This window comes from Euphorbia lathyris, chromosome 6 (genome assembly GCF_963576675.1).
Source record: "Euphorbia lathyris chromosome 6, ddEupLath1.1, whole genome shotgun sequence".
Taxonomy (NCBI): domain Eukaryota; kingdom Viridiplantae; phylum Streptophyta; class Magnoliopsida; order Malpighiales; family Euphorbiaceae; genus Euphorbia; species Euphorbia lathyris.
In genome coordinates this window covers 51,447,516-51,519,604 of record NC_088915.1, presented here as the reverse complement: position 1 = coordinate 51,519,604, position 72,089 = coordinate 51,447,516, and the positions used below count along the sequence as shown (strand labels likewise).

Below are 72,089 nucleotides of genomic sequence, written 5' to 3'. Positions count from 1 at the left end.
GATGTTGCAGAATACAATAAGATTTCAGGTTGCGAGTCAGCACAGGAGATTTGGAAGAAGCTTGAAGTAACCTATGAAGGCACAAGCAAAGTTAAGGAGTCTAAAGTCAATCAACATATGAGACTCTACGAGCTGTTTGAGATGAATGAGAATGAAGACATCTCAGAAATGAACGCAAGGTTCACAAATATTATAAACGAGCTAAAAAGACTTGGAAAGAACTTCACTGAAGAGGAACAGGTGAAGAAAATTCTGAGAAGTCTGCCTAAGAGTTGGCAAGCAAAGAAAACAGCCGTAGAAGAAGCTCAAGACTTGACTACCTATAAATATGATGAGCTGATCGGATCCTTGCTGACCCATGAAATCTCTATGAAAAACTTTGAAGCTAAAGAGAAAGAAAAATCAGAAGATAAGAAACAAAAGTCACTTGTTATGAAAGCTGACTCGACTGAAGCTGAGTCAACTGATGACGAGGAAATAGCCATGTTCACCAGAAAGATGAAAAAGTTGTTCAGAAGGAATGATAGAAACGGCAAAAGGTCATTTAGAAGAAATGACAAGTATAAAGCCGAGTCAAGTGACAAGTATAAGAAGGACAGCTCGAAGTCTGTCACATGCTTTTAGTGTCATCAAACTGGGCACATCAAGTCAAGCTGTCCCAACCTCAAAAAGGAGAAGAAGGGAAGCTAAAAGGCTATGGTAGCCACATGGAGTGACAGTGATGTGTCAACATCATCCGAAGCTGAGCAAAATGAAATAGCCAACATATGTTTCATGGCAGATGATGGAGCTGACCAATCCCAATCTGAGCAAGCTGACCTCTCTGAAGATTCCGAGCAGGAGGAAAACAACAATGAGGTAACATCCTTACTTTTGCTTAGAAATGAAATGGTAAATGCCCTGAGTGACTTATATACACTAACTAAGAAGTGTAACAAAAAGATTAAGGCACTCAGCAGGCGCTGTGATGAGATTGAAGAGGTCAAACTGAGTGACCTCCGATATCTTCTCCAAGACAACTCTGACTTGCATACCAACATGCAAATCTTACATAAGTTTGTCACGGAGGTTCAATCTGAGTCAAGGAAACTTAGAAAGGACATCACAATGTTACAGAGTCAAGGGAAGGGCTCAAATAGAAATAAACCCCATGCTGAGTACGCAATTACTGGTCAGCGTAAGCAATTCACTCAATGTGAGTGTTGTGGAAAAAGGGGGCACACAAAGGATGTGTGTTGGCACAACAAGCGGTTTGTCCAATGTGACTTCTGCGGAAGAAAAGGCCATACCATAAAAGTATGTTGGCATACCCAACACAATAATGCTGACCATACTCAGTTCAACCCACAAAGGGTACCTTTTTGTGATTTCTGTGGTAAGCCAGGCCACACCATAAAAGTATGCCGTCACAAGTTAAAATATGATTTTGCACCTGTTTATACTAACAAGAAAGGACCCAAAAGGAATTGGGTACCTAAAAATGAATAGTTTAAATTGCAGGTCAGCTTGACATGCGTGGAGAAGTCAAAACTATGGTATATAGACAGCGCATGCTCAAGGCATATGACAGGTGATGAAACTCAGTTCATCACACTAGAGCTTAAACGAGGTAGAAGTGTAAGCTTTGGAGACAACAAGAAGGGTAAGATAGTCGGCTCAGGTACTACCGGATGTAACCCAACCATTGAGTCTGTCTCCTTAGTTAAAGGTCTCAAATACAATCTGCTGAGTGTAGCTCAGCTTTGCAAGAGCGGCAGAAAGGTTGTATTTGATGATACTAAGTGTCAAATACTCGAGGGAAATACAAATGAATTGATTTTAACTGCCCCTCGTGTAGAAAATGTATACATGTTAAACCTAGAAAAACAGTTTTCTAAAAACATATGCTTGGTGTCTAAAGAGGACAACTCCTGGTTATGGCATAGAAGACTTGGGCATGTCAGCATGGACCTTCTTGCCAAATTAGCTAGAAAGCAATTAGTTGAGGGATTACCCAAGTTAAAATTTGAAAAAGATCAACTGTGTAAAGCTTGTCAGCAAGGCAAACAAACTAAAAAGTCATTTCATAGCAAAAATATTGTCTCAACCAAAAGACCATTGGAATTACTACACTTGGATCTTTTCGGACCTATCCAGCCACTCAGCTTGGGTGGTAAGAAATTTTCCTTGGTTATTGTAGATGATTTCTCTCGGTACACTTGGATCATCTTGCTGAGCAGCAAGGATGAAACTTTTGAGATGTTTACCACACTGATTAAAAAGCTTGAAAATGACAAAGACCTAAGAGTAGCTCACATTAGAAGCGACAATTGTGGAGAATTCAAAAACCAACAGTTTGATGAATTCTGTGAAACCAGTGGTATTGACCACAACTTCTCTGCTCCTAAAACACCTCAACAAAATGGGGTTGTTGAAAGGAAAAATAGAACCATTGTCGAAATAGCTAGGACAATGCTGAGTGAAAATAGGCTTCCAAAGTACTTCTGGGGTGAAGCTGTTCACACGGCATGTTACATACTGAATAGGGCTCTAGTTAGACCTATACTTAAGAAAACCCCATATGAGCTTTGGAAAGGACGAAAGCCCAACATTGGATACTTTCGTGCCTTTGGGTGTAAATGCTTTATACTCAATACAAAAGACAACCTTGCTAAATTTGATGCTAAAGCTGACGAGGCGATCTTTTTAGGGTACTCAACAAACAGTAAAGCATATAGAGTATTTAACAAAAGAACTCAGGATGTAGAAGAGTCTGTACATGTTGAGTTCGATGAAACTGGCCCTACAGGTAAGTCAGCTTAGCCTGAAGAAGATGAACCAAGCTCAGCTTCCGCTGATCAACCAGAAGCCTCTGTGTCATCTATACAGGAGCTGACCAATCTATTCCTGTAGAGATTGTAGAAACACCTCTTCCAAACGATTCAACATTGCCCAAGGAAATAAAGATCCCAAGAGGTCATACAGAACAAGCCATTCTTGATGCTGCCAACAACAAGTTGATGACCAGAGATCAGCTTAGAAAATACCTTAGCAATGTTGCCTTCGTCTCAATGCTTGAGCCAAAGAATTTTGCTGATGCTGAGCAAGATGAATATTGGATAAATGCCATGCAAGAAGAACTTGACCAATTCACCAGAAATGAGGTATGGGATCTAGTACCTAGACCTAGGAATCAAAAGCCCATAGGAACCAAGTGGGTCTTTAGAAATAAACTACATGAGCATGGAAATGTGATTAGAAACAAAGCTCGACTTGTAGCCCAAGGCTACAGTCAGCAAGAAGGTATAGACTATGGAGAAACATTTGCACCTGTTGCTAGACTAGAAGCTTACGTATATTGTGTGCCTATGCTAGCTTCATGAATTTTAAACTATACCAAATGGATGTGAAAAGTGCATTTCTTAATGGCTTTATAAACGAAGAGGTATATGTTAATCAACCTCCTGGGTTTGAAGATTCAAAATTTCCAAACCACGTTTATAAACTCAAAAAGGCCTTGTATGGGCTGAAACAAGCTCCAAGAGCTTGGTATGAGAGGTTGACCAATTTCATGCTGACCAGGAACTATGTCAGAGGAAAAGCTGACACAACCTTGTTTATTAAGAAAAAGGGTAAACATACTCTACTTGCACAAATATACGTAGATGATATAATATTTGGTGCCACTGACGAGTCTTTGTGCAAAGAATTTAGTCAACAGATGCAAACTGAGTTTGAAATGTCAATGATGGGTGAACTCAACTTCTTCCTTGGACTTCAAATCAAGCAAGGTAAGAATGGCATTTTTATAAGTCAGTCTAAGTACACCAAGGAAATGTTGAAGAAATTCAGCATGGTAGATTGCAAACCAATATCAACCCCCATGGGAACTGATACTGTCCTATGCAAGGATGAGAAGAGTAAGTCAGTTGATAGTAAACTCTATCGAGGTATGATAGGATCCTTACTCTATCTCACTGCTAGTCGACCTGATATTCAGTACTCAGTATGCTATTGTGCTAGATATCAAGCTGACCCTAGGGAATCTCATCTAACTGCTGTAAAAAGAATTTTTCGATACTTGCAAAGCTCAGTTGATGCAGGTCTATGGTATCCAACTTCAAATGACTTCACACTCATTGGATATACTGATGCTGACTATGGACGAGATAAGCTAGAACGGAAGAGTACTTCGGGAGGATGTCATTTCCTTAGAAGCTGTCTAGTATCTTGGTTCAGCAAGAAGCAATCATCCGTAGCCCTGTCTACAACCGAAGCTGAGTACGTGGCTGCTGGAAGCTGTGTTGCACAAGTCCTATGGATAAAGCAACAGCTTGAGGATTATGGAGTCAAAACAAAGACAATAGAGATCAAGTGTGATAACAAAAGTGCCATTGATCTATCTAAGAATCCAGTCCAACACAGTAGGATGAAGCATGTTAGCATAAGGCATCACTTCATCAGAGACCATGTACTAAAAGATGAGATCAAGCTGACCTATGTGCCAACAAATGATCAGCTTGCGGATATCTTCACTAAGCCCTTAGCACGAGAACAATTCAATATACTGAGGGAAGCCATTGGTATGTCAAATCCACTCTAAATAATTCTGTATGATTGAATGTTTGCTCTACTGAGTGGAAATTTGAATGAATGTGTAAATGCCATGCTATGTAAATTAACAATAAATATCTACTCTCTATTTAAGTTTAAAAATAGAAAAATAGCCTCATGCTAAATAGACATAAACATTGAGTGGTTATACTGAGTAGATACAAATGTTGAGTAAATATCCTATGCTGAGTAGATAGACATATTCATCTTATGCTGAGTAGAAGCACATACTGAGTGCTCAAACGTATGCTGAGTTATTTCGAGATAGACAAAACATGGGCACTCAACATCACAAATGCTTCGAATTCTAGAAAAATCAAAAAGAAACCCACTTGCGTAAAATGAACCTACACGTGTAACCTCTGGCACCTTGGAAAGACGCACATTAATGGCAAATCCCATGTGCCGAAGATGTCATAAATGACAGAAACTTTGTCGGTTGAACGTCCCTAGGTAAAACGGCTAGTTAATGAATAGGGGTCGCCGTAAATCTATATAAAAAGTGGAAGAATCCCCACTCTTCACTCTTTATGCTTGTAATCTCCTGCAATCGAACTTCTCTCTCTCCTTAAAACCTCAAAACCTTCAACAATGGCTTCCGGCAAAGACAAAACCCCTAAAACTCAAACCTCAAACAAACCCACTCAGGCTGACCTCGTCGGTTCCTCACAACCAGTGAAAAGAACCATGATTAAGGTTCACAAAAAGATTGCCAATCTGGAGGTTCTAAAATGCCGATGGTTTTCTCCAAGCTTTGTCTCGTCTGAGAAACCATTCTGTGAATGGATCGAGAAGAACAAGTGGAAAGGTCTCTTCTCTCTTTCAGGAACAACCTATCCCAGGTTAGTACGGGAATTCTACTCGAATCTACATGTTGATGCAGATGACTCTGACTATTTGGAGACCACAGTTAAAGGTCAGAAAATCATCGTAACCCCTGCCTATCTAGCCACCTTACTAGATTTACCAGACGAAGGAATTCAGTTTAGAATGACGAAGGAGAAAGTGCCAAAAGACACGGCTGAGAAGCTCAAGGGGTTCTGTAAACCCAAAGATCATAAGGGTGAAATACCCAGCACCTGCATGGGTAAAGAACAAAAGATGGTCCACCACATGCTGACCAACTTTATCTTCCCCAAACTCAGCTCAGCTTCATCCGCCTCCAACTTCGAGCAGTGCTTCATCTGGCACATGCTAACCTACACTCCAATCAACCTTCCCGTCTTCCTAGTTGGAGCTCTTCAACGAGGTGGTAAGAAACTCCGCTTAGGATCTCTAATCACAAAAATTCTCGAAGACAAGCAGATCGAGACAAAAAAATGAAACAAGTAGCTTGGGGAGTGAAATCACTGCAGTTCTACTGGATGGACTGTTGTACAATCAACCCTTGAAGGGATATGAAGGAGCTGGAGATGCTGAGGAAGATGAAGAAGCTGAGCAACCAGAAATTGAGCTTGAAACTGAGCCTGCAAAAGATGTTGAGGCTCATGCTGAGACAGCTCAGCCTGAGAGGAAGAAGAAGAGGAAGGCTATAGAAACCTGCTCAAAAGACATTCATGTTGTCCCAAAGAAAGTAAGGCTATTATCAAAAGAAAAAGCTAAAGCTGACAAAGCTAAAAAGCAAGCTGAGTTAACAGAGAAAAGAAAAAGGCAAGAAGAGCCTGAGGATGAAGAGGAAACCCCTGAATCCCCTCTGATGAAAAGAAAGAAGGTTAACACCTTACAACTAGTTGAAACTGCACCACTGGATGAGGCTATCTCTACAGGTCATGGAACTGACCTAGACGAAGCAGCTGAGAAAGGAACTGAGCAACAAGCTGCAGATGAAACTCATGCTGAGGAAGAAGTTCATACTGAGCAGGAAAAACATGCCAATGTTGAGAAATCTCAGGATGATGCTGAGCAGGGAGAAAAAGAAAGTGATGCTTTTGTGGGTCAGGTTGAGCAACTTGTAGAAGAAGAGACAGTTACTACTGAGTCCAGCGAAGAAATTCAAACTGACCCTTCATCACCAAAAGCTACGACACGACGAAGACTTAAGAAGAAGGCGCAAAAGCAAATTGATCTTATGGATGCTTTTCCTGCAGAAGAAATTGAGGATGACCTCTCCAACATCCAGTTCAAATATTTCTCGAATGAGACTGAGTCACCACCAGAAAATCCTGTAGAAAAACAAGCCTCTGTTACTCAGAATGAGGAACAAGCCAAAAACCCTACAGATCCAATCCAAGCTGCTCAAAGTGACACACTTCCTGTTTCCACTTCACCTCTTCAAGCTGAGCAGATTAACTTATCTAATCAAACTCCACCTCCAACACAACATGTTGATGACTCAGCTCATCCAATCAATCAAAGTCCAGGTACCAATCAAGGTACTCAATCTGGCAGAGAACCAACTCCTCCACCACCATCACACTCAATACCAGCCTCTGAGCCCAATGCTGATCAATTCGCATACTTGAATGCTACTGAGTCCGGACGCCGTGTCATTGCTTCTGCTCAGTCCTTGCTTCAAGATTTCAATACTACTCAAGCTGATGGTCACCAATCTACTCAAGCTGAGTCCTCCCACCTGTCAGGTATTACTCAGCTTCTGAATGAACTTCGAGGACTAAAAGTTCTGGTTAGCATTATCACTACGGTTCAAACTCAGCAACCGAATCAAGGGCAAATAGCAAAACTGACCGAACTGATGCTTACAACGGCAACCCATATGAATTCACTTGAAGGGCAAGTTCAAAAATTGTCGGTGGTCAATCCAGGGTATGCAACTTCAACTGAACTGCAAGAATATTTTGTTAAGTTAACTGCAGAACTGACCAAATCTAGTGCCACTACCCGTACTGAGTATGCTACCTCTGCTGAGTTGCATGATTGCTTTATCAAGCTGAATGCTGAGCTGACCAAATCAAGTCCACCCGGTAATGCTGAGTTTGTCACCTCTGCCGAACTCCAACAATGCTTCACCAAGCTTAATGATGAGCTGACCAGTACACGTGACTTAGTATCCTCCTCCTCTCAATGTACTATTGACCAACTAAGTGAAGCAGTCAGACTTCTCAACATAGACAGAGCACAGATGGATGTTGATCCAGTCTCCAACAGTGAACTCATGAGCTTTTCACAAGCTATCATGAAGGCAATGCGCATCAACAATGCTCAGCGTATGTTCTATGATTCTGCCCTACTAAAGCTGTACCATCAATCTTTTGGTCAGATCACAAGCTCGCTCACCTAGCTGAGCAAATCCCATGAATGCCTCCTTAGCATGATCAGCAGCTCCCTTCGGGTTCCTAGGCATGTCCAGGATGATAGTGTACCAGTCATTGATGGCTTGGGTGAAAGCACTAAGAAGCTTCAGCGCTACTCCCGCTATCTCTCATCTGCGGCTAGAAATGAAACCTTCCTCTACAAACCCGATGATGGCAAAATGGGGGAGACAAGTCAAAAAGGAACTCAGCCTACAGGTACAAGTCAAGGAGTAACTCAGCCTGCAGGTAATGCTTTAGGGAATAAAGAGAAAGGCAAAGGAATTGCTCAAGCTGATCACTCGGCTCAGAAAAAGTAGAAGTAGAACTAGATATAGTCTAGTAGATGTTGTTTGTTTAGAACTTGCATAGAAACATTTATATGTTCTGCTTAGCTTTATTGTTTAGCTTTATATTTTTGCTTAAATCTATGGCAAGTACAATTTCCTCAAACTGGTCGATAAAATTAAACAAACAAATTAAGAAGTAAAGAATACTCAGTTACAATAACACCCAAGTAATAAACTGAGTAACAACATACCTGAAAGCTGACTTAAAATTAAAAGAAAAATATTTAACTAAGTCAGCATACATAAATGTCTTAAAACTAATTAAACATTGGAAGGTTTAGAATTAAGTTAAGACAATATGTGCAACCCTTACGGGGGAGTCATTTCAAAAATCAATCATGGGGCAACTTATAACTGAGTTCCGTAATTATGTATTTTGCCAACATTAAAATGGGGGAGTTTGTTGAAACACATTTCCACAAGATTTTGATTTGACAAAATCATCCATGATTAAGAGGCAATTAAATTTAAATGCTTTGATTTAATTGTACTAATGTGTTTGTTCAATATTGAGTGCAAAAATATATATAAAGTAAAGACAGGACAAAAGTCAGCACAAGTAAAGTTGAGTAGAACGGAACTCAGCATGACAGAATGTAAGCGGAGTGGAGTAGAACTTAGAAGCAAAACAAAGCTGACTAAAGTTAAAGATTTCTTCAGAAGCGGTTAAACAGAACGGAGCTAACTAAGAAGCAACTCAGCTCAGAAGATTGAACATCCGAAGATAACAAATAGAACTGAGTAAACAGTTAGGACAGCATGAAGGATCCGTTCACTAAACGACAAAGCCTGCCAATCTTCTGCACCAATAATTGGAACCTCGAAGATACACAAAAGACCAATTCCAAGAGACATGGGTCATTGGATTATTGGTAAAAGACAACTGGCACAAAAAGACAAGCCAGACGCAAGAAGACAAACCTGACGCCTGAAGAAAACAGAGAAAGGGAATGGCGGAGCAGTCTGAAGCTGACCAGAAATTGTTCCCCAAAAGAGCCGTTTTGGTGTTAACGGTAACAAAAATTCAAGATCCAAATCTGCAATTTCCTTCTATAAAAGGACAATGAAGAACCTTGGTTTATCACAGAAGTATCAAGAGAAAAATACAAAGAGAGAAAATCTTGAAAGCACTCAAATACAAAAAGATCTTACACCAATTTTTCTATTCTCTGTGTAAATGCTAGATTGATTGTTGTGTAATCATCTAAAGTGTTCTTTAGCATAAAAAGAACAAGTCTGTGATCAATAGGAATATTGAGAGTGTTAAGCTGAGTGCTTGGTTGTAAGCATTCAGTGGTAGAGAAATCTAGGTGCTGGGTTGTAGCACTTAGTAGGAGTTGAGTAGACGAATAGAGGAAGGTACTCTTGCATATTCAACTGCCTTGTAATTGGTTTATGCTCTACCGTTAAAGAGCTCAATATTGGATTCAAAAAGCCCGGAGGACTCTAGGGACTGGACGTAGGCAGAGAGGCCGAACCAGGATAAATGATACTGAGTAATCTCTGAACTCTCTCTTATATTGTATGTGTTGTTTGCTATATTTACTCAGCATATAAATTGTCTAAGCTGACCTTGAGTAAATAAGTGGTGCTGAGTTAGAAGCTGACCTCCAAGAGTGTCAATTCTTAACTCACAAGAAAATAACTTTAGTCAACATCTGACTAAAGCTGTCTTGAAACATATCTCACAAAGCTGACCAAAAGCTGAGTTAATAAACTCTCAAAATAACTTCCAGTCAGCTTAATTAAAATGTGAAAAACTTATATTAGTTCCTAAACCCCCCCCCCCTTGGAACTAATTATCAGGGACCAACATTAACAAGAAAAGTGGTTAGTAGGCTCAAGGGGTTTCCTAGAGGTTGATGAAAACGAGAAAAATAAATTAAGAAAAGAATTAAACTAAGTGGGTTCGCTTTATCATCTATTGCCATTTTAACCAAAATAGGTGTACTTAACCCGGTATTAGGTGCAAACTCTATGAGTCGAGTGAAGTCAAAGCTCTCGAAAAATTGTGAAAGAAATAGAGTTCTCGTACGAACTCTTTTAGGCTCAAAATTTACCTCACAAAAATTCGGGTTAATTGTGTACGTTCAAGTTCTCGTCAAATTTTCAACTATCCCGTTTTTATTGCCTTTTTGAATTTCATTATGGAGATGACCTGTGGGTTAGGACTCAATGCTTTTCGTTTAGTACGAACCTAGGCTTTGTATAAATCCTAGAGCTTCGGAATTAAGACTAAAATGTCTTACTAAAACCGATCCTTTGTATTAATGACTTTACATCTAAGGACAAATAACGGAACTTTAATTAATTTCCGAGGGGGGTAGTGTGTCGAAAAAAATTAAAGAATCAATAAATTAGTTTAACTATTTTATTGTTTATTTAATTTTTATTTTTGTTTTTGTTAGTGCAAAACAAACGTTAAGTGCGGGGTTGCACGGCCCTCCGCGTTATTAAAATGACGCCTATTCCAAGGGCGTCGCAAAAGAAAACAAAAAAAAAACAAAAACAAAAATAAAGATGGAAAAATAGACCCTTGAAGGTCAGGTCCTACGCGAGGCGTGCCCAGGGGGCGCCCCGCGTAGGAGGTGCATTTTAAGCCATTTTCGGCCAGAGAGTCAAATACGCGGGGCGCAGTAAGAGGGACGCCCCGCGTGTTTGAGTTTCTGGGCAAATTATACACGAAAAACGGTGATCACGCGGGGCGTAAAAGGGAGTACGCCCTGCGTGAAGGTTATTAATGACGAAAAACAAACAAAACATAAACTTAAATCATAAATATATTAAAATAGAAAAGAAATTACAATAAAAACATAAAAAGATAGCAAAAATAACAACGACGCTCCTAAAACGAAACGAAAAAAGAAAATACAAAACAAAGGAAAACATAAAGGAATGGAAACTATAGTTGAGGCGGAGGAGGATTTCCGTGGATGTTGAAGTGGGTGTAGAAGGCGTTAGTGAAGGCGTCGAAGCTGGCCCTATCCGTTTGCCTTTGGGCCTCGGAGGCTTCGAGGCGAGCGTCGAGGGAATCGAAGCGGGAGTCGAAGTGGGCCCGATCACGACGTTGGTTGCCCTCCAAAATATCCAACCGTGCATAAAGAGAGTTGAAGTCGTGGAGGGGTGGAGGACTGAAATTGAGGCCCATGCTCGAGTCTGAGTCTCCTTCCTCATTGGAGTGGGCCGCCCCTAAAGTTTCACCCGGGCCGGAGGTTGAACGCTTGAGAGACTTATAGGCGTTATTTTCCACGGGCCGAGGCAAAAGGCTCGGGAGACGATCAAGGGCGGCTTCGCCGAGAGTGGTGAGGGTAAAGATGGTGATGATGTGGCCAAACCCGAGCTTGGCCCGCATCCGGATGGGCGTGGAGTGGAGGTGGACGGCCACATGGAAGGAGAGGTCATAAGTGAGCCCGTTGGCACAACAGTAGAGGGCCAACAGTTCATGCTTGTTGGCCTTGGTGGACTCGGACTTCCCCGAGAAGTAGAATGAGATGAAGCGGTGGAGAAGTTAGAGGATAGGGTCGCGGATGCAAGCCGGACGGAGGTTGGAGATGTCATAATCTTCGGACCCGATGATGGAGGTCCAAAAGTCTCGGGCGGAGACACCATCGGGCCAATGGGCGATGCCCGCCTCCGCTTGGTGAGTGAAATGGCTGCGGAGCCATTGAGTGTCAATGGAGAAGGGGCGGTTGTGAAGGCGGAAGTTGAAGAGGGCGGCTCTGGGGACCCCATTGGAGGTGAGGGTGGTGAAGAACTCCACCACTAGTGACGGGTACACCCATCGGTGCGTAGAATAGAGATCGTACCAACCGAGGGCACGAAGGCGAGCTTCGAAGGGATCGCTGAGATCATAATGATCAAGCACGCTATCCGAGATGTACGGGAGCTCCTTGATCGTGGCCGCGTAAAGATTTTCGTAATTTTGGGCCTCCTCCTCGGTTAGGAGATGAAAAGGAGCCCGGTATTGGCGGGTGAGTGGTGGAGTTCCCTCCCGTTCGGGTGATTGTGGTTGTTCATTTTGGGTGGAGCGGGAGGAGCGAGCACGAGTGGCCCGTGGGGGACGCTCATTAGCGCTTCGTTTGCGTGCCATGGTGGTAGTGGATAGTGGGTGATTTAGAAAGAGTAGAAGAAGAGTTGGGGAAGTAGGAGTAATTTGTGGCGGAGAGAAAGAAAGAAAAGGGGGAGTATTTATAGGAGAGGGATGGGAATCCAAGTAAAACTCGGATTCCCAGGGGGTACGCGAGGCGTGAAGGGGCTACGCCATGCGTATCCCACCTCATGCCCAGTAATTGACACGCAAATGGCGCAGTACGCGGGGCGTTCGGGAGAACACGCCTCGCATATTACACCTCCTGACCCGATTTTGGTGGGAGAAGAATGAGGACGTGGGGCGTACATAGGGGTACGCCCCGCGTAAATGACAGAAGTCGAAACAATTTTTCGTTTTTTTTTTTATTATTTTTAAGTTAGTGGTTTATTGTTTATTAATGAGTATTTAATGATTTTATGATTTTTAAGTTTAATTAAGAAGGTGGTTTAAATAGAATTAATATGCAGGGAAGATGAAAGGATTTGAATTTGAAAGGGGGTGATGTGATTGGAGGTGAGAGGAGGTGGAGTGTGGAAGTGGGAAAGATATATAGGGAAGTGGAAAGAGTGATGGGAAGAGTGGAGAAGGAAAAAGCTGCCATGGGGAGTTGTAATTCACAACTCCCCGAGGATACGCGAGGCGTGCCCTAGGGCACGTCCCGCGTGTCCGATACGTGGCATTTATTTAGGAGGGGACTGGCTGCCAAAGGTTACACGGGGCGTGGTAGGAGAGGCGCCCCGCGTAACGTGTCTTTTATTGTGAGAAATGGATCAGACACGAAAATGCGCGGGGCGTACTGGGTTGTATGTCCTGCGTGCTTAAGAGTTTTTTAGATTATCAATGGGATTTGTTTTTCTTTTGATTTATGAAAAATAAAAGGTAAAGTTAAAAATAAAAATAAAAATAAAAAATAAAAAATAAAAATAACTAAACGGAGAAAACTAACAATAACATAAAAGAGAGAAACGAAAAAATAAATAAAAGTAAAAATAAATTGAAAAACGGTTATAGTACATATAAACAAGTGGTTCGAGAAATTCAAACTGATGCTACGTTTAAAGTCGAAGTAGCTCGCCTTTCTCATGCGGCGGCTCAATGCAAGTTGTCCGAGTTGGAACTTTACGGGTCCGAACTTCTATTATTTAGGAGCGTTATCGCCTGTCCGGACTCCCTATTCTTGCCCCGCGGGTTCTGCTCGGTGTTCGCCGGGAGGGTTCCTAGTGGCCTTTCTTGTTGTTGACGATTCAGGTGGGCTACTTGGCGGCTAAGATCCCTACAAAACACCTCACTTGGATTGCCTCCTATATAACTTACATCCTCGATGTCGCCGGCGAAAGGGCTACCGGCTTGGCAATTGAGTCCGTCATGGTCTCCACCACAGTGATTGCACATCAGGACCTGTGCAACCTTGTTGAGGCTCAGCTGGGCTATCAAAGCGTCAAGTTTTTTGTTCATCTCCACAATGGAACTTTTCGGAGCCTCTTTCTCCACGGCGAAGGTTTGATGTCGTGAAGGTCCGGCAAGCCGATCCTCTTGCCATTGCACGCTTTTCCTTGCGAGCTCATGGATGAGCTCGTATGCTTCACTAGCCGACTTCCTAAACAGGTCCCCACCTGCTGCGGAATCCACGGTGGCACTATTAGTAGGTGTCAATCCATGATAGAAGGTGCTTACCAAATCGTGCTTGGGGATATCGTGGTGCGGGCAGCTTCGAAGCAACTTCCGGAATCTTGCCCAAGCCACGTGAAGGGCTTCGTGTTCGAGCTGCCGGAAGGTAGTGATGTCATTCCTCAACTTGACTGTTTTGGAGGGCGGGAAGTAGTAAAAAAGGAACTACTTCTCAAGTTCCACCCATGACGTAATCGAACCCGCCTCCAACGAGTGCAACCACTCCAACTCTTGCCCTGTCAAGGAAAAAAGAAACAATTTCAGTCGGACGGCCTCAACCGGTACACCGTTTTGCCGAGAAGTTTCGGCACACATAAGAAATTTGTCTAAATGTTCGTTAGGGTTCTCATGCGGTTCTCCTCCGAACTGGCCAAGTTGTTGGATGAGTTGGATCATGCTAGTCTTGATTTCACATGTGTTGGTCGGGATGGTGGGGGCAACGATTCCGTTGCGGTTTTGAGGTCGGTGCGGAGCAAGGATCTCCATCATCGAGCGCATGTCTCCACCATTGCAGTTGTTGTTCACGGGTTGCACCGATGGTCTTTGGTTGCCCTCGGGCTGGTTAGCTTCATTGTTGAGGTTTGCCATTTTCTCTCTCCGAATCCTACAAAGATTACGTTCAATTTCAAGATTAATAGGAACGAGAAAGAATGTTGTCAGTAAAAGGTATATATAACAAGTATATATAAAAAATTTATACAGAAATAATGCATAGACTAACAATAAAACGTTTTTATCTAATATTGCAAGAAATTATAAATCCCCGGTAACGGCGCCAAAAACTTGGTGGGTGACGGGTAGGTTGAGATTTTCTACGACGAAATGTATATTACGATAAGTGCGTTACGCCTATGGATGTGATCTTTCTAAATGCTCTAACTCTACTAGACGCCACTACTTAGGGGCAAGTGTACCCCGTCGTATCAAGTAATAATCCGGTTAAGACCGGGTATCAAATCCACGGGATTTATAACTACAAGTATTAGACGACTCGGTTTTATACGTTATGTAAGCGGTGAATACTTTGAGTTGATTCGGGGAACAACTACAAACTACTCCTAACTACGGGTGAGACAAGTTTATATAACAAAACTCTACGAAAGGATGTGGATGGCGATAAGTTATAAATATGACAAATAATGACTCTCAATATATAAACGGTTAAGGTTTTACTCTTGCAATGACGACTATGTGTAGTGTGACCGATCCGTGAAGTACTTAGACTACGTGGTTCCTAGTCAAGGCGTGTCTAATGCTTGGGACCAGAAATTAAGGCCCGTAAGTTCCGTGGTTTGTCAATCCCTACGGTTTTCGGAGCGTCACTTCCGGCAAGGCAACACCTATATGAATCCCTAAAGATAGCCCGAATGGCATCGGAAATCGCGTTCTCCTACACAATAATCAATTACGAGTATCAAAACAAGTAGCAAACATCAACACAAATATAGATAAAGAGATTATGAATCATAAATTATAAATATGGAGAACGTAAATGTGAATTACAACCAAGCCTAGTACATAGGAAGAGTGCAAGCTAGTTAGCAAGTAAAAAGGGAAGAATCCACCCTCGGAACTAGCTAACCAGACTCAAGGCCGTCTCTTAGGACTTGGAGGTGGAGCTTTTGAGCTTGGTGAACGGAGATGGAACGGAACTTTGATGGAATGCCGGGATCAATGAACAAGCTCTCAAGGTGGAAGAGGATTGCTATGTAAACTACAATCTCACACCAAAAATAACAAGAGTTTAAACTATACTAACAATGATATAACAAAGGTGTGTCTAAGGTGTGTAAAAGTATATCCCAAAACTTAAGGTTCAGCCCCTATTTATACACATCAAGCTAGGGCAAAGTTGTAATTTCATAAGATACAAGCATGGAGGAACATGATTTTGTGCAGATTTCCCATGATACGCCTCGCGTATGGTGGAGTACGCCCCGCGTAATTGCCCATTCCGTCAGAAATCTCCTGCATGTGGACCAAATCTAGATCTTGTTGTCTCAATCACGCCTCGCGTGGACTGGGATGCGCCTCGCGTGTTTGAGTTTCTGAGATTTTATTGCTTGATTTGGCCCTTTTACGCCGTGCGTATTCGAAACACGCCCCGCGTAAATGAGTCTCTGAGCTTTTTGCATTGAAGAACTTCCTTACACGCCTCGCGTGTAAGGTGGTACGTCCGCGTAGGGTAGTTAACTCAGGGAGACCGTGCAGTCTGACTTTCAGGATTAGGCTTATCATTTCTGACACATGTTTCCACGCCTCGCGTGGTGGTTGATACGCCTCGCGTATTGGTGACTAGATCCCACGTGGTACCTGTGGATAGGGTAATTATTTCTGACTGAATGTTTCACGCCCCGCGTGAGGAGTGATACGCCCCGCGTATGTTGGTAGATTTTCACTTCTTGCTCGTACCTAAAATACAATTCTTGAGAGCCGAGTTAGCTTGACGTTTTTATTTCTAATTAAATCAAAAATAGGGAAAATTAACCGTAAGTACGGAATTTATTTTTATTTCGTTATTTTATTTAAAATACTCTATTTTTGTAATTAAACTTATTTATTTCATCTAAAACTAAACCGTAAATCACGCTAAAAAATAGGTACGAAACGCCCCTATCAGGCCTTCCCACCTTCGGCCCATTTTACGCTTCCATTCATCTGTTTGGGATGCTTTGATGCTGCGCATGACCAGCTTACCTACTAGGAATTATTTGGGTCTTACTTTTTTTTATCATAGGCGATTTTCATTCATTGACAATATGCCTCCATTTTGATGGTTGCTAATGTTGAAACACCTTCCCACGTGATTTTGATTTGATAAAATTATTTAAGTTAATCCTATGATTAAGACAATTAAATTTAAGTGCATTGATTTAATTGTACTAATATGTTTGTTCAATGTTGAGTATAATTATAAATGAGAACAGAAATAAAAAGTAAGACAGAATGAAGTCAGCATGAGCCACAGAAGCTGAATAGAACACAACTCAGCATAATAGAAGAAAAGTCTTCTTCAGAACAAAAGCTTGAAGATGAAGCTGGCCGAAGGAGCTGAGTAGAACGTAACTCAGCCTCGTCAAAGACAAAGATCGAAGGCAACCTTTGTTAAAGTTAAGCTGAGTGTTCGTCAGGACAACGTCAATGATCCGTTAACTAAAAGACAAAAACCGACAAGGATCTGTGCCAATTCAGAAGCTTTGGAATCATGCAAAGAGACGGTTTCGAGATGTATGGGTCAACTGGCATTTGGCTAAAAGACGAAACTGGCGCTAGAAGACGAACCTGGTGGAAGAAGACAAGCCTGACGCCTGCTAATTTCAGACGACATGATTGGCCTGCAAATTTGTATGCTGGCCAGTGAATGACGCAAGAAGACCGTTTGAATTCAACGGATACATCCGAATTCAAATGATTGAAGCATCAGATTTCACTATAAAAGGACAAGTTCATCACTTGGATCCTTTGCCGAAGTACAAAAAGAAAAGCATATATACAAGCACATACAAACAAGAAAAGTAAATACTTACTCCCAAATCCTATCTCTGTGTAAAAGTCTAGATCGAATTTGTATTCATCTAAAGTGTTCTTCATCCAGTAAGAACAAATTTGTATCAATTGTAAAGATTGAGAGAGTGGTGCTGAGTACTCGGTTTTGGTACTCAGTGGTAGAGAAAATCTGAGTGTCCGGTTATAGCGCTAAGTAGGGTTGAGTAGACGAATAGAGGACGGTACTCTTGCATACTCAATTGCTTTGTAAACGGTTTATGCTATACCTTTAAAGAGCTCAGTAGTGGATTGAAAAAGCCCGGAAGGATTCTGGGGACTGGACGTAGGCGGTGAGGCCGAACCAGGATAAGACTGCTGAGTAATTTCTATCCCTTCTCTTGATATATATATGTATGTGTTGCTTGTTTAAATTACTCAGTATATAATCTGTATAAGCCGATGCTAAGTAATCAGAGTGCCGAGTTGGAAGCTGACCTTAAGTGTTAATTCTCAACTCACAAGTAAAATAGTTCTAGTCAGCCTCTGACTAAAGCTATCTTGCATCGCGCTCAGCCTTGCTGACCTAAACTGAGTGAAGTTGTTTAAAGAATTAAATTAAGTCAGCAATTAAGCGAAAAAGTTAGATTAGTTCCTAACCCCCCCCCCCCCTTGGAACTAATCCTACTACATTACACGGGACCAACAAGTGGTATCAGAGCTCAGTAGCTCACTACTCAAAGATAAAACTATCTTGAGCCGATCCCTATAAATGGCTGAGAACAGCGCTCGTTTCCTTCCTGGAAATCAAACAACACAGATACTCCTTGAGGGATTATCTATTAGTCGGCCTCCCTTGTTCTTCGGATCAAATTATACATTTTGAAAAAATAGGATGAAAAACTTTATTCAGGCTACATACATGAGTGCATGGCTTGCAATAGTCCAAGGCCCGTTTGTGCCTTACAAAATGGTAAACAACGAGAAAGTTGTTAAGAGTGAAACTGAGTGGTCAGAAGATGACCTTAGAAAATTACAAAATAATGCTTCAGCTATCAATATGCTTCACTGTGCGTTAGATGCTGCAGAGTACAACAAAATTTCAGGTTATGAGTCAGCACAGGAAATATGGAAGAAGCCGGAAGTGACCTATGAAGGTACCAGCAAGGTCAAGGAATCAAAGGTGAATCAACACATGAGACTATATGAGCTGTTCGAGATGAATGACAATGAAGACATCTCTGAAATGAACGCAAGATTCACCAACATTATAAATGAGCTGAAAAGACTCGGCAAGAACTTCATAGAAGAAGAGCAGGTGAAGAAAACCTTGAGAAGTCTACCCAAGAGCTGGCAAGCTAAGAAGACAGCTGTGGAAGAGGCTCAGGACTTGAACACATACAAATATGATGAGCTGATCGGATCTCTACTGACCCACGAGATCTCAATGAAGAACTTTGAAGCTAAGGAAAAGTCAGAGGACAAGAAGCAAAAATCTCTTGTCATAAAAGCTGACTCAACAGAAGCTGACTCATCAGATGATGAGGAGATGGCCATGTTCACAAGAAAGATGAAGAAGTTGTTCAGAAAGAATGACAAGAACAACAAAAGGACATTCAGAAGAAGCGATAAATACAAAGCTGAGCCCAGCGACAGCAGATACAAAAAGGATAGCTCGAAGCCTGTCACATGCTTTGAATGCCATCAAACTGGGCACATTAAATCAAGTTGTCCCACTCTAAAGAAAGAAAAGAAAGGCAGCAGAAAAGCAATGGTGGCAACATGGAGTGACGGTGATGAGTCAACCTCATCAGAAGCTAATGCCACGGAGTTAGCAAACATATGTTTTATGGCTGATGAATCTGCTGACCAATTCGAATCTGAGCAAGCTGACCTCTCAGATGAATCTGACCAAGAGGAACACTCCAATGAGGTAACATCTCTTCTCTTGCTTAGAAATGAGATGGTTAACGCCCTGCGTGATCTATATATATAGGGGTGAGATCCAGTGTGACAAGGGGTTAGGGTGTGACAATGAGCTTATTGTGTGACATAACAAAACTACGTAGTGTTGATGATAATTGAAAAGGGCAAGGTGACAAATTTGTAAATAAAAGGAAAGAGAGGATAGAGAAAATTGTTTTATTTCTTTTCTTTAAAATACATTTTTCCGACATTTCTAACCTCGTTTTTCGAAAATTTTTATACTATTAGACTCGTCTAAATTAGACGGTCATTTTAAGATCCCTGACGCTCAAGTAAAAAAATTCTAGTGGACGGAATTCGGGTGGGCATTTTCTGGTGAAAACAAAAAGTACCCAGAAAATTCTCAAAACATTCCAGAAAATATAAAACATTATTCTGAGAAACTTTAATTCTTGGGATTAAGCGAGATTTCTTACGGTTTAGTCCCAATAAAACTTGTTCCTTAATTTTATCCATTTTACATGCTTCAACAATTTGTTGGGTCAAAACCGTAAGGAATCTCGTTTTGAGCCAAAAATTAAAGTTTCTTAAAATGATGTTTTACATGTTTTGGAATTTTTTGATAATTTTCTGGGCACGTTTTTTGTCCTACTTACATTGTTCCGACAGTGTACGAAATTGTTTCAAATTAGTGTACCATTTGTTCCAACATAATACTTATATTGTTCCAACAGAATAAATCAACGTACCAATTTTTCCAACAAAATAGTTCTATTATTCCAGCATAATACTTATATTATTCCAATATAATAAATCAGTTTACCAATTATTCCAAATCAATTTTATTATCTATGTCTTTAATTTCATTTTTGTTTCTTAGTATTTAATATAGTATCTTCAAATTTATATTAGTTATATTATTTAGAAAATAATTCTAATTCTTATATTCTTCTAACAGAATAATTATATTATTCCAACAGAATAGTTATATTGTTCCAACAGAATTGTTATATTGTTCCAACAAAATATTGCAACACATGGTGTTGAAAGGTAAGACCAAAAAGTACCCAAAAAATTATCAAAAAATTCTAAAATATGTAAAACATCATTTTAAGAAACTTTAATTCTTGGCTCAAAATTAGATTTCTTACGGTTTTGACCCAATAAATTGTTGAAGCATGTAAAAGGGATAAGAAATCCTACTTTGACCCAAGAATTAAAGTTTCTCGAAATAATGTTTTACATTTTCTGAAATTTTTTGAGAATTTTCTGGGTACTTTCTGTTTTCTCGCCGGAAAACGCCTACCTAATCGCCGGATTCCGTTAATTTGGGACTAAACCGTAAGAAATCTCACTTTGAGTCAAGAATTAAAGTTTCTCAGAATGGTGTTTTACATTTTCTGGAATTTTTTGAAAATTTTCTGGGCATTTTTTTCTCACAGAAAAACAAATCATCGGATTCTATTCACCGAATTTTTTTTACCTGAGCTTATGAGATCTTAAAATGACCATCTAATTAAGACGAGTCCAACGGTATAATTTTTTTTTTGAAAAACGAGATTGGAAAAGTCGGGAAAATGCATTTTAAAGAAAAAAAATAAAACAATTTTCTCTTTCCTTTTATTTACAAATTTGCACTTTCCTCTGGTTAATTACAAAATTGGTTTTTATCACACAATATGGCTTGTGAAACCATAAGAAATATGTCACTGATCTCTCCTCTATATATATATATATATATATTCGCCATTGGATGATAGAGTATAAAATTAATCCAATGGTGAAAACACACAAAGTAAGACTTACTTTGTAAAAAACAAAGTAAGCATAGCCTCTACCATATATATATATATATATATATATATATATATATATATATATATTATTTATATTTAATAAAAATATTGAATTATTATGATATTATATTTTACATATATCATTTTCAATTAGTATTTAAAATAAAATAAACTAAAATTCTTGGTGAGATCTCATCCCTGCAATGTTGGGAAGGAGTTTAATATTTTTTATTCAGAAACGGCCGGTCCCGTTTAGAAACGTTATATCTATCTATCAAAACATGAAAAATTTGGGAAGGCATTATGATTTTCTCAACTAATGGTATTATTGACAATTATCAGAACAAACATAGAAAAAAAAAAGAATAAATTACAAAATCGAATTAATTCATGGAAAAACACACAATATTGCATACACTAAGCTGCATCCTGACATGAAGAATGCAAACTCAACTAACCACTTTAAAATGTTAAATCTCTCTTTCTCTCAACACCAACTATTTCAGAAGCATCTCCATTCTCCATTTGCTCCCATTTCCTGCAACCAGTTTTCATATGTTTGGCATTAGAAACAATATTTACTGATGCATTCATATCTTCATACAAAATCAAACTCACCTTATTTTAGCTTATCAAACTTGTTCATATGCACATCAAAGTTTCAGATAAAAACAAAATTAAATAATATCATAGGATATACCAAAAAGCTACAACCCTAGGTTTCTATTTCCCTCTACTTTAACCTGATTTCATCCTCATCTTCAGCTAATAATAGTAGAAAATGGCACACCATTTGTCAAACAACTGCTAAGTTAACAGTTTTTGTTAAATTTAACAGTTCTGTGCAAAATTTATGGATCGGATTTCTGTTCCCAATGGGTTGAGATTTCCAAGGGACAAATGTTGCCAAATAAAAAGACTAAGACTTTGGATAGATCAGGGAGGAAATGTAATAGTGCTTTAAGACTAATAGAAAATGAGTCACTATTTGAAAAAACAAGTCCATAATTGCTTTTCCCAGGTTAGAAATTTTCCATTGAATATTGGAAGCCTTAACCTGAGAGTTACCATGTCCCAAATCTTAGGCAACTGCTTAGTTTTTGGTTGCTCGGAGTAAGATGAATTTATCCACAAGAGCAAAAGGCAAATATAATAAAATCACATCACGTCACCAGTTATAAGCAAACTTCTTGCTTGCTTGCAATATAAACATGCATATAATCCAGCTGAATCCACAAGACGCTATTCTTAATCTATGGATGAACTCATATCAGTTTCATAATTCATCTTCAGAAACTTTATTTGTAGGGACTACAAACCTCAGATCATGTTTCAGCTTGGCACAACAATATATATGTTAACGGAGAATTTTTTAATACTTCTGATTAATACATTCAACTAATTAAATTAAAAAAGGATGCATACCATAAAAAAAAAAAAAAGGCGGCCCGGTCGCATTACGCGTCCCCGCTGAGCGAGGGTCCGGGGAGGGGTCCCACCACAAGGGTGTATTGGGGGCAAGCCTTTAAATTGGCAAGAGGCCGCTCCTAAGACTCGAACCCGTGACCTCAGGTCACACGGCAACAACGTTTTACCGTTGCGCCAAGGCTCGCCCTCTAAAAAAGGATGCATACCATCTCATTAAAAAATAATTTGATGTTAAAAATAAAAATATACAAATCACACCAATTAATTAGTAAAGTGTATTGCTCCAGGTTTATAATCGAATTTCTCTATTAAACATGCATTTGACATAACCAACAAATTCCTATATTTTAGTGAAAAATTCTACTATATTCCCAATACACTGTTTAGTTTAATTTCTGAATTGTCATCTGATGGCCAATTCAAAATTTAAAAGAATGCTAGAAATTCTAGAATACACTGGCTACACCTTAAAAATGTCAAGGTCGAAAAGGTTTCCTTTGGAGGTTTTGGGTATCACTAAAAAATAATATTAGTCTTTTATACTAAGGGATTTTTAGGTATAATGAAAAAGTGTTATGTCTTATACTAAAGAGTATATGCTTTAGGAATATCACAGAACTAAGGGTGGTTGTTTACTCTATTTCTACCTCTTCTGCTTGTCTTTTCGTATTGAAAAGTAGAGTTTTAGATGTTTGTTTAGAAGTTGTTGTTTGTCTTTTCATATCGGAAAAATAACTTTTTACAAAAGCTTTGCTTTTCCAACAGCAACAGCAAACAGTTACAGGACTACATGTATATGTTTTTTTTTAACATCAATCAACGTCGAGAGTGTAATAAAATTTCTCCAACTCTAAGAATATCCTCTCAAAAATCTAAATGTCTCCTCTATGAATGCCCTCTCAAAAATCTCAATTGATTAATCCAGATAGTTGGGTAAATTGATTAATCCTTACTTTCTTGATTTCCCTTTAATTTCAAATCCATATATAAAACTTCACCAACTTTTCACTTTATTAACATAAAAATCTTCTATAAAGTATATAATATCGAAAGATGACCTTAAAATTGAAAACTTCAAAAGTTAAAGTTATTTAAAACTATATTTTCCATGTCTCACGTCTTCCATTCTCCAAATCACAATTTTAAAGTCATCTCTCTAAACAGTTACTTTCTCTCCCTTAACTAGACAACAACTAAATAGCCTCAAAATAAAAAATCAATAATCAGAATTGTTTAGAATAACATTTCTGCTCTATAATAGAAGATTACCAAATATTAGGGTGAACAAAAGCTAAACGACTTATAAAGTTTACAAAATTTCTATCTAATTTTAAAGTTCATGTACACTAAAAATAGTAAGACCAAAGCTGATGTCAAAGATGTAATTTATCACAGATAGCCTCCAGACAACCATTTTTAGTTTAACGACTAGAAGAAAGAAAATGAGGCAGAAGAATGTCCCATCAAATGAAAAGGTGAGATTGTTTGCACTCAAAAGTTTCCTACATCATCTTTTATACAACAGAAAGACTAGATTTTCTATCATGTCTTCCACGTTACCATGTAGTCAGTTCCCCTTTTCATGTCTTCTAAAGTTTTATCTTTTCCATCTTCCACCCATGACAATATCTTACTTACATTTCTCTCATGCTTCCCAAGCTATATAGTACCAAGAGATCATTAACACTTAAAGTGAGATATCCCACAAGGATAAAAATAAGGAATATAGAAAGGAATTGCGTTTTGTGAGACTATATATTCGTGGAAGTGTTGAAATTGAGAGTGAGAGCTACAAAATAATCCTAATAATTTTATTGAGAGCTACAAACTAGTAGAATTTTTATATCTTTAATATCGTAGGACATGATGTAGCAGTTCATTCATTGTTCAAAGTGGGAGTTACTGTAGCAATTACGGCAAGATTTTAGGTAAAATTCAATGAGAACAATTTCTCCTCTAGAAGTAGAAGTTAAAGTCCTGGCGGATCCTGAAATTTTAAAGCTCTATAGAAACGAAGTAGTAAATAAAAACCCTAATAAATAAATATAAGTAAAAATTAGTTAAAAATGATATTTTTTTGTTATACTTAACAATGAATCTAATTAAAGCATCTAACTTCATATAAAAAAATTATTTAAGTACCCAATTGCTCATATAAAATATTATTTACTAGCATTTCTATATGCAGAATCACTATTAATAGATCTATGTCAATATACTAACATTTTTCTCTCAATACATAAATTGCTAATCCATTCAATGTTTCTTGTAACATTGATCATCTCAAATAGTTTTTCAATAATTTCAACTTTGAAAAAAATATTTCATCAGATACAACGGTCACAAACATAATTACGAGAATTCGAAAAGCAATTGAAATATTTGGATAACAACCCGTCGCTTTGATAAACTAAAGAATTTCAAACGAGGACATCAACACATTTGGCAAAGTAATTTGCAACACTTTTATTTCTAAAAATCATCATCTGAATCATGTAAAAAATTATTATAAGAAAATGTAATTATAAAATTGTGTTGTGAATGTTTAGGTCTAGGGATTATAATTATTATTGTTGCATCTTTTAAAATTTCAATTTTTGTGATTTTTTTATAAAAAAAAGTTATTTTTGGTCCTTCCCTCCATTATGCCCTGGATATGTGTCACGATTTGTTTAGGTCTAAGATTATTTATGTAACCATTGCATCTTTGATATTTAATTTCTATATTGTTTTTAGGAAAAATGACCTTTTTGGGTCTTTTCCTCACTTGGATCCTGGGCATACCCCTCCTACCCATGTTCACGGGACAGCGCTGGTTAAGGTTATCTTAAGAAAATATAATTGTCTGGCTGTAGTCACTAAAGACTTGAGGAGTTCATACATGGAATGATACGGACAAGAATGCTACAGCAACTCTTCATCGCACTAGGAGATAAAATATTTTAAGCATGGAGGAAAAGAAACAGAAAAAGAGATTTGAGACTATCTCAAAACACTGTATAAAGGTCACTCCACAGCAAAAAAATTCTAATGAAAAAGTTGTAAGTGTATGACTTAATCTAGTTCAAGAGAGCGTGGTAAGATACTACTTCAAAATCTACCAAATTCTACGATCCAGTTGTTAATTCTAAAGAAAATTGGGGCAAAAGCATAGAAGACAAACAAAAGAATTTCTCAAAAAGGGGGAAGTTATAGCAATGACAAGAGAAAGTTTAATGGACTATGATGCAAGTAGGAGCCACGATCATAATAGGAGTAAGGGTACATTCTATGCTTACTTTGTTTTTGACAAAAGTAAGCTAGGGTTAAGAGAGAAGTTCTATGGTGGACCGGGTGCAATGGATCCTACCAATGAAAAAAGAGAATCATGCTACCTCATTGGGAGATGATTGGTGTAAGGAAAGAAAGTACATAATTATCACGTTTCTATTGGTAAGGTCCAATGGACCGGGACCATAATAGAATTTCTCGGGTTAAGATGTTTTAAATGTCACTATTGTGACAAGAAATGTCACTTGAAAAAGGATTGTTGAAATTTAAGGAATTCTAATAGTCAAGAAAATATAATAAATATTTTTACGAAGATAATGGAGGAGTATAAATGTTTCTTTTACAGTAAGAAAGGAAGAAAGCATTAAATTTTTAAGTTGGAATTGTTGATGAAAAAGTATACATTAAGAAGTTAAATTTATGTGCCACCCTTTAACTGTTTTGTTGACAAATTGAAAAGGGGCACCGCACATCAAATTAATGAACTGGTGTTTCTCTAAAAAAGTGGACTGGTTTCTTCACATTAAGGTTGTGAAAGTTTGTCCACTGGAATTGTTTGCATGATAAAAAGAAAAAAAAAAACACAATCTTAACAAAGAGAGATTCAAAGATATCTCACAAGAATAAAAAGCAAGGCCGGTAAAAAGATACTGGAAATTGAGAGGGTATGTGTTTGTAAAAATGTTAAAAAATTTGGAAGTATAAGCTAGAAAAAAAATAGAGTTTAATATTTTTAGTTTACTTTTAAGAAAATATTTATAGTAGAGAGTTTTTAAGGTAGTATTTTTAGTTTAATTTTAAGAAAATATTTATATCAGCAGTTATAAATATCATTATAGGTTTTTTTGATTGATATTTGATATTACTGACTTATAATTTAACCAAAATTAGGAACTTTATAATATATTAGAAAGAGGGTAGAGGAAACAGTGGTTATAACTCTTTATTGAATAGAAAAAAATTAAATAACATATAATATATTATTAAAATATGATAATTAAATAATATGTTGAGTAAAAATTTGGACTAATAAATTAAGAATAATGTATTACGTGCTCCTTAAATTTAGAATTATATGGTAACAAAACTTATATATGTACACCCCAGCTCACTTTGAGTTTTGTTCTCATGAATAACATAATCATAAAGTATATATTTGAGGGGTAAATTACATCTATAGCCATTTAACTTTGTTTTTAACATGCTAATTTAAAAGAAAACTACTTCAAAATCAGGCATAAAAATCACTTTGTCACTTACTAATATAAACAATTCTTATAAAAGAAACTACTTCAAAATCAAGCATAAAAATCACTTTGTCACTTACTAATATAAACAATTCTTATAAAAGAAAACTACTTGAAAAATACAAGAATTAAAGTTGTTCAAAAACACATTTCACCACATTTTCTATTTTCTAATCACCATTTTCAAAATTATCTCTCTATACAGTTACTTTCTCTTTTCTAATCAAACAACATCTAAATGACTTCAAAACTAAATTTTTTTGAAGAATTAGACTATGTTTGGCAAATAGAATTTGAAGTTTAGCAGTTAGCTTATTACTTTAGTAGTTAAATAATTACCTTTTTTACTAGCTAATTTGACTATTTGATTTGGTCAGCTGTTTGTGTAAACATATTTGGTAAAACTTAGTTGATTGTTAATAGTTGGCAACTACAGTAACTAATAATGACATTATTGTTTATGAGTATTATTTTTTTCTCTAATAATTCATATTTAAATGATGAATTGTTAAATGACAAATATAACATTGTGCAATAAAATTTATGTTTATTAATAGCATTACAAACAATTTCCTTGCTATAAATAAGTGTTACTATGTTATATTCTTAATCACCTCAAAGAAAAAGAAAAATGTTATGTACCCATTCTAGCTCGGGTCTTTATTCATACAAAAATATATATTAAAAGATAAAAATAATATTCTTAAACCTTTTTTAAGCATAAGAATTGAAGAAAAAATAGAAAACATAGTCTTGTGTGGCAAAGAGAGATTTGAGGTAGGTTTATTCCATTTTTAAAGTTTTTTACTAATCAAACTTCTAATAGTAGTGTTTGGTGGAAAGATATTTGAAAGAGCTTATTAAGTTCAAATTTTTAATTTTGAAAAAATTAGTTTTATGAGATTTTTCAATTAGCTTATTGCAATATCTATTTTAATGGATCTTTTTTTATCCTTAATTAATTACTATACTTTACTTAAATAAATGTTATTTTATTCCTTTACTAAAAGTAAACTAATAGCATAATAAACAAGTTGAATTAGCTGGATTTTAATGGTAAAAATTAATTAATAAATCTAAATTTACTATCATGTTTTCTAAAATCATATTTTTATTTAAAATTATATAGATTAAAATTAACAATTAGACTATGAATATTATTGAAAACTTTGAGAAAAATAAAAAAAGTATTAGATTTTTATTTTAGTAAAATGTTAAATTATAAATTAATATATATTACAAAATAGATTATACAATATTCAAGATACTATTAACAATCCAAGCCTAAATTTTCCAAAATCTCCTCCTGATAATTAGTCTTGTTCATTAAACTTATTCTTTTTACTTTAACAATTATAAGATATTAGTAATGTGGGTTCAACATATGAGTACTAATAAAATGACAAAAGTCTATAATTACATTACTACTACTAGTTTGATGAGTAAACACACTAACATGTAGTTTAAAACATTTATTTTACTTGTATGAATAGTCACATGTTACTATTTTTTTTTAATTTTTTTTTATGCAGGCCTAATACATTCCCACCCGTACAAGCTGTCCAAAAACTGCAACCGACCCATGAACTTCAAAACGTTACAATTAACTCCGTCAAGTTGCTTATTTGGAACAAATAACTCATCAAATTGCTTATTTGAAACAAATAACGCCTAAACCCTCAAAAAAAACATTCAATATAATATTACATCAGAAATAAAAGATTTCTAAAATATTGATTGCTACATCTAACAAATCTACTGATACATTAACAAAAGGGCAAAAAAAAAAAACTCTCAAAATCACGAATAACATATTTGATGGGTTATTTTTTCCAAATAAGCAAATTAAGGAGGTTAGTTGTATTACTTTGAAGTTCAAGGATAAGTTGCAGTTTTTTGACAACTTGAGGGGCTGGGGATATATTAGGCATTTATATATTAGTAAAAATCTAAAAATAATTTCATTGTTTAAATATATTTTTATGTATTAATAAAGACCTAAGTTAGCATGTGTATCTGACGTTTTTTTAGAAGATGATTAAGAACATGAATAATTAAAAATAGAAAATAATTGTCATAAAATACTAATGTCTATTTTATTCAAACAGCGATTAGCAATCGACTAAGTTTTACCAAACAAATTTATACAAACAACTCGTCAAATTAGTTAAACAAAAAGGTAATCAGCTACGGCTAAACTTTATTTGGTAAACAGGATCAATGTCTTTTAATATAAATGTTTATTTCTTTGACAGATAATGAAGTAATTAGGGATAGAATAATCTTTTAATATAAATGTTTCAATACTCTATTTGAAAAAGCTCATTTGATCAACTTTTTTCCAAATTAATAGTTGAGCCAAATTCGCTTTTTCACACCGTTTTTCATCAGATACCACTAGTCGAATTTTGACTAATTTAACCTTTAAAAGTGGCTTAAGCCTCTAATTTTATACTAATAAAAAGGAATTGACTCATCCGTTATACAATAGAGGATTACTTATTATTGTTATTGAAGTGGTTAGATTACCATTATTTTTATGGTTCTGATATACGTAGCCCTATATAAGCATTTAATGCAAGAATCATATTCTTTTATATTTTCAATATCTATATTCAATATGCATTAACTTTTAAATACAACAAAACCTATCAATATCAATATATTAAATATTTAATATCCTTACAACTCATTTTACACTTACCAAAAAAGTTTGGATTCAGACCTAAAACTACACTTAGATATTATATACTTGTGTAAAGATAATTTATATATATATATATATATATATAAATTCATATAACTTGAATTGTCATAATAATTTATATAACTTGATAGTATAATAATAGCTATAGTTATCTATATATCAATTCAATTAATATAAAAAACACCAAAAAGTAATATGTATATTCTGATTGATTTTAGAATAAAAAAAATTAACTCCTTTAATTGTCATTGCAACTATATATAATATATACATTTAATTGTAGTTTTAGGTTAGAATCCAAACTTTTTTGCAAGTGTAAAATAAGCTGTAAGAATATTAAATACTTAATACATTAATATTAATAAATTTTGTTGTATTCAAGAGTTCAAATGGATATTAAATATAAATATTAGAAATATAAAAGAATATACTTTTAACACAAAGCTTATATACAGTCCTAATATCAAAACCTTTATTTAAGAATAAAATTGACTGAGTTTTATATATGTGGCTGAAATTCCATGGCTAAGGACAAAATTGAGTGCTATGATTTCTGTTGTTATTACAGTCCACAGGGTTATCTCTTCTCTTTGATTAGAACTAGCTCCATTCCCAAGGATTGTGTAATTATTAAGGCTAAGGTAGAGGCATTTGTCTCTTTCTTCGAGAGTCAATCCGGTTTCCATGCATAAAGTGTTGGGAGATTGAACTTGAAAGACATATTTCTTCCAGATATCACCCATGTTTCTCTATTAATATCTTTTTAGAAAGATTTCAATATGAATTGAGATCATGTATATATTTGAACTTATTATAAAATTATAACACTATTTTATATATATATAATATATATATATATAACAATATTTTAAAGTTTTCATATTTTCTATAGTTAATCAACAAGTAAGAAAAGATATAGTTAATTTGGTTTTCTTTTTACTACTGAGAATAACTACTAAAAAACATGACCAAATCCTTCTCATTAGGCTACTTAAGCTAGCCTAGTAGTAGTCTAGCTGTAACCAAAACCAACTGTATAAATAGCTCAATTTCAAATAGTACTAATAAATTGCAAAATAAGTCATTGTTAACACATCTAAAAGCTTCATTAGTTTCAAGAATAAATTATCAGCAATGACATTCATTTTCCTTTCCACTATTTGTGCATATAAACCGTTGGAAGTTAGGAAGCACGTGCACGGAAAGACTTCTCAGGACTCAACAATTTGAAGCATTTTTAGTTTGTTCTTTCTCATAATCTCAAATTAACAAATTCAATCTTAAAAAAGCTTTTCCAGAACCGACATAGCGCCGATGTATTGTCATGTGGCCCGGTTCTACAGGCAAAAAGAATTGGGATTCTAAAGCTATTAAGGTTGCAAGTTATAAAGGTTTCATCTTTATCAATACATGGTTGGATGAGTCACATACTAACACCTGTCTACAATTACAAATGTTAGGGAGAAGGGAACCAATAAGAAAGCAAACAAACAAACAAGAAGACAACTTGCCGATTCCTATTCACTGCAATCCATGCAAGAATCATATAAAACGCAAATATAATACATAACACCCAATGACTATCATAGTTTATGATTACCAAGAAATAGTTTTGTTTTCTTTTCCTTAAAAACTTCACAAAGACCCATAAAGCTCAAGAGAGGGAAAGCAAAAAAATCCATCAGAAAGAACGAAAGGAAAACAAATAAACAATCATAAGAATGGAGGACTTAAATGGTAGGAACAAAATAGCAGAGGTTGAGTAGTTTAGTCTTACCAGGAAGAAGATGGTCAAAGAAGAATGAGCAGTCCCAGGCAGTGATCAGTTTTTCCCTTTGCCTTTATGGTCGGACTGCCTGCTTCCATCGCCGTAGAGATGCAACCCAGGTGGGAATTGATGGTGGTGGTGATGATTCTCCATGGGAGGTGGCTGTGGTGCAGCAGTAGCACCAATAAAGAAAGGTACATTTGATGAGCCGTCAATGGGAGAAGAGGAAAACCTCTGTAGATGAGGCATAAAAGACGGTGATGATGAATTGGACTGAAGGGTCCCCCTATTGAAACCAGCAAGGCCTGAAGAAATGGTGAAGTTTAAATTATAGTCCCCACCGTGTCCCTGTTGTGTTGTGGTGGCCACTGGGATCAAATGATCGGAAAGGAAAGGAAAATGCTGCAATTGCTCCTGGTGATTCTCCCCGGAGAAACTGAATGGCGGGATTGACATTGTCATTGCCTGCGGGATGGAATTCCCCAACTGGATTTGACCTGGAAATCCCGACGAATGATGGGTTGCTCTCGACGAGGATGGTCCTAAAAGTCCTGTGCTGAAGTAATCCATTGGGATCAAAGGCCACTGCCTCGCCGAGGCTGCCTTGTTGTTAAACAAATTGGCTTCAGAACCAGGACTTGTAGCAGCAGCAGCAGCAGCACTGTTGTTGTTGTTGTTGTTGTTGTTACTTACACTACTAATCCCAGCGGTCAAAAGCTCAGTAAAGGTGGAATTTTGAGAAATGGGGTTCACATTCTGGTGATGCACAATGTGGGATTCAATCTCTTTTTCCTTCTCTTTAGCTGTCCTCTCCCTTGCTCTTTCACGAGCCTTAACACGGTTAACACGAACATCAGACCTTGAGAGAGATAATCCAGAGCCTTTACTTGTGTCTGAAGTGCTACTGCAAGCAGATTTAGACAGTGAAAAATGCTGAGTTTGGTTGAAGTTGGGATCTTCAAGCTCAACATCAGCTGAATCAAACCCTTGCTCAGTACCATCAGTTATTCTTTTCTCGTCGCTTAATTGTTTAGGAGTATCAGGGAAAGAACCATTGAGCGAAGGGAGCTCATTTATTGCATCTGCAGCTGCTTTAATTAACCATTCTACTGCTTTACTAGGCTGATCATACCCCAATCGATCTTGAAGATCGTAGAATTGTATGGCAGTTGTTACAGATAACCTCACCCTCCTGTCTCTTAGCCCTTTCGAGGTCCATACTTTGCTATGACGATCTTTCCCACCGGAAGCTCTTGAAACCCTAATTATACGAGACGAGTGGTGCCACCCGCGGAGGCGATTGGCACTGCCGGAATCGCCTCCTCCCACAACAATAGCACCAAGATTAGGCCTTTTCAGCTCGCCATCTTCTTCATCATCTTGGTATTGGTTTTCAAAGCCTCCTTTTTGACCTATCTTGCTTGTGTCATTTCTGCCATTACCAACTCTAGAGAACTTACAAGGTTGTGTCTGAATCTCCTCCTCCTCCATACCACTTTCATTCCTTTGTCCAAACAAGAAGTCAAACTTTTCAATCAGTCTTTTCTTAATCTTTTGTCCTTGATGTAAGGGAGATTCCGAAGAAGAAGAAGAAGAAGATATGAAACTGGTTTTGGGATTCTAGGTAGCTAGAGAGAGAAACGAAGAGGATAGAACAAGTGCAGCAGGTGGGGTTGCTGTGTCCTATGCATTGATGACGATAACACAGAGAGAGTACTTTGGCTGTGAAGTGATAAAGTGCCCTTTTTTTCCGATTCGAAATATCGCGGTCCAAGTCAGGATAGAGAGAGAAAAAAGAGAGAGAAAATTAGAACCCTTCTTACTTCTGAGCGCCTCTCTCGTTAAGCTTTTTGCAGTTTGCAGACATGGCTTTGAAAAGCAAAGCCTGCAATGGCAGCCTCAGCCCTGCAACACAAAAACCCCATTAAAGCCATAAAAATCGAAAAAGAAAAATCATTTACTTTAAATAAAGAGAGGAAAACAAAACCAAAATGGCTTAAATAGCCACACACATACACATATACATAGAGTTTCTCCTTTCACAGCCTGAGATCTGACTTAAAACGTACAATATCTTTTTATCCATCCATTAACAGCTTAAACCTAACCTAAAAGATGATTAGCTTTAACAAAAGAGTAACTTCATTTACATTTAAACATTTACACACAAAACATTTAAACACAAAATATCCACAGATTTAGGACAAAAACAAAAATAAACCATCTCAGATTAAGCTTTTTCTGCTTCAAATTTAAGCTCAAGAAGAAACAGTAATTGCCTACGGTTCGGTGATCTGATTCTGAGCTAAACCCTTTTCACCTCTTTATCTGGCATTTTATTGTATATTTTGTTTTTAAGCTTCTCTAACTATAAAAATGGCAAACACCACATCCGCCTCCATTACCACTACCTCCACCAATGAACAATAACAATAAATGACAAAAAAAATCCATTAATTAAAAACAGTGTTTCAATTTACCCAACAAGGATGAGGAATATAAGTAGAAAAGAAGGGAAAATAAAATAATAATAATAAATAATCAAATTTAGCTTACACTGAAACAATGTTGGGTACAGTTTACAGGTGTCAAACACTTGTAAGATTTTATTTTTTCCTCCCTTTTTTCCCTGCTTCTTTCCTTCTCTTACTTCTTTTTTTTTTTGGTTGTTTACCGTCTACAGATCTTTGCTTACAAACATCCACAAGTGACAGATCTGTGAACCTTTGTTGAAGAAGATAATTAATAAATTACCTTCTCGGATCAGTACTTGAACTGCAAAATCACAAATCAAATGGTAAAATAATTAAATTTAGAAACATATATAGCTAAAATTGTACCATAGAAAACACTAGTAGCTATCATCATTCTTGTTATTCTCATCTCTTTTTAGAATTTAGTTATAAGAAAACAGTTAATGTATGCTTTGTTTGCCCAGTTTATAGACAAAAAGAAGATAAGGAAGAAGAAAAACTTCCCAGATCAGCTACTGTAAAAGGAAATCAATGAACAAGATAGAGATGCATTAAATTGAAAGAAAAAAAAATTGCAAACAAATTACGCTCCAAAATTTTCATTGTAAATTTAGTTTAGTTTGCTCAGGAAGCAGTAGAAGAAGAAAAAAATCTTCATAGAAGGCAAAACTTTTATGTATTGTTGTTTGTTGAATTTAACTAACACTCACCGTTAAACATCCGCCACCATTAAAAGAGGTGGAAGAAATTTGTGAGTTAAAATTGATGCAAAACAAAAAGAACAAATTAGGGTTAAAAATGAAGAAGAAAATAGCAGACATATATGTATGAAATAAATGATGAAGAAGAAGAAGCGAGAAAAGAGTATAGGGGTTGAAGCTAAGCAAGTTCCTACCCGTTGGAGCATACCACTGGGCTTATCGGGAATGGACAGGAGGACAACAGTGCCGTTCCCCACCCTTTAATATATCTTTCTTTTTTATTCCCGTTTTACCCCTTTCTTTTCCACTTATTCGCTATTATTGCCATTCTATTTTCACTATGTAATTGTATTATACAATATCCAGCTGCTATTACTTTCTCGTACAATAATTCTATTTCCTTTGTTTTTATTCAATTGAATTTCTTTTCTTTCATTTATATCCTTTGATGGTTCATAATTTATATTTATCTACTTCTCTATGTACAAATTTATGTTTATAGTAATTAATTAATTATTGTAATTAGTAACCAACTTGGTTTTCTCTATTATCACCAACTTTATTCAATCCTCACTACCACTTGCATTCATATAATTAATACAATAAATTTATGTATAAAATATAAATCTTCTCATTTTACTCTAAGTTTAATACACCAGCTCTCTAAACTTGTCCATAAAAATAAATTGGTTCTCTGAATTTTATTAATGGATCAAAATCATTATCTATTAGGGTAATACGACGGGTATGAGAATACCCCTAGGGTACCCGGTATCCGTTACCCGCCATAACTCTTTTATATATTAAAAAATATAATTGTTTTTTATATATAAAATATGAGATTTGAACTCCATCCGTTTGTTCTTCAACCATTGAGTAGTACCACTAAACCACTTCATTCGTATTGATTAAGCTTCAATTTTTTCAATTTTTAGATGGATGATTTATTAAATTTATACTTTATTATATTTGTAATAATTTTTGTTTTATTTATTGATTTTTAACGGGTAAGGGTATATGCAGGTATATGTGAATTAAATGGAACGAGTATGACATGCAAACAGAGGATAGTGAGACGGGTATGTGTAATTAAAAAATAAACGGATAAGGGGGATTGTGATTGACACTACCTGTGGGTACCCTACCCGTTGCCATCCCTACCAGCTCCCAAAATTTGTTTATTTCTTATCACTAACTCCCCAAACTTGTCCATAAAAGTAGATTAGCTCTCTGAATTTTGCAAATGTCTCACCAACTCCCTAAACTTGCTCCAGCGTTTTAGAGGCCCTAGGCGGCTTTTATATTCTCTTTTTTCATATGTAAATTTATTATTATTTTCCAAGCAATAATTTCTAAATAGTTGAACAATTATATTATTAACAATAATTAATTATCATATATTAGTTTTGATGCAACAAACAAAATCAAATAATAATAAACTAAAGTTAAGAAGTTATTATTCTTCTCGCTTTTTTATGTGCAAAATCTCTAATTAAATCACTATAATCTAATTCAGCTAAAATTTTCTTCTCAATAGACAACATGGCCAAACCATTCAATCTCTCCTGTGACATAGTTGATCGAAGATAATTCTTTATTAACTTCAGCTTGGAGAAACTTCTTTCGGCAGTGGCTACTGTAACTGGTATAGTCAATATAATCATGTAAGCAACCCAAGTATTAGGAAAAGCAATATGCAAATTCTTGATGTACCCCAACACTTCAATTGGTTTGGTTAAGCTATCTGGTAATGATTTTCTCAACAATTGCAATTCTGAAAATAATTCAAGTCCATCAATATCTGAATCATCTCCATCTTTCAAAAAAATCTCAAGTGTAGAACAAGCATGCTTCATTCTCTCATCCTCCATAGCTTTCAACTTGCTCAAGTTAAATAAGAACCCAAAAACATCTTCGTATTTTTTGAATTGCTCAAATCTTGTATTTAGCAAAGAAAGAGCATTATCAATTATATTTAAAAAGTAATTGACTTGAAAAGATTCTTCAGCCACTTGGATTGGTTCGTCCCTAGTATTCTCATCAAAAAACTTTTTTTTAAGACGAACACAAGTTTCATGAAAAGTGGGTTCAACTCCCATTTCTAAAGCAATATTTTTAGCTTCACTTTTTGCAAGTTCAAATCCATTATTTCTGTACTCTTCAAAAAAAAGAATGAGACCTTGCAAGAGATTAATACATGCCTCAATATTCATATCCTTACTTTGGAGAATCTTGCTAACTTTATTCACTTTCTGTAGAATTTCGAACCAAATAACTATGCCAACAAGAAAATCAAAATTTTGAAGTTCATAATTTGCTAAAGAACTTGCATCACTTGTTGTAGTTGCATCAGCACCATGTTCTACTAAATGAAGTAACTCATCTCTTATATGAGGAGCTTGAAATCTTATTGCCTTTACACTAGCAACACGACTTTCCCAACGTGTATCCGATAATGACTTTAATGGAAGCCCTTTGCCATTCTGATCTTTCACGTAAGATTTAAGGACCTCCCATCGCTTTGTTGAACCAGAGAACAATTTATAAATCCTTTGTACCACTCCAAAAAATGATTTAGCTTGAACAGAACTCATGGCCATATCACAAAGTGCAAGATTAAGAGAATGACAACCACATGGAGAGTAAGATGCTCTAGGGTACTCTTTTAGAACCCTACTACTTACACCTTTGTATTGTCCCTTCATATTAGAACCATTGTCATAGCCTTGTCCTCGCATATCACTTAAATCAAGTTTCAGATTTCCAATAGCATCTTTAAGTTCAAGAAAAAGTGCATCCCCTGTTGTTTCAATAACTTTCAAAAATCCAATAAAAAACTCTTCTATTGTTATTGGAGTCGTGGAAACATTAACACATCTCAATATAACACTCATTTGTTCTTCGTGACCAATATCAGGAGTATAATCAAGAATAACAGAAAAGTACTTTCCCTCTTTAACAACAGAAAGAATTTTGCTCTTAACCTCACTCGCTAACAAAAGTATTAGCTCGTTTTGAATATTATGACTAAGATAATGGACACGACGAATCTCTTTTTTTCGAATACGCCTAAGGTGCTCTTCCATTATCGGATCAAAATCAGCAATCATTCGAATTATACTCAAGAAATTTCCACTATTATCATCATCAAGTTTCTCATTACTCCCACGAAATGCCAAATTACTACTAGAAAGAGTTTTTACAACACATATAATTCTTTTCAAAACTTCTCCCCAAAACTTTTTCTCTTTCTCGATGGCGTTTTGATTAGAAGAATCAATTGTCAATTTTTTCCTTAACCTGGTTTCTGCCTCCATCCAGTCTGTTATACTATTAAGATGATCAATGCTCTTTTCATGCTCATTAAGCCTAGAATGAATATTTTTCCAGTCACTATATCCAATGGTTCCTGTTGTTAAAGGACTTGACATTACTCTTTCTTTTTTGAACAACACACAACAAAAGCAAAACACCTTATCTTTCTTTTGGGAGTATACTAGCCATGATCTATCAAGTTTTTCTCCATTCCGCAGAGATTGAGTGTAGTGTTTATTACTAAAACTTCTATTTTGTTCATTTGTAGGATACACTTCATCTATAACTCTTATCGGCCCCTTGTCTACTAAAAAATCAATTTTTTTTGAGGCATATTAATCTCCCAATTTCCGGGATCAATTAAATCGTTTAAATTTTCTCCATTCACATCCATATTTTCATCCAAAGGTTCATCTGTAACTACATTCTTAAGATTATCAATTAAATCTTCATCGGTAATATTCACAGAATTCAAATTCTCATCATTAGCAACTATATTCTCAGGCAAAATTTCATCAACATGCGAAGGGTTTAAATTTTCGTCATCAATAGATATGTTATCGACCAAACTTTCATCAATTGTGGCATTCTCTACTAAATTTGGCAATATATTAATAGGTTTCACATACCTATTCATGGATCCCATTAGAGATTGAGTGAGTTTATCTTGTCTTTCTTTTTTCTTTCTCTTCGAACTTTCAGAATCAAATTTTCTTTTACCCGTCATTATATTAACAACACCTACAAAATAATGATAATTATGATAATCAAAACATGAAGTATCAATAGTAATTAGAAATTAAAGAATTAACAAAAAGGTTATCAAAGGAGAAACTAAATAATAAAAAAAAAATTACAGTAGTCATAATTTATTAATTTTATACCAAATCAAAACTAATAAAAAAGGCTTTACATATGACATGGTGTAAATAACAAAATTAAAGATTGTACATAATACATAATAAAGTTTAAGGTTGTTTTAAGTTTTTTTAAGTTTTATTAATGGAATAAAGTTTTGTTCTGGAAAAAAATTAATGGAATAAAGTTAAAATTTGGATACTTCTTTTCTCAATTTATTAAAGATTATTTTTACACCATTACACTAACCTATCAATATCAAATATCAAATCAAATGTAAGAAAGGAGTAGTTGATTTAGAGATAAAAATTAAAATCAATATAACCTTTTAAATATTTGGCACATTAAAGATTCATCATGTTTTTTTTGAACAAAGATTCATCATGTTAATACATTTAATTGAAGTTTTTTTAAATGCAATTTACAATTTAATAATTACTAATTTTTACATAGAAAAAGACAAAATAAAACTCTCACAACAAAGAAGCAGTACTTTGGAAAAAGTTGGATAGTGGCGTGTGGATTGATTGAGACTGACCTTAAGGGTTGGTTTTGAGTGAGGCTACGCCGCCGAAGAGAGAAAACTGTAATTTTCAATAACTATTGACAGAGCTGCAGAGAAAAAATAATAGCTTTTGGCAAAGGATTGATTGAGACTGAGTAGAGAGAGAAGAGAAATTTATTTTGAACCAATCACTTTACTCTGCTCCTATTAAATAGCAATTCTAAAGTAGTGGTTTTGTGATTGAATATAAATTGTTGTACTTGTATACGTAGGATATGATTTTATTTTTTATTAATATATAATATACAGGTAAAACTGATTAGTAATTTGGAGGCCCCACAAATTATGAGGCTCTAGGCACAGGCCTAGGTAGACTCCCCCAAAAACCGGCTCTGTGTGCATAACAGAGTTCTTTCCAACTTAATTGTCACATTAATATTTTAGTGATTTTTCTGCTTCAATCGGTTGAAATAACTTTATTGAAATAAAATTATGTCAATGTACCTTTTTGAATCCGACCTCGAACTTTGGGATGACCTTTAGTGCAATTTACCCCATTTTCTTCGTATATTTTATGGCTAACCTAAAATTTTCTATTAACTTATTTTTTTTTAAGCAAACGAAAAACCAAAAAAAAAAAGTTATCATAAACATACCAAATATTAATTGACCAATTTTTATATCTCATAACTTAATAATAAGTTTAGGGTTATACTTTAATTATGTACTGCAAGATAGTTTAATATACTCGTCTTCTATTAATAGTATCATTAGTTAGTTAGTAACTTTAATTTGAAAAAAAAAAAGTGATGGAAAGAGACAAGGAAGGTTGAGGCTTAGTAAAATAGCTAATTATAAATTATTCAAATTTACCTACTACCTAGAAAATATTCAAACACAAAAATTCAGTGATATTTCTATCACATTGTATTTTTTTTTTTGAATGGAAATATCATTAATCAAAGAATCAACGCATCATTACAAAGTAAAGGCCAAATGCAAGATGGGCTATCCCCGTGCAAGACAATAGGATCCTGAAACTCTCTAGCCCACCTAGCTAACTGGTGTGCCACTTGGTTCCCGTCCCTTCCCACATATTTGATCGCACAGCTCTGGAATACCTGTATTAGTTGTAGCACATCCAGGTACATAAAATGGAGGGAGGATTCAGGGATAGGGCCGCGATTGAGTGTTTCCACCACAAGCTTTGCATCAGACTCGATCCATATATCTTGTTCATTGTTGCGACGGGCTAACATAAGAGCTTCGTGGACAACATGTGCTTGGTGGTCTCGGGCAATCCGGCAGAGAGGACAACATGTGCTTGGTGGTCTCGGGCTACTACCCCGATGCTTGCGGAGAGGCCATTATCCCCCCATGCGGCGTCACAATTAAATTTTGTGATACCTTCGGGAGGAGGATACCAAACCTTGTAAGCCTCGAGGGGTAGTCTCTCCGAGACGTCGGATGTTGTAGCACTGTTGCGTAGCTTTGAACATTTTAAAGCAAACAAAAAAAAAAATTAACTCAAATATCTCTTATTTAGTGAGGACTTTAGTGAAAACTCTATATTTTTGCAAATTAAAAAAACTTCATGCCCACATTTGCAAACTTTAAAATTACGGGGATATCTTTGTAAATACACAATATCACAAAGTTATTTTTTAGTTATCCAAAAATTATATTGAAGTAAATTTTAATTTCTAAAAATATGATAATTAAAATCTTGGTCAGCATACTATTATTAGCATAGATAAGAAATGACTTGTTTATTTTATGTTAAATATAATATGGTAGATTCTAAAATGAGAATTAAACTGTAAAGTTGTAGTATTTTTAATTACAATGGATGAAAACTGTACATTTTGGGGGAAATATATAGCTTTTATGTATTTTATATTCTCTTTTTAGAAGGTATGCAATGCATAAATAAGTTTGAAATTGCTTTGTGGTATGGGTATGGGTTGTAGATCAAGTTGCCCATTATCTTTACAAAACGAGATATATAATTAAATATAGTGTTTTTCAGTATCTGACACTGAGAGGAGCCGCTTTCATCATGAGGATAAGTTGTGAACTATTAATAGTTCATAATATAATTACTATTATTTACACTCTTTTTAATCTACTACTGTCACAATAATGTTTATTCTGAAGATAAATCCATGGTTAATATAAATATGGCCTGATACATCACCCGCTTTCGGAACTTGTCCATAATAGTAGTTTGACTCCCTAAACTTTACAAGTGGCTCACCAGTTTCTTGAACTTCATTATTTCGTATCAGAAACTCCCTGAATTTCTCCATAAAAGTATATTAGCTTCTTGAACTTTATAAGTGACTCGCTAACTCCCTAAACTTGTTTATTCTGTAACAACTAAATACAAAAACTTATTAAACCTAAATTCTAAAAATGCATCTTCATCTATTCGATAGGTACTTTTTTCTCTTCTCATACCTTTCAACCTATTATAAGAGTTAGTGTTGCAGGTTTGAGAAATCGAATGGATGAAAACTAAGAGTTAGTATTATGGATTTTATATTTAGTTGTTACCGAATAAGAAATTTTAGGTTGGTAAGACACTTATAAAATTTGGGAAGCTAATCTATTTTTATGGACAAGTTTAGGGATTTGATGATACAGAATAATCAAGTTCAATGAGCTAGTGAAACACTTGTAAAGTTCAGTAAGCGAATCTACTATTATGGACAAGTTCAGAGAGCTGTTGATGTATTAGACCTATAAATATATATGGCTTCAGTTATAACTTATACATGTGAATATTTATATTTGTTTAGTCATGCTTTTCCATTTTAGGTTTAGATGGAAATTAGTTCTAGTCTCTTGTTTGAGAAATTATATGCTTCTTCTTTATGGATTTATATAGTCACAAGAAATGAATGTATCCATTAACAAGGAGTGTCATGAAATTATATTTCATGTCATCAGTTTAAATATATATATTTTCAAGTATGTCATTCATAAATAGCTAACCAAATACAGATACTATTTACTAGAGAAGTAGAAGACTATAACCTAGATGAAATAAAGATTGTCGGATATCCCAATTTAGTTGGTACTTCCAAATCAACACCCAAAACACTCAGATTTAATTTTATTAATAGGCAATGAAAAAAAAAACAAAAGAGATAAGAATACAATTTCAAAATATGCTAAACAAAATTATTTTAAACCACTAAAAAGTTGTCTCTATATTGATATTCTTCGTATTCTAACTTTTTATAACCCCTACAAGATCATCTTTAATTGCCTACAAAACAAAGTATGCAATAATAATAAAAGTTTACTTCTCCGAGCATTACAAGAGATAAAATCACTAATGATAATATGAGCATCCATGGTTCCTAAAATTTCTTTTACAGTAGGTAAAATTGCTAAACTACTCAACCTTTCTCGAGACATTGATGATCTCAAGTAAGTTTTTATTAACTTCAATTTTGAAAAGCTTCTTTCCGCTAATGCTACAGTTATAGGCACGGTTAATAAAATCCTATAAGCAATAAAAACATTTGGATAACAATCTACGGCTTTAAAAAATTCTTCCACCCTCTCTTTTTGGATTATAGGCCCTAGACATCGACTAGACGATGCTCCACGAGCCAAGTCAATAATCGAAATCATTGCTCACTAGGAAGATGTGTTTGGCCCATGCTCACCGCACCAATTGATGTCATGCAATATGTGCAGCTGTCTAAAACCTCATTGAGTAACCTAAAATGGAGGTAACACTTGGTCAAAGAGGGGCTAGCATCCGGCAAACCCGCTATGATGCTTAAGTTAGCAAAGGCTAAAGGAAGTTTAAAGACAATAAGAATATTGGTGACTATGATGTTTGCATACCTCTTGTGGATTACTCACCTTATTTATATATATTGTAGTTGTTAGGGAATGTGTCATACTGACTTACTCGACACGTGTCAGTCTTTGGTTGGCTCTATAACCTTCAGACCATAATGGGCACAGACGTTTTCCGACCCTAATGATGAGTTTATGTTACTTGCTTACGATTTTGTGTAGGTGGGCTTCATGTCACATTGTGCGGGAACACGAGCTAAGACCCGGACTCCGTCTCCTTCTTTTCAGGTTACTTTTTTTTTCAAAAACAGTTAAGTGGATTTTATTTTCTGGATATAAAAATTACGTACCTTCCACGTCAGTATCCAATCGGGTACATGGTCCCCGATCGGGGTCCACCATCTCCGATCGGCGACTATGGATGGTTTCCAAGCAGTTTTAATTCAAATTTGGGTAGTTTTCTACCGAAAACTATATTTAATTGGCAGAAACTGCCAAAAAAAAGGGACAAAAGTTTAAGGAGAGAGATTTTTGATAGAAAGAAGAGTGTTTTAATGAAATTCAAGAGTGAAAATCTATTTGAAACTAAATGAAAGTGAGTGAAAAAAAGGTGAAACCATATGTCTTTTACCAATCAATCGTATTTTGAGAGTTTAAACACTATTTTTAGTTTATATAGGCGAATCAGGTTTCCTACAATCCATTTCACTATATTTTCTTGAAGTCACTAAACTTCCAAGAATCATTATTTCGGGTTCAAGCCTTTCATCATCATTGTAATTTGGTTTTGAATTTATTTGGAGCCCCTTTTTTTGATCTTTCAGAGTCACTGATCTTCGGGTTCGGGTTGCTAATCCAAGTTCCTTCTTCGTGGTCGTCGGCCTACCACGCACAATAAATTGGGAAAGCGCTCAAAAGGTAACTTTTAAAGAGTTTTAAAAGCCTTTTCCCTTAAGTTGCAATATGTTTATATTTATTTTGTACCATTTCGAGTTTTCTGCCTAAGAAGGAAATCCACTGCCTGTAATGGGTACCTGATCGGAGATGTAGTCCTCGATCAGAGACCCTGTCACTGATCGGACACTTTGTGTTAGATCGGCGATAGAAGACAGACAGACAGAGTTTTGTCTTAAGTCAGGTAGTTTAGGAATTTGTTTATTTCGATAAATTTATCATTATTGTATATTTGTATGTCTTAGTGTAGTATTAAAATGGAATAAAATCGAACACGGGATAATAAAGGTATTTTAATCTTTTTGAAAATATTAAACCGGATAGAATATTAAACTAGGTTCTGCATTAAATTGCATGCTATGTGTTAAATCTTTAGGTTTTGTTGAGTCCTATTTGATCGAGTCAGGTATCATAGTTAAATCCGAAAGATGGGTCACAATGTCCCGTGGCTAACGTTTATTGTTTTGCAGGTGTAATAACTCTATTTTTTAGGGTTAGAACTGATGTAATATGGCTCTTACGCCATTCGTATTGTGATGTTGTTAGGGTCATATTATATAGAGTCTTAGGCATGGTTTTAGGCCTATTTAGGTGTAATTATCATCTATTTACCATAGTTTATGTGGTGTTTTCTTCATTACACGCTTAATGTGCACTTTGAGGTGTTTCAGGTACAACTGAGGACGAAAGAAAGCAAAATGAAGGTTGAACACATTCTCTACTCGGCGAGTAGGTTTTGATACTCGGTGAGTAACATCAGCTCCTTGACGAGCTAACTAACTCGTCCAAACCAGACAGTCATCAAGCCCAGTCAACGAATTAGAGATAAAAGTCAACCATCGAAGCTCGAAACGGCCATCTACTCGGTGAGTAAGCCCCTTACTCGGTGAGTAGACTTACGAATCCTGCTCCAATTCAACTTCAATTATCCAACTTCAAATAAAAAACACTTCAATCTGATTTAGATATGGAGAGAAGACCTAATTAGACTAGAGTAGTGATGATAACACTATAAATAGAAGCTAGAAACATTGTATTAGGTATTCATCTTTAATTATTCTTAGTTTCAGTTTAAAATTAGCTTTTATTTGTTCGTTCTACATTCAAGTAAGTTCAGATTCGTTTTGTATTCAATCAACCAAGGTACATCCGTCCCTTAGTTGTAAGATTTCAATATTGGTTTGTTCTTCATCTTAATTCTATCAATTTACTTATTATAGTTCAATTCTCTTCATCTCATACTTCCTCTCTCATTGAATCTTAATAGTAATTGATAAACATGAGCTCTCTCTTCCTTCATCTTATCCCCAATATGTGTTTTAGTTCCATCATGAACTAAACCACCCTTTGGCTGAGATTAATGATGAACTATGTTTAGCAAATATGGTTTAAGTCAAGTTAATGTTTAAATTGTGTTGTGAAAAGAAATAAATCAAAAGATTTAGTTAGGAATCATTGTCTATACTGAATAACCTAACCAAATGATTAGTATATATGTCGGATTGTGTAGCCTAACCAAGCGATCAATCCAACCAAACAAACCCTAACTTTACCTATACCCTAATCGGATAGTGCAGCTCTAAAGTCTAGGTCACGGCTTAGCTTTAGCTTTCATTAATATTCATGCTTCCTAATAACTTAGAGATTTTGCCTAATCAAGCATCGGTCTAAGGAACTAATGAAGGAAAATAGGCAAACGTTTGGCAGCGGAAATATAATATTTTTAACCTATTTCCTTTAACCAAGATCCGTTAATCGTTATTTCATATAAAGAGGGATAGAAGAAAATACCTTTCGAAGATCTATCTACTGTTGCAATCGAAGTGCCCTCAACTCTTACTCTGAGTTCACGAGCACAAAACAAAAAACACAATTCAAACGAAGTTAGAACTCAACCGTAAAATAGCAATCAAAGTAGATTGCCTCTAATTAATCAACACAAGATCAAGGAGAAAAGGAAAGAGATGAAAATCAATTGAACGAAAGAAAGCAGTGAACGATGATCCACTATAGTAGGGGGTCAAAATTCACTCTCTCCGGGATAGATAGGCTTGCCGAAATTCTCAGCTAAGGGGGGTATATATAGCCTCTTCTATCTTAACCCTAGTCAGATAGAATTAGGTTACTGAATAAGAATTTTAATTAGGAATAAAACTCTTATTGTTATTATCTATAATTATATTTAAATATAAAGATAATAATAACTTATTAATAGGATAATAATAGAAGCAATTTAATCTCATTAAACCTCCTAACTTATTTATCCTATAATTAATTTAATTCACAACCATAATCTAATTATAATTGCTTAGAAAATAAATTATTTCCTTTATGTATTTAATACATAAATTCGCCCCCCTCATACTACTGGGCCTTAGTGGACTCAGTTGGGCTTCCGTCAATTAATTAACATCTGTTTCTCTTATGGGTTCCAAGTCTTATGTGTTACCCATTAGGTTCTTATTGCTTCTAGCCGTATACAACTATTAAATTAATTTCTCAGAATTATATTTAATCTTTGTATAACGGAATGAGTACGCGAACTGTGATTGGCAGATCCGAAACATTCCCCCAGAGCTATAAGAAGACAGGTTGATTCCGTCGTTGACCTTTCCGTATTAGTTACAGTATAATTCGATCCTTCATCAACTACATCCTTGAACAGAATCTTATGACTATGGATGATGTCAAGTCATATATAGCGAGACGTTCTTTTTACTTGTACAAGCCGAGTTAACTCAAATTAGATAGGTTAAGTGAAATCTGCATTTCAAGTCTTAAGCTATCACCTTGCAAGGATTTAGAGTTAAGTCTTCCACAAGCGATCCTTGGACGTATCTCCTATTTATCAGGAGTGACAATTGCTCAATCCAATGTTAACTATCCTACAATTACTTCCCGTGATACCCAACGTCTGTCGAACACACCCCAGAGTTATCCCTGTTATGGATCGTGTTACAACAGGATCAAAGCATCACATTCCATAATCCAGAATCACTAATTAACATTCTTTTGAGTCTGAGGATTACTTATACCTATTAATACCAATGAGATAAATAGGTGACAAGGATGAATCTACCCATCATGTTATCTCAAGTCGGGTCCCCAATCCTAATGAACTCCCTTCATTGGATCCACGTAACTGTCCAGATATCTGCATATCTGAAGCTTGTGAGATCAGCTCTCTGTCTTGACAGAAAACATTATTACATGCAAGTCTCAACAGTGTAATGTCAATCCCTATTCAAAACATATCACTTGACTTGGGGTGGCTTTAAGTTTATTAGTTTATTATAATGTTTCGTCTCACTTCATGCTTGTATGAACACTTTATAATCACTTTAAATAAACTTAGGGATTTCCTTTTATTAGACTTATTTAGTTGTTTAAAAGAGATTGCCTTTATACAGTTATGAAACCATATCTTATTAAAACAAATGATATAAAGAACAATTCATTTACATTAGGTTTATATCCTAGAACAATTGTCTATAGGACACTAAACCCCAACATACTCCCACTTGGACTAAAGCCAGTTGTTTCTACAACTTATCTCAATAGAACTCAAATGACGATCATGTACTTTCTGGGTTAATGGCTTTGTCAATGGATCTGCAATGTTGTCCTCTGTAGGTACTCTTTCTATTCTCACATCTCCTCTTGCAACAATCTCTCTTACAAGGTGGTACCGCTTAAGATAATGCTTGGATGCATTATGAGACCGTGGTTCCTTTGCTTGCACAATGGCTCCATTGTTATCACAGTACAGAGTAATGGGATTCACAATGTCAGCACCACACCAAGTTCTGTAATGAACTTCTTAATCCAAATTGCTTCCTTTGCCGCTTCCGCAGCAGCGATGTACTCTGACTCAGTCATAGAGAAAGCTACGCTTCCCTGCTTGGAACTCTTCCAACTAACCGCGCCCCCATTTAAGATAAACAGGTACCCTGATTGGGATCTAAAATCGTTCTCATCCGTGAGATGACTGGCATCTGAAAATCCTTCTATTTTCAGATCCCCTTCTCCGTACACTAGGAACATATCTTTAGTCCTTCTCAAGTACTTAAGAATGTTCTTGATGACATTCCTATGCTCGTCACCTGGATTACCTTGATAGCGACTCGTTATGCTCAACGCGAACGCTACGTCAGATCTAGTGCAAAGCATAGCATACATAATCGAACCGATTGCACTGGTGTATGGAATTACAGCCATGCGTTTCTTATCATCTTCGGTTTTAGGACATTGATGATTGCTTAACTTTACCTCATGTACCATGGGTAAGTTACCTCGTTTTGATTCAAGCATGCTAAACCGCTTTAGCACCTTTTCAATGTATGTAGCCTGTGAAAGACCAAGCAGTCTTCTTGATCTATCTCTATAGATCTTTATACCTAGTATATAAGTTGCTTCACCAAGGTCTTTCATGGAGAAGTTACCTGATAACCATACTTTCACCGACTGTAGCAGAGCTATGTCATTTCCCATCAGTAATATATCATCCACATATAATATGAGAAATGCTACTGAGCTCCCACTAACTTTCTTGTAAATACAAACTTCTTCGCAGTTTTGTTTGAAACCAAACTGTTTTATGGTTTCGTTAAAACGCTTGTTCCAGCTTCTTGATGCTTGCTTGAGTCCATAAATGGATCTCTGAAGTTTGCAAACCTTGGTTGCATCCTTCGATATGAAACCTTCAGGTTGCATCATATATACATCCTCAAGCAGGTTTCCATTTAGGAAAGCTGTTTTCACATCCATTTGCCAAATCTCGTAATCGTAGTGAGCGGCAATAGCGAGCATAATTCTGATTGATTTGGACATGGCTACTGGAGAGAAGGTTTCGTCATAATCAACTCCTTGCTTTTGATGATATCCTTTCGCTACTAACCTAGCTTTGTAGGTGCTAACCTTTCCATCCATGTCAATCTTCTTCTTGTAGATCCACCTGCACCCAATGGGTTTTATCCCTTCGGGTGGATCAACCAAAGTCCACACTTGGTTGGTATACATGGAATCCATTTCAGAATCCATGGCCTGAAGCCATGCTTTAGAATCTGGACTGGTGAGAGCCTCTTCGTAGTTTTTAGGTTCGTCGTCTAACACGGGAACCTCTTCATCATCTCCCACTAGAAAACCATATCTAACTGGGAGTTCACGAACTCTTTGTGATCTATGAGTAGGTTTTGGCACTTGAGTCTCATCTAATGTGACTGTATCGGGTTCCTCTATCGCCTCTGTTGTTTCAGTTGGTGTTTCTTCTTCTTGAACTTCATCAAGTTCAATCATGCTTCCCGTTTGTGTTTCTTCAAGAAACTCTTTCTCTAAGACACTGCATGATTGGATACTATTACTTTCTGATCATCTAGATGATAGAAGTAATACCCCAAAGTTTCCTTAGGGTATCCTATGAAGAAACATTTATAAGATTTAGCATCCAATTTATCTGATGCTATACGTTTGACAAATGCTGAACAACCCCATATTCTCATGAATGAAAATATAGGTCTCCTAACAATGAACAATTCATATGGTGTGGAACTGGTGGACTTAGTTGGTACTCGATTTAGGGTAAAGAGGGCAGTTTCTAAGGCATAGCCCCAGAATGTCTTTGGAAGTAACGTTGTGCTCATCATGGATCGTACCATATCTAATAAGGTACAGTTTCTCCATTCGGATACACCATTGTGTTGTGGTGTATAAGGAGGCGTCCATTGTGAGCATATCCCACATTCAGTTAGATAACTCAGAAAATCATCTGAAAGATATTCACCACCTCGATCAGATCGAAGTATCTTAATTTTCTTTCCTGTTTGATTTTCTACTTCATTCTTGAAGCATTTGAATTTCTCAAAAGCTTCTGACTTGTGCTTCATTAAATAAACATAACCATATCTAGAATGGTCATCTATGAAGCTAATGAAGTATCTGAATCCTCCTCTTGCTTGGACTAGCATAGGACCACATACATCCGAATGTATTAATCCTAGAGTGTCTGATACACGCTCACCTTTATTGCTAAAGGGTGTATTTATCATTTTTCCTTTTAAACACGCTTCACATGTTTCCAATGATTCACAATCAATTGAATCTATAAGCCCATCTTGATGTAGCTTAAGCATGCGTCTTTTGTTTATATGGCCTAAACGACAATGCCACAAGTAAGTTGAATTATCTAGCTTATGCCTTTTGGTATCAATTGCGAATACAGAAATTTTATCATCTAACACATAAATCTCATTTAATGATATTCCTGAAAAATAGAAAATCTCATTTCTATAAAACTCACAATCTTTGTTCTTTATTGAAATATGAAAGTCATCGTCAACAAGACAGCTAATAGAAATAATGTTTCTAGACATCTCTGGAACATACAAACAGTTCCTTAATTCTATTACAAGCCCAGAGGGAAAACTTAAAACATAATCTCCAATTGCGAGCGTGGAAACTCTTGCTCCATTTCCTACTCGCAAGTTTATGCTTCCTTTCTTCAATTCCTTAGTCCGTTTTAGTCCCTGCATATTCATACAAATATGAGATTCACATCCGGTATCTAATACCCAAGATTCAGAGTGTGAAATTGTATTTATTTCAATATAGAACATACCAGATGTTGAAGCACCATCTTTTCCCTTCTTGAGGGATGCTAGGTACTCCTTGCAGTTCCTTCTCCAATGCCCGTCTTTACCACAAAAGTGGCACTCTCCTTTGGGCTTCTTCACTTGCTTCCCCTTAATGGGCATGGCCCTCTTGCCTTTCTTGGGATGTTTAGGATTGGGAGGGTTCCCTTTCCTCTTCTTTGATCCCTCTATGACAATAGACGGTATTGCCTTGTCTTTCTTCATATTGGGCTCGACTGTCTTGAGCATGTTTGCAAGCTCTTCAAGAGAGGTATGCAAGTCATTCATTTGGTAGTTCATGATGAACTGTGAATAACTCTCTGGGAGGGATTGAAGAAGTAAGTCCACACTTAGTTCATGATCCATCGCGAATCCAATACTAGAAAGCTTAGTAATAAAGCCAATCATCTTGACACAATGTGTCATCACAGATGTGCCCTCTTGCATCCTGCAACGATATAACAGTTTTGATATCTCGTAGCGTTCGCACTGAGTTTATTTCCCAAACAACTCCTTCAGGTGCATGATGATGGAATAGGCATCCATTTCCTCATGTTGCCTCGGCAATTCCGGTGCCATTGATGCAAGTATGATGCATCCCGCATGATCGTCATCAGCCTTATGCTTCTGGTAAGCATCGATCTCTTCGATGGGAGCATCATTAGCCGGGGTAGGGGGTATGGATGTATCAAGTACATACCCTATCTTATCGAACTTCAAAACGATTTTGAGGTTGCGATACGAGTCGGTGAAGTTTGAACCGTTCAACTTGTTATCGATAAGTATATTTTGCAGATTGGTTTTAGTCATGATTTTACGAGTGTTTTAATTTAAACCTGAGAGTGAGAAAGAGTAAACGTGTGTTATTCATTTGCTTTAAAGTATATCAATCTAAAATTATAGGTCTTTTAATTTTATTTTAAATTGCTCCCACTATTTTGCCAAATTAATAGCCCTCCATATTAATTCAAAGAATTTCACAAATCCTTTAGTGAGCTAGGATCCTAACTCCTGAAATTTCACCTTGAGTTTGCTCAACAAGCTAGTCTCATTTATTAGGTAGATTCATGTAATCAATCACATCAACAATGCGATTCCTAGGTTATTGGGTTACTGACCTCATTAGTAACTAATATGCATTCATATTAATCCCAACCATATTGCCCATTAGTTTATAACAATATGAGTTTGCTCATCCAATTATCATAATCTAATTTAAGTATTACCCCATATTCGTGAAAACGATTTTCGATAATTCAGGTGTTACCATAAGACCCTGAGCTTGAGTTTGCTCAACAACCCAAAGGCCCCCAGTACTGCCGGCTGAATTATAATATTAGGGAGGGGCAACCGATTTTAATAACTTGCTTATTTACTTAACTTTTAATCAGCGGAGGATTTTTATTTTAAGCCTCATAATCTAACATAGTCTTGATTTGCTTTAGCATATGTTGAGCGATTTCCGCAAGTGCACGGTTTCGCTTGTAGTAATAAAAAGATATCGATCCCACAGAGAACGCTTTTTAACGAAAACTTATATTAATTCAGTTTAAATACAATTTAAGGTTTATAAAATAAATAAACGTTATTTGAAATTGGTTTGGTTTTGAAATTGATTGAACAAGAATTAGGGTAGAATGTGTAGAGTGTTAAAAATGTCTTCTGATTTAGGGATGAATTTACAAAACATGAACATTTAGTTCTTTTTAGAAAAACGATTAAATGTATTCATTTACATTAAGCAAAGAAGTCAACTTTAAACTTTGTACATTATGAAAATGTAATATCATAAGCTCCTTCAATGTATTGGGCTTTGAACTGCTTTCGATCTTAATCCAAAGTATCGTGCCCTAATCAACCTGGTACTAATCTTTAACATTAAAAGTACCAACTCGTTTAGGTTGTTCAACAAAGTTTCCTTGTAATGATTTTGAATTTAACTACGTTTTAATGAAAACACCAGAACTCACTTTAGTGGATTGGTTACTATAAGTGCTACTTAAAAATGAATTGAAGAGAACCAACTTTATTAGATGAAATATGAATTGAAACAAGTTTACAGAGAACAGAAAGCATGGAAACTTTTGACGATTGCAAGTGAAAGGTTGTCAATTCTTCCCTTGGGCTTCGTTAGAGTTTGTCAGACTCCGGGGCGGATCCTCTACTCAATCTTCTCGTTGTATCTTCGTTATAGGGATGCGGACGGCCTCTACCAAAATGTAAACTAATAAGACTGAATCTAAACGCTACTGTGTTTGTAATTATACTATAAACAATGTGTGTACACCATATTGCTTTTTACAGAATCGAACTCTAATCTCTGACTCATTTCTGAGTCAGAGTTTCTACATAAACTTTGCTCTAATCTAACTCTCTCAATATTACATTACATAACATCTTTTCTCTTCATATCAACTCTTTATTTATAGATGTTGAAGGGTTGTGATTGAAGTGATGTGTCCTTTGTGAAGAATTATGTCTATTGTGAAGAATCATGTCCGTTGTGAAAGGACGTCTTTATCCACTTGAACGAACGCGTTTCTTGGATTTTAAACATGTGTTCATTATACTTTGGCAGAATTTCTGCACTTACCGAGAATGGAAATTCTCTGCCGAGGATGGGGGAGCTGACTTTGGTCTTTCACACGAAGGGAAGAAGGTGGCTGGCGAAGCGTGTCGCGGCCGAGGATGCAGGATCCGCGGTCGCGGCACGGAGCTTTTCCGGGCCTTATTCTTTTGTCCTCGTCCTTGATTTGGCACTTTTGATTTACATCGTCTTTGACTCCTTTTGTAGGGTTTTTCTTCTGTTTTTGAGCTCTTTTCGTTCCTATTTAGATTTTACCAAATATTTAGGTACATTGCAATAAAGAAAGATATTTGGAAGTAAAAGTACTCTAAATAGATATAAATAACATAAATTCGTAACAATATTGATGTAAATATTAATGATATTTTAGGTATATTTTGGGCTTAACAAATCTCCACACTTAATCTTTTGCTAGTCCCGAGCAAAATTTCACTGAACTTATTCTTTAACTAATCTCTTTTTTGAAAATAAAACATATATCTTTGTGTTTACCTTTTAAATTAGTTAAGCCGAAAAGACTAACTTCGCATGGCAAATTTATACGCAAAATATCAAACTAACTTAGTATAAATACGATATATCATTCGTCTTGTATTTCAATGTTTAAATTGAAGTATTCGGGACGATGTAAGCACGCATGTTATTGAGTCTTTCATCTCAAGGCATTTCAAAGCACCAAATTTCCTTTCCCAAACTTGAATTATTATATATGAGTATTAAGTTTAATTTATTTGCTCAGTTACGCCCGTGATAAGGGTGGTCTCGATCGTAACTTTATATGCAATTGTTTTGTGTTTGCTTAAGAGGTACCGACCATGCCATGGGTGGACGCAATCGTTACTTTAAACTTTAAACACGCTTAATTTTTTCTTATTTAAACGTTCCTTTCATACCTCGATTGTGATAAGGGTGGTCGCAACCGTGGCCAAAAGTACGCTTTTACTTATTTATTTCTTCCCTTTCATACCTCGACTGTGATAAGGTTGGTCTCAATCGTGGCCAAAAGTTAAGAATACGATTTATTGATTATAACTTGGGAAAAAGAAAATTAGCACATTCATCCTATATTGACTTAAAATTCAACATGTATTATGGCTATAGTTTCCTTAAAAACTTCAATTGGTGTTAATGTAAGACAAAATCAAAACGGAGCTAAAAAAATTGTTAGTTCAATTTAATGCCTATAAACCTAATTGAAAATTTTAAAATAAGATTTATTGTATCATGAATTTCATGATATGAAATAGAGATTAAAAATAAAGAATTTATTACTTAAATACATTCACTCGAGACAATTTTTACTTAAAATCGTGTCGAAGATTTGTGAAAAATTTAAAAAATATTACCCGTATAGAAATATTATTTCTATAGATAATGATAACCTAAAAATAATTTAAATAATTTGTGTTGCAATATAAGTTGCATTTGCATAAAAGAAGTGTTGCATTTATAAATTATTCTTATTCGTTGCATTTATTCGTACTAAAAATGATATATGCAATATCTCCTCCCACACTTAAATTGGACCATGTCCTCATTGGTGCAAAAATTGATAAAACACGAAAAATGGTACGAAAATAAGTCATACGAATGAAGAAAGAAAAAGTAGGAAATTAAAGTATCCAAATTATGATATTAAAATTGTACCAAACATAATATAAAATAGGAGTATTGTAACAAATCAAAATAAATGAGTAAAGAAAAGATTAGATATAACCTGATTACGTGATCGTGAATCTGGTGGAGACGGTGTGGTCACTACGCCTTGACGACGGAAAAATGATAATAACCGGCGTCGGGTTGACGTGTGTTCTCTCCTTAAAATATGATATTGGTGCCCACCACGGATCATCTTTGGAATGCTTGTAACGATATCATCTAACCATACTTTTGTGCTTGTGTGTAGGAAACAACATGCCCTTGTGCTTTGCATCCTCTACATTTCCATCATCATAATGCATATCGTCATCCCCACCAAAATGGGTTTGCTCATTACCATCCTCTTTAATACGAATCTCTTCATCCCCAACTGCATAAATTGGAACCGCTGCCCTTCCGAATCTGAAATGATGCTGAATGGATCCATATTCAACATGCAACAAATTATTAGAGGTAAAGGAATCCTAATGAGTAACCTTCTTATGTTTAGGCATGGTGTGGAAAACTTTTAAAGGTGTGGTTGGGAAAGAAGTATATTGGGTAGGTAAAAATTTGGTAAAAGTAAAGGTGATATGATGTGGATTTAATTGTACGGGGAAGAGTATGTAGTGTGTAATTTGGGTAAAATGGAAGGTGATGTTAGGTTTGTGTAAGGGATAGGTACATATAGGGGTGAAATATAGGTGTTTAGGAGTGATTGAAGGAACAGGAAAAAGTTGAAAAATTGTGCAAAATCAGATCCAAATTCCGTCCTATAGATCGTGTGTCGTGACCGAGATTCATGACTCACGATCGCTGAAACACGCGAATAAAACTCTGTTTGTGCAATTTTTTGAGTAAATATGTCCTATAAATGAAAACATGTAGACCTGAAACTTAAAAACATAAATGAAAACATTAAATTGAAGGTAAACCAAAGGTTTATCCTTATTAATGGGAAAATAACAAATGATATAATTAAGTCAATTAAGATAAGAATAAAAGTTTATGAAGTAAAATGAAGGAAGCAGTAAGGTTCACTTAATCATATAAGTTAAATGAATCGACATATTTAATGATTCGAAACTGAGTCATGTACTTAATAATTTCGCATGTAATAGTTACAGAGATATCAAATATAAACTGAGAATTATCGTGAAGTGTGTTAGTATACTGATCGATTAATTATCACTGATAAAATTTGAACAGACATAAAATCAGTATTCAAACGAAATAATAAAAAGTATTGATTTATTAGAAATGCATGAACAAATAAAGTAAAACATCAAACATGAATTCAATTATAAACAAACAAACCTATTTACATATTGTGTGAAAACAAAATACCATACAAACCTATTTCTTAGATGGTGTGTGTTTAGAAGTCATGTTGTTTGGAAATGGGTAAGGAAGCAAAGGTCTCTGAACTTAGTTTCTGGTTTGATGAAGATGAAAGAATATCAGAGAGGTATTCTGACAGAGATGAAAAGAATGTAACAGTACTTCAATCCTTTATAACTTATTTATAAAATCCTAGGATGAAATGAAGTATTGTTGTGAAGTGAAAAGGTATTCAATCAGACCTCCTGAATATTGAAGAAACTCAATTTTTCGTTTCTGAAAAGTTGTGTCTGCAGGAAAAGAAAAACGCAGGTCTGAGTCTGCAAGAATTTATCGTGTCGCGACCGAGGATACTGAGCCGCGGTCGCGGCACGCTAATTTTAAAAATTTTTGTGTGATTTTTTTTCCGCTGAAGTTACAGAGAATTCTGATCCTCGGCCGAGGATTTCAATCCCCGGCAACGGCGCCAAAAACTTGTTGAGCGATTTCCGCAAGTGCACGGTTTCGCTTGTAGTAATAAAAAGATATCGATCCCAGAGAGAACGCTTTTTAACGAAAACTTATATTAATTCAGTTTAAATACAATTTAAGGTTTATAAAATAAATAAACGTTATTTGAAATTGGTTTGGTTTTGAAATTGATTGAACAAGAATTAGGGTAGAATGTGTAGAGTGTTAGAAATGTCTTCTGATTTAGGGATGAATTTACAAAACAAGAACATTTAGTTCTTTTTAGAAAAACGATTAAATGTATTCATTTACATTAAGCAAAGAAGTCAACTTTAAACTTTGTACATTATGAAAATGTAATATCATAAGCTCCTTCAATGTATTGGGCTTTGAACTACTTTCGATCTCAATCCAAAGTATCGTGCCCTAATCAACCTGGTACTAATCTTTAACATTAAAAGTACCAACTCGTTTAGGTTGTTCAACAAAGTTTCCTTGTAATGATTTTGAATTTAACTACGTTTTAATGAAAACACCAGAACTCACTTTAGTGGATTGGTTACCATAAGTGCTACTTAAAAATGAATTGAAGAGAACCAACTTTATTAGATGAAATATGAATTGAAACAAGTTTACAGAGAACAGAAAGCATGGAAACTTTTGACGATTGCAAGTGAAAGGTTGTCAATTCTTCCCTTGGGCTTCGTTAGAGTTTGTCAGACTCCGGGGCGGATCCTCTACTCAATCTTCTCGTTGTATCTTCGTTATAGGGATGCGGACGGCCTCTACCAAAATGTAAACTAATAAGACTGAATCTAAACGCTACTGTGTTTGTAATTATACTATAAACAATGTGTGTACACCATATTGCTTTTTACAGAATCGAACTCTAATCTCTGACTCATTTCTGAGTCAGAGTTTCTACATAAACTTTGCTCTAATCTAACTCTCTCAATATTACATTACATAACATCTTTTCTCTTCATATCAACTCTTTATTTATAGATGTTGAAGGGTTGTGATTGAAGTGATGTGTCCTTTGTGAAGAATTGTGTCTATTGTGAAGAATCATGTCCGTTGTGAAAGGACGTCTTTATCCACTTGAACGAACGCGTTTCTTGGATTTTAAACATGTGTTCATTATACTTTGGCAGAATTTCTGCACTTACCGAGAATGGAAATTCTCTGCCGAGGATGGGGGAGCTGACTTTGGTCTTTCACACGAAGGGAAGAAGGTGGCTGGCGAAGCGTGTCGCGGCCGAGGATGCAGGATCCGCGGTCGCGGCACGGAGCTTTTCCGGGCCTTATTCTTTTGTCCTCGTCCTTGATTTGGCGCTTTTGATTTACATCGTCTTTGACTCCTTTTGTAGGGTTTTTCTTCTGTTTTTGAGCTCTTTTCGTTCCTATTTGGATTTTACCAAATATTTAGGTACCTTGCAATAAAGAAAGATATTTGGAAGTAAAAGTACTCTAAATAGATATAAATAACATAAATTCGTAACAATATTGATGTAAATATTAATGATATTTTAGGTATATTTTGGGCTTAACAGCATACATCAGACACATACAATTTACATTGGTGTTATGGATATATTATGGACATATTATCTAAATTATTCTGTTGAGCCAGAAACGGAATAAAAGGTCAAACCTAGGGAAATACTAACTATTACATATTTCTCTTTAGGTCCTCTGTCTTTTTCATGACGCCTCGAAATTACATCAATATTAATTTCTATACTACTAAAGAAAACTTCAACTAATTTGAAGGGAATTAGATGAGAGAAAAAATTACAATAGATAGTAGATAGGCAGGACACGCATTTCCTATTTCAAAAATACCAAAAGACTAAAAGAGGGTCCAAATATGCCCATAACTCCAAACATGCATAGACTCAATTAAATAAATTTAATTGGTTGATTACATAAATTATTTATGTAATATTTAAGTTAATCACATTAACTTGTCAAATTAACTTTCATCCAATTTTAATTCTGTCAACTTTGTATCTTTTATATCTAATCTAATCAAACTGTAACAATTACATATTAGATTAATATAACTATACAAAATCTTTTATTATGCATATCCCAATTAATTTGTTTTAATTCATTTAACAACTTTGATTTACAAATATCAAATAATAAGTAAAACAAACTTTTAAACAAATTCTTTTATTTGATAATCAAAAACATAAAACTATTTTATTTCTGAAAACATATAAATATATCTATATTTAAAATAATTAATTTTTAAAAATAATTTTTTTTAAAAAAATCAACAGCTATCGGGTCAGGCCGATAGACGACCCGACCCACCACGCGCTGCTGCTGCCTATCAACAGCTATGCGCAGCAGGCGCGCTGCTGCCCTTGCGGCAGCAGCCGCCCGCTGCGCCTGGGTTGTTGCCGCGAGGCAGCAACCCAGCGTTATGGGCAACTCGGGTTTCTGCCTTGCGGCAAAAAACCCGAGCTGCTATTTTATTTTTTATTTTTTTATTTTAAATCATATATTTATACTTTTGTTTTAAAACGATTTTAAAACAGTTTTCAGAATATCATAAACTTTCAAAAATTTCTGTTTTATCTTTAGAATCAATAAAACAACTTTTATTATTCTAACTATAAAACCTCAAGTTTTTGTTACAATGATTATCAACCAAATTAATTAGGAGCCTTTGCATAATCAATTTTAATTAATAATTAATTAAAACTTATTTATCTTTTTTTTAACAGAAGGAGGGGCCTAACCCCGACACAAAAAGAAAGAAACTAAAAGCTAAGACCGTCCATGGAGCTTGGCTCCCGAGCTCTCCTCCGAATGCCAGTGCCAACTTTGTCCGAATTGAGAATGTCCCTAAGGCCTACAGGGGGATCATCACACTCGTGATGCCCAAAGCTCAAAGATCCTGCGAAATTTGCCAAAAAATCCGCTGCTCTATTTCCTTCCCGAAGGATATGAACAACTTTGACATCCCAATCCATACTAGTTTTCCTCCGACAATCTTCAATAATCCACGCGTACCTGTGAAAACTTTGATTTTCCTCCTTCATCAACTTCACCACTGCCATTGAATCTGTCTCAAAAATTACTTTCCTCCATCCCATCCTCCAAGCCAGCTCGAGCCCGCTTAATCAAAACAATTTCATCAATTAACCTAACAATAAATATTTATTCAATCTGATTGAAAAACCTTTTAATTTTCATATATGAAATAACGGATTTAACGCAGGCTTTGATACCACTGAAGGAAAATAGGCAAACGTTTGGCAGTGGAAATATAAATTTTTTAACCTATTTCCTTTAACCAAGATCCGTTAATCGTTATTTCATATAAAGAGGGATAGAAGAAAATACCTTTCGAAGATCTATCTACTATTGCATTCGAAGTGCCCTCAACTCTTACTCCGAGTTCACGAGCACAAAACAAAAACACAATTCAAACGAAGTTAGAACTCAATCGTAAAATAGCAATCAAAGTAGATTGCCTCTAATTAATCAACACAAAGATCAAGGAGAAAAGGAAAGAGATGAAAATCAATTGAACGGAAGCAAGCGGTGAACGATGATCCACTACAGTAGGGGGTCGAAATTCACTCTCTCCGGGATAGCTAGGCTTGCTGAAATTCTCAACTAAGGGGGGTATATATAGCCTCTTCTATCTTAACCCTAGTCAGATAGAATTAGGTTACTGAATAAGAATTTAATTATAGGAATAAAACTCTTATTGTTATTATCTATAATTATATTTAAATATAAAGATAATAATAACTTATTAATAGGATAATAATAGAAGCAATTTAATCTCATTAAACCTCCTAACTTATTTATCCTATAATTAATTTAATTCACAACCATAATCTAATTATCATTGTTTAGAAAATAAATTAATTCCTTTATGTATTTAATACATAAATTCGCCCCCCTCATACTACTGGGCCTTAGTGGACTCAGTTGGGCTTCCGTCAATTAATTAACATCTGTTTCTCTTATGGGTTCCAAGTCTTATGTGTGACCCATTAGGTTCTTATTGCTTCTAGCTGTATACAACTATTAAATTAATTTCTCAGAATTATATTTAATCTTTGTATAATAGAATGAGTACGCGAATTGTGATTGGCAGATCCGAAACATTCCCCCAGAGCTATAAGAAGACAGGTTGATTCCGTCGTTGACCTTTCCGTATTAGTTACAGTATAATTCGATCCTTCATCAACTACATCCTTGAACATAATCTTATGACTATGGATGATGTCAAGTCATATATAGCGAGACGTTCTTTTTACTTGTACAAGCCGAGTTAACTCAAATTAGATAGGTTAAGTGAAATCTGCATTTCAAGTCTTAAGCTATCACCTTGTAAGGATTTAGAGTTAAGTCTTCCACAAGCGATCCTTGGACATATCTCCTATTTATCAGGAGTGACAAATGCTCAATCCAATGTTAACTATCCTGCAATTACTTCCCGTGATACCCAACGTCTGCTGTACACACCCCAGAGTCATCCCTGTTATGGATCGTGTTACAACAGGATCAAAGCACCACATTCCATAATCCAGAATCACTAATTAACATTCTTTTGAGTCTGAGGATTACTTATACCTATTAATACCAATGAGATGAATAGGTGACAAGGATGAATCTACCCATCATGTTATCTCAAGTCGGGTCCCCAATCCTAATGAACTCCATTCATCGGATCCACGTAACTGTCTAGATATCTGCATATCTGAAGCTTATGAGATCAGCTCTCTGTCTCGACAGAAAACATTGTTACATGCAAGTCTCAATAGTGTTATGTCAATCCCTATTCAAAACATATCACTTGACTTGGGGTGGCTTTAAGTTTATTAGTTTATTATAATGTTTCGTCTCACTTCATGCTTGTATGAACATTTTATAATCACTTTAAATAAACTTAGGGATTTCCTTTTATTAGACTTATTTAGTTCTTTAAAAGAGGTTTCCTTTATACAGTTATGAAACCATATCTTATTAAAACAAATGATATAAAGAACAATTCATTTACATTAGGTTTATATCTTGGAACAATTGTCTATAGGACACTAAACCCCAACAACTAAGAATAGAGTTGATAATCTTAGGCCGAGGTTATTTACTTCTTAAGGAAAGTTACCATCTTTTAGGTTTAGATCTTTGTCACATCACTACATGACTTGAAACCATAGGAGATAAACATAGGGATCCTGATATCTCAGCCTCTCGTTCATTCATAGAATTATGAAGTATTAAATCATTGCTTTTCTATTTCATTAGTTTAATCAAAACAACAAACTCATTAATCAATTCATTGGTTAACATAGGATTTTAGTCGAGTAAGGAATAGGAAACTAGTCTCTGTGGGATCGATACCATTCTTAGGAACGTTTACTACTTTATAACGATAGAGTTCACATGCTCTTTGGAGTAGATACATTTTATCGCTATCAGATGTAATGTATATTTTTATCATTTCAGTATTTATTTATCGCTTTCGAACATGAATTGATAATTAAATGAAATTTGATTGAAATATAAATGGTATTTTAATAAAAGACAAGTCTACACATTCATTAATCAGACCCTTTAAATGTTTAAGTCACGAACCTAACTCTGAAAAGGTGGCATGTTTTGAGCCCGTGTGCCATCTAACATTTCACATGTTCCCGAACATTAAAACTCGAGTGGTGACTCTGAAATAATTAAGCTAACCTGAAAACATGGTAAATGGTTCAACCAATAAATTCAATGCATACACCAGAAGGGACACGCTAAGCGTCGTCCTTAAAAACGGTAAGTGACAATGTCATGTAAAAACAGAATCCCATTTACCGAATCCTCAAAAAGGGTAATTGGGTTCCGCAACTGCTCACAAGCGTCAAGTGGTGCACATGTCATATAGCAAGCATGCTACTAGGTGTCATTGTTTCATTGGGTCGAAGGCCTTCAGCCCATTATAGCGGGCATGCTCTGTCACGTACCCATTATCCTTTGTGTAACCATTTCCCATTATCCAAAGGCTTTCCTTCCTTCACCGTACAGATATTAGGAGGACGGTGGATATCAATCCATATGGTCGGAAGGTACCGTTCGCATCTTTAGGGAATATTCCTTACATTAGATTACACGGTTCTTGTGAGTCTTCTTGGTCCGAAGGGTGACATTGATCCATATATAAAGGATGCTTTCATGGAATATTCCTTAGGGTATCATATTTTTATGCATGTCAGATAGATAAGTAACTCACTCACATGAGTGCTTACCCTTATTTTATAATTATGGTGATAAAGATAAGGATGATGTCGTTTTTTAACAAATTCAGAACTTATTCAGTAATATGACATGTCTTGCTTGAACTATGAAAATGATTTCATTAAAGTGCAAGATGATCATATACATGCAAAACATCGTATGTACTTAAGAGATTACATGTAATGTAAATGGAAAGTTAAAATTAACTTTAAGCCTTCTATCTTTATAGCCGGAAGTAGTCTCTAAAGGGAGTGGACTAAGGTTGGATGTTTGGGCATATCTGAACTGATGCTTTCGTATAATGCTAATGAGAGACATGCACTTCTTTCAAAGGAAATGATAGAACATCATAACACATACCATATGTGCTTAGTGATCATGAGATGAAAAAAATATGATCTTAACTTTTCCTAGTGTGGGACTCATGTCATAAAACTATGATTTTTCGAATTTCTTTTATCCTTAGGACCCTTACCTTGTTCTTAAAATATAATCTAATGTGTCTACCTTAGAAGGATGCTCTATAAGGGTTATGCATGATTTGGCTTGGAAGGGACCTACCAGATAAATGAGTTAGATTGTGATGGAAGGAACAACGTAAGAGGGAAAAATCCATGTGTTTTCACATCTTAGAGTTTCTATGCTTCAGTGTTTGGACACTTAGGCACATATGCGTAATTGTGAAAATAGAAAACTATAGAAATTAGAGAAATTACAGTCGATGTGATATGAAATCTAGGATAAAGCATACAACCTATTATGGTACGTGTTCAATCAAAAGGGTATATATCTTCAAAGAGTATTGGGTTTGATACGTGTCCACCGAGACGATATGTATCTCGAACGATTGTATAACACTAGAGTTTTCGATTGTCTGTGTCGCACGAACTATTTGCAAGTATGAATGAGAGTGAGAATAGATAAGGAATATGTTCCATTACGTGCGAGTGGAAGATGTAGGAATATTTGACATAAGCCATATAATGATACGTCTATAACTGAAATAGGCCAGATCCAATTTGAGTGGGTTATTAGGTCTAACCTAATTTACCTAACTATATAAGTATAACTAAACCCTAAGCCTAAACAACAAAAGAGAGAACAAAATACAGTAAGAGACAAAATTTCTCTCCTCTCCCTCTCACTGATATAGATCGGTGACAAACGAGTTGATTTTAATCGTAAATCAACAAAAGAGTTTCTTCTCTAGCTAAACTAGAAGGAGTTAATCCCAATATTCACGAGGTAAACTCGTAGGAATCGTGAAATCCCCAATGTAGAAGGGATGAACCCTAACACAGGCTCTCAAAGAGGAATATAAGTTTGATTGATAAAAAGTTAATTGATTACAAAGAAATATATGCATTTATATCATCTTTAAACCAAATTGACAAATTACATAAAAGCTAAAGTATATAAATAATTAAAGGGGTAAGGTTAAAGGTAAATGGGTGGCAAGCTTGTAATTAAGGGGTGGCGTAGGTTGTAAATAAAGGGTGATAAAATTGTAATTAGAAGAAAGCTGGAGTGGGGGACAAGATTAATCTTGTAAGGTATTTTAAAAGTCTACACAATGTGTGAGTTTTTAATTCGAAATTTAGCTAGTCACTTTTGTAGGCCATACGACGTGTGAGATTATCCTGAATTCTCTGATGTTCATTTCGCAATCCACACGGCGTGTGAGATCAATTTTTACATAAATGATCTTTCTTTTGCCTCGGTGTGTTGTCCCCTTTGAGCCGATTTTTTCCACCACTCGTTCCCTCTCGTCTAGTTGACTGGATGCCCGCATTACCCACCCTCTACACCCCTCTTCTCTCTTACTCTCAACTCTTCGCTTTTAGTTCGTGAATCATGATTTCTTCTCTCGATTAACCTCAACGTAATTGAAACGTGACTGATAATATGCGGTCGTGATTTACGTTATTTGGCTGTAAATATAACCTGAGAACCGGTTTTGTGTTATGTTATAATCCCTTCAGAAATAAAAATGTGAAGATTATATAAATGTTGGTTATGGAGTTGTGGGTTGTAGCATGTTAATTAGTTACCGAAATCATAGTAATGTCTCCCCAATAATGAAAGAGAAATCTACAATGAAAATCCTCCTTCCATCATTATTAACTTTTAAAAAGCATATAAATCTCTCAACCCAAAGGCATGTTCTCGCTATTCCATGCTTAACCACTTGCCGGATAAAAAGAAGCCAATATTAATATAATCTTAAACTCAACTTTTAACAACTTTAAACCCAATTAATTAAATCCATATAATACTAATTACAAGGACAACCCTACCCTCTTTTTCAAACTTAATCTTTCGTTTCAACATGTTTCATTGATTCCTCCATGTTCATGTTATTATTATTATTATTAGGGTTAAGGTGCAAAAATACCCCTAACATTTTGGGTCAGGAGCAATTTTATCCCTAACGTCTAAAATGGTGCAATTTTACCCTAACGTTGGAAGCCAAGAGCAATTTTACCCCTAACGTTGATAAATTGGGTCAATTTGAGAAATAATTAATCAAAGTGTCTTCTTGGTCATGAATCTTGCCATCTACACTTCACGCATGCGTCATTTTATCAGTAAGAAATCACAAATATATGTTGGGATGTGAAAAAAAATACTGTCTTTTATACGAATTAGATAAAAAAAATTCAAAAAATTCACAAATATAATCTTAAATTATAAAAAACATGAAATTCTTTTTTTAGAACGAATTGATATGCAATTGGTGCAAAATAAAGAACAAAAATATCTATGTTTTATAATAGTGTGTGAAATTGACCCAAATTATCAACGTTATGGGTAAAATTGCACCATTTTAGACGTTAGGGGTAAAATTGCTCCTGACCCAAAACGTTAGGGGTAGTTTTGCACCTTAACCCTTATTATTATTAAGGAGAAATTTGATACCAACGTGAAGTGTAGATTTGGTTCCAACGTACGATGTGATATAAAGTTAACTGTACAGTTTTCAAGTAAGATCGATTTTAGCACTACGTTATCGAAATCTTGAAAATGTTGATTTGAATATTATTCGACTATCATATCATACATTCCAAACAAATTTGTAGATAAACTGAAACAGTTTTGTACAATTTTTTTTATTGTTTGTAACTATATTCATAATACAGAAAACATTTTAGAGACTTTGACAAAAAAAATGTGATTAACTTATAATTGACAGATTTAGGGGTGTCTATTTTAGCTTTTCGGATGAGCATTTAGGGTGCGTTTGGTAAGACGTAATGGGCTTCGTAATGGAATGCCCATTACTATGTTTGGATGTAATTTTTAATTTTATTGGAATGGAATGGGATTACATGACTTAAAGTTTCTTCCATAACTTTTGTAATCAGGATTACAAAACAAATCGAAAGGAATTCTCATTACATTCCAAATATGCAATCGCGATTCCTTCTATCTAAACTCTCCTTTCGCGATATTCATCTTTCACAGCTTTTCAACATTCATCTCACTCTCGATCTAAGCTTCTCAACATTCATCTCTCACTCTCGATCTAAGCTTTTCAACATTGATTGTGAGAGATCGATCTCCTGTTTAAGCCACTCGCCTGAACTCGGAAACTAATCTGTGATTGATTCTCTCTCTTAGGTATTCTCCTTCTCTATTTTATTTCTGATGCATATTTATGGTTTATGATTTTATTTCTGATACCCATTACGCTTGTGGATGGTTTCTATTTTTTTTTGACAATTTCCTTCATGATAAACTCTCTCCTATTTTCTTCCCAGTTATTCAATTGTTCTCTGGTGCGATTCTTCCTTGCTGTTCTATAGGTTATGTAGAAATTATTGGGTTGTGTAGCTTATGCTTTGTGGGTTATGTAATACTTAATTTTTGACAACAAGAAGCTCTTAAAACAAGAAGCTGAATAAGATTGGTGGTTTTAAAGCTGAACGTGGTTTTAAATGCGGATATGCCAAAGCAATTGAGGATCTTCTTGAAACAAAGTTACCAAGACGTGGAATCAACGCCAAACCACACATAGAGTCAAAGATAAGGACACTGAAACTTCATTTTGGTATTGTACATGATATGCTAACTGGTACCAATTGCAGCGGTTTTGGTTGGGATGCTGATAGAAAGTGTGTGGCAGCAGAAAATGCAGTTTGGGATGAGTATTTAAAGGTTCAAATGTTACTTTGCATGAGTTTCTTATGCCATTTATGTTATTATTTGTTAAGTGTTTAAAATATTGATTTATGCAAAGCCATCAAGATGCAAAACCCTTTAGATTTAAGTCTTTTCCTTTCTATGAGGAGCTTTGTATTGCATTCGGAAAGGATCGTGCAATCGGAAAAGATTCTGAAACAGCTGCTGATATTGTTGCAGAGTTAGACAAAGAAGCGGAAAATGAAGACATCGACAGTTCTACATCTTTTTTTGACACAACTAAAAGGAAAGGGAACACCGGAAGTCTAAAGGCAAAAAGATATAGAAATGCAAATGTTGCAAGCTTGTCTAATGTTATTAAAGAAGCCACTATTGCTATGACTTTAGGAATTGGGAAAGCTACTGATAAGCTCTGTCAAACATTGGGAGATTTTGAGTATAATGAGTAGAAATCAATTATCAACAGTGTATTGACGAAATTATCTGGTCTGGCCATGATGGAGCGACATAAAGCTACTCGTAAAATTGGATGCGATAAGGACACTACCGATATTTTTTTTTTACAATTCTTGATGAGGAAAAGGAAATTTGAGTCAAGGCATTGCTTAATGGAGATATTTGATATTCAAGTTATACCTCTTTTATAAGGTTAGATTTCCTCATTCCTTATTTACTTTGCGAAATTGCATGACATCTTTACAAGATACTGTTTTCTGTTTTCAATATTATCATTGAGATTCTGCTTATATTCCACCAAAAGTTAAATTTTTTATTTGGAGGGGTTGGTGTGATTTCCTTCCTAAGAATGAAATTCCCTTCCTGAATGGTATTCCGATTTCTAATTCTTGTGTTCTCTATAGCAACATTTGAAAGTATAATTGCTATTTGTTTGTGGATCTCCCATTTGTTTGTTTGTGTATTTTTATGTAGAGCCTTTTCACATGTTAATTGATGATCAGTCCCTGATAGAGCACCAAATTGAGATTCCTACTAGATCAGTCCCAAATTGAGATTCCTACTGATCAGTCCCAAATTGGAACTCTCGTATTAGGTGTGGCATCAACATTCTATTCCTACTAGTTTGCTTTTACTGATTTGGCTCCTTCATGTTGGTACAAAATAGCACCAACATAGGCTTATAAATTGATATTGTGATTGATGCAATTGGTTACAAATTGGTCTAATATTTGGATCCTCCTAGTTTCATACATTTCATTGATAGTCCACAATGGTGAGAGTTTCATAATTAGGATTGATATGAAACTAACGTAAAAATGCTTTATTTAAGATGTTGTATTCTGATTTGGATCCTCCTAGTTCTACCATGAAATTACTTTGCCTTAATACATATTTGGTCTCCTAAATTTATCTAAAAAACTTAATTATTCCTCTAAACTTTCAAAATGTCTCGTTATCCCTCTCATAACTTACTTAAAATGTTATGATAGCGCTCTTGTTACCTTAATTACATTACATTGATGCACACTTCCCATCCCGAATTAAGATCGATTGGATTCTATTATTTCCATATTCTTTATATAATTATATCTATTACATTGATTTACGGTACAATTAACTTGGGAGTTTGTGATATTTGGGGATGAAATTAATTTTGTTCACTTTTATGACTTTGCAGATTTCATGATAAGTTCAATTGATATAGTTGCGTTTTGGAGAAGCTGCTCAAAATTTGTCGCAATTTGTTTAGAAGAATTGTTTTGAATTTGAACTTGTATTTGTTTTACAAAAACTCGTATGAAATTAATTTAATATTTAGTTATACATAATGTTACACTTTTATTGAGAATTATTATTTCCAATTATTATTATTATTATTATTATATATATATATATATATATAGATATATATATAATTATATATATTTATAAGAGTAAATATAAATTTATGATTACACATGCCAAAACAAACATGGTAATGTAATGGGCATTACATTACATCAATTGTAAAATTTTGCTAACCAAACATGGTAATGTAATCATTATTCCATTCCATTACATTACAACCTTGATTACATTACAATCTTGATTACATTACATTGCATTATAGCGTACCAAACGCACCCTTAGGGTCCGTTTGGTATGTCGTAATGCAATGTAATGTAATCAAGGTCGTTATGTAATCAAAGTTGTAATGGAATGGAATGGAATAGTGATTCTATTACCATGTTTGGTTGACAATTATGATGTAAAATATTTATATTTTCCTAATTAAATACAATCATAAAATTTTATTTACATAATTAAAATCAACGAAAAATGTGAAAAATCGAATCGAAATCAAATACAGAATTAGATTAACCGAAATCAATAAATTAGTATATAGTTTTTCGCTTTTTCATATTTTTTTACATTTTTCTCGTTTCTTTTGATTTCTATTTTCAACATTTTTCACCGTTTTTCTATTTTCTCATTTTTCCGGTTTTTCATTTTTTTTTTCATTTTTCGCATGTTTTCGATTTTTTATTTTTTTTTTCATTTTTCTCGTTTTCAATTTTCATGTTTTTCTACTTTTTGCATTTTTTGACAAGAATGAGAGATGAGATTGAGAGGTGAGATTTGAGAAATGAGAGGTTAGATGACAATGTAATGAGAATTCAAGTCATTTTTCTATGTAATGGAGATTACAAGATTTCTTCAACAAAATTTAACTCAAGGTTTTCTCATTCCATTACAATGAAATTGTAACATGCAACCAAACATGGTAATGAGCCTTTAATGTAATGGTCATTCCATTACGAAGGTCATTACATCTTACCAAACGGCACCTTAGTGTTTCACTTCAAATCGCAGAAAATATAGCGTTTGGTTATGTTTATATAACAGCAACGTTTAGCATTTTTTTATGGAAATTGCAGCGTTTTGGAGCTTTTCACGAAAAGTTTTTATTTGGAACTTTTCATGAACAGTTGTTTGTAGTTATTTGCTATTGATAAAATTACATTTCTTATTTCTACAAAATATGTTTCTTTTTTAACATTATTTTTATTTCTATAACATCATTGCAAAAAGAACAAGGTTTTGTTGCCTAAAAAATTTATTTTAAATTATTTATTTATTTCGATTATTTTTATTAATTTGTATGATACATTTTTTATTTTTTATTTTATTTGTTGATTAATTCAAAACATAATCATATTAGACATTTTACATATTAATAGCAACAGTTCAACATAATTTTACGAAACACTAATAATTAAACAACTAATAATAAACAACTAACAACAACAAACAACTTATTGTAACTGCAAACACTTAACAACGACATCTATTACAACTAAACAAAACATGTCTTAGTCGTTAACATTTTAATAGTTATATATATATAATTATGTTAGTTACACTCTAAATATTTAGAATTATTAATGTTTAGAAGGTTTGGTATAACAGTTAAATAACAGTCAAACTATTTTTTTTAAAATTTTTTATTGATATAGGACTAAAATTGATCTTGCATGAAAAGATTAGAATTAAATTTTTATTATTTTGTATACTAGGACTAAATTTACACTAGGTCAAATTTGACTTATATCCCTTATTATTATTATTATTATTAATTGGAATCCTTGTGCTAATTAATATTGTTACAGTAAAACCTTTATATAGGAATACTCTATATAGGAATAACCTCTATTTTGTTATAAAAAAAACTGGGTAAATTTCATCAATGGTATACAACCTTTGTCTCATTTCACACTTTGGTGTACAACCTTCAATTTTTCTCACTAATATGTACGAACTTATAGGTGACCTCCCACTTTGGTGTATAGCAGGTAAAAATGACCGGTCAACGACTGGTCAACGCGCCAACTCAGCATTTTTTATTTAACTATTTAAAAAAGTGGAACCCACTTTTTATATAATTATTAAAATATCATTCTCCCTTGTACAATTACAAAAATACTCCTATCCCCTTCCTTGCCACCCATCTCTCTATCTTTTCCCCGTCTCTCTCTAACTCCTCTCTCTAAAATACTTCCAATCTCTCTCCTTTCAAAAACAATTATAAATTTGTAATTTCTAAATGTGAATTCTCAATTAATGTTCGGCGGAATACAATCATTGTCGTAGGAGTTTCATTAGAGAGAGAGTTGCAGTAGGATTTTCGTTAGAGAGAGGAAGGGGAAAAAATCAATAATCAACTTTTCCGATTTAAGAGAAGAGATGAAAATAAAGCTTACATTGAGTAAATTCCATACTTTTATAATCATTCTAGTTCAATCCCTTCTCTCCTCCTCACTGCTTCTTAGCTTTTTCAATTTCCCTGTGTTCTTCCTAAGGCTAAATGTAGAAATAACCATGATTATCAATGTTAATTAAGTATTATAATAATTAATTAATTAATCATATATTTACCTTTAGCTGTTGAAGAGCAGGTTTCCTTGCAAAAAAGTTATGGCTATTAATGAAGTTTCGTGTCCAGCAAACATCAAACTCAAACCCAAATATAAAAATTGCTATGTAAAAAGTTTAGAATGCTTTAAAACCCATCAAAGCAAATCATCTTCCTCTTCTCATCCTCCTTTCATTTTTTCAATTCTCTCCTCCATTATCTTTTCTATGAACTTCAATATCGTGGATGAGACTGCAACATATAAATATAGAGTAATTAATTACTAATTAGTTTCACTTTCTAGGTTAAGAAATTAATTAATGGAATACCTTAAGCGGTTCCAGGAGCAGAAACAACTACTTTCATGAAAGAAACATACTCTTTAGAGAGAGAGAGGGGAGGGAGGATTTAGAGAGAGAAAGGGAACATAGAGGGAGGTGTTGCAAGGAAAAGGGTAGGGGTATTTTTGTAATTGTATAAGGGAGAATGGTATTTTAG

The 72,089-nt window shown here is 35.1% G+C and overlaps 1 protein-coding gene across 2 annotated transcripts; it reads right to left on the bottom strand.

Annotated features, from left to right (window-relative positions):
- Positions 1–21,443: 21,443 nt before the first annotated feature.
- On the bottom strand, positions 21,444–35,059 carry LOC136232588 (transcription factor TCP2). Of its 2 annotated transcripts, none has more exons than XM_066021817.1 (4): positions 34,944–35,059; positions 34,131–34,349; positions 31,584–33,479; positions 21,444–21,692 (listed from the first exon to the last, which is right to left on the bottom strand). In XM_066021817.1, exon 3 carries the CDS (start codon positions 33,063–33,065, stop codon positions 31,629–31,631), a length of 1,437 nt encoding a protein of 478 aa, XP_065877889.1. In that variant the 5' UTR covers positions 33,066–33,479; positions 34,131–34,349; positions 34,944–35,059; the 3' UTR covers positions 21,444–21,692; positions 31,584–31,628. The 2 variants fall into 2 exon arrangements, with proteins under 2 accessions (XP_065877889.1, XP_065877890.1); XM_066021818.1 differs by lacking the exon at positions 34,944–35,059 and adding an exon at positions 34,759–34,906.
- Positions 35,060–72,089: the final 37,030 nt, after the last annotated feature.

What these genes read in the sequence shown, in the direction of transcription:
- LOC136232588 (XM_066021817.1), bottom strand. Translation starts at nt 33,065, where the DNA reads ATGGAGGAGGAGGAGATTCAGACACAACCTTGTAAGTTCTCTAGAGTT.